Genomic DNA, 72089 nt, shown 5'->3' with positions numbered 1-72089 from the left:
TCTCATAGCCCCAGTCTTTTCTGTATGGAACTGTTCAATAAAAGCCTGCACTTGATGCTGCAGCCATCTCCTCCTCCTCAGATGACAACTCCTAAATGGCTTGCTTCTGCTTGTCCTCTTGAAGGCAAATCGAACTCCGTGTTGAGGACCTCATTATGGTCAGCGACAAGCTCCTCGATGTCATCTGCATCCACTTCGAGTCCCATGTTCTGTCCAATGGAAACAATGTCGTCCAAAACAACAGAGTCATAAGGATCAAATCCTTAAAAATCCCTCTCAAGGATGCATGCGGGCCACAAATTATTCCATGCTGCTTTCAAGGATCGAAGGGTAACATCATGCCAAACCTTTAGTCACCTTAAAGCATCGAGTAAATAAAGCCTTTGTGGAAAGCTTTCAGGCGAAGGATGGTAGCAATTGTGGACTTAGCATATCCACTAAACCACTAAATCAGACAAACGCACACCTCGTTCGTGTTTCTCAATGATCTCCTTCTTCTCCTCGGCTGTAATATTGTCTGTGTCGTCTTCGGCTGAACATGAGCCGGTGGTTGGGTCTTTTTCTTCCCATAACAGCAAAAGTATCTGTAAAAAACTCCTTGGAGGCTATCGTCGTCTCCCCCCCTCTCTCTCTCTCTCGATCGACATGTGCATTCAGAGAAAGGGGGTGTAGAAAGGCAGAGGCCGGCTGGGGTGCTGTTCGGTCATGTGCTTTGGTGTTCTTCCGCTGAAGATTACTCTGTCAGCTGTGGTGGAGGGTATGTATCGTGAAAAGTAGTGCTTAATCCAAGGTTTAATTTTCATAAATTTAACATTCGTAAACCGAAAATTTCGTAAGGCGAGGTGTTTGTAAACAGAGGCCCCACTGTACTAATGTAATTGTATCAGAATCAGAATCAGAATCAGAATCAGAATCATCTTTATTGCCAAATATGTAGAACACACAAGGAATTTGTTTCCGGTAGAACACGCTGCACTAGTATCGTCGTAAAAAAAAAAAAAAAAACCTGCTAAGTGGCACTACACAGTTCCATTTTGGCTACTGTTGAAAGAGTTCAAAGAGTTAATGGCTTGGGGGAAGAAGCTGTTTAAATGTCTGCTGGATTTGGTGCGCATGCATCGGTAGCGCCTGCCTGAGGGGAGTAGCTGGAAAAGGTGGTGGGCAGGGTGCGGAGGGAGTATATATCATAGTATATCATTTTCCTCATAAACTTGCGGTTAAAAATGTTGTATTGTAAATTGATAGGTCACTGACGGTTCATGGTACATTTGTACGACTTTGGTGCAGGAACCCTAAGTTTCATCTCTCCTCAGTGACAGTGTGAATGTGAAAGATGAGCGTAACTGGTGACAACTTTTTAGTGATAGGCTCCAGTTTCCCATCATGATGGACAACTGGAACTTCTTACTTGTTTGGTTGTTTGGCTGTCAGATGCTGTTCTGCAAATGGTTCTATTATTTATTTTAACCATACTTCTTCACTCTAAATCCTTTCCTATTAAAGGACAACTGGCACCCCTGGACAAGTTGCATCCATAATTTGTAAAATCACTTTCAATTACTTCTACTGAGTGCATTTTACAAAGATTCCACCACATATAGCTATATTTTATGTTTTAAGACTTGCTCTGAATATTCAGAAAGTCTTGTTTTGGATTTGATGACGAGGCCTGAAGTGACGTCACATTTGGAACGCCTGTGACCCAGAAAGCGACACACAATGGATTTTGGGTACTTTGTTTGGTCTGAAAACATCGTGTTGATCCATGTTGATGGCGAAATTAGAAAGAAAACTACATAATTAACGCGATGGTGAATCGTTGTGTGTCGCAGCCAATTGCGGTACCATGCATAAAGAACGTGTAAGTCTACACAGATTTCCAGCCGAAAAAATCAGCCCATTTCAAAGAGAGCTTGTGCGCCATCTTGTGCATTTTCTGGGCGCTACATTGAAGTCCAGACGTCTCGAATTTATAGGAAGGACCGCTATGAGTCATTTATTGGTTATATTAAAGCCAGTGGCGTGCTATGCATATCACCCCTGGGCCTTCAGTAGTGCTATGTCTGAATCAATCTAAGCTGCAACTTTAAATCAAAAAGTGTGGTGTGAATTATTTGAGGGTCCCATTCACCAGGAAATAACTTCTGAAGAAAGATATGCTGTCATTAAACTGTGAGTTTTTACCATGAACGTGTGGATTCATGATATGGAGGCAGAAGTTGCTCTTTCACACCGCAGAGAAGATTGAACAACAAGATTGGGAAGCATTTCCGACCTTTCTTAATGATGTCCATATATTCTTGAAAAGTCCGTCTTGAAAATGACTTAACAGCATATCTAATAATCCATCTGCAACCAAATTCACTTCTTCTCCTCCTTCAGCCATTGTGAGTTGAGAAAACCGCAATTGAATCAACACAACAATGTATTTGCTTATGCAGCTCGCTACAGATACAGTAAGCTAGCTGTGGCCAGTATGCTCTTGTCACTAGCGGCTGATGATATCATTATTGACTGTTGACGAGCCAATCATAGTTTGCGAAAAGTCTGATGTTACTCAGGCCTGCGAACAGGCCCTGTGCATTAGCAACTCGAAATCTGATTGCTAAAAGCAGCAGAGTCATTGACAGCGCATTTAATTCAACAGAGCTCGCAGAGCTTATTGTGAAGGCGTCTAGATAGATTTCTGACCCTGGTAACAATTTATGGCTGAAATGTGATTGGTTAAATGCTTAAATATGAAACACATCTGTACGTGGCACAACTGTGGAAAAGCAATGAAAGTAAGATGAAAGACAATATGGAATTATTTAATACGATTTTATCAACAAAATATATTTCATCTGTCTGTGATTCAGATATTTTTAGGCCAACAGAGAAGGCCTTGCAGGCCCTGATGACCCGCCACTGATTAAATCTATGCGTAATGCCCATTTTTTCCCGAAATCATTTACATTAGAAAAAAGAGTTTTGATTTAATGTGTGATGTGAATGCACAAAAAGTATGATGTCAAGTGACGTGAAGAAAAAAACAAGAAAAAGAAACTCATATGCTGCAGTCTGAACTGAAGTAAATATGGCTTGTGTGTTGGGATCTTTTTATAATCTCATATTGCCAGAGTAGTACGAGGGGGGGAAGGTGACTATTTGGGTGAAATGAGACGACTCCCCTCAATTACCTTATTTCATTGAGAGACCTACTAACGATGGTGTCTCGTCATTGAAGCACAAAATGAATTAATGAATGAACTATCGGTGTGGCTCAATTATTACATACCTGTCAACCTGTATGTTTTTGCTGTACAAAGTACGTTTATTATGCATTTTAAGACGTGTACCACGTACAAGAAAATCTGTACGGAAAAGCGCAAATGTGTCCATTTTGGGTACCATTCGGTATGCAACGACTATAATGAAACTGCAAATCAATCAAGTCAAACAAGTTCGCCGCGGTTGCCTCTATCTCTGTATCTTTTTTTTTCTTGCAAACGAAGCAAGCGGTTTGATGCTACTGTGCGCATGCGTCTGCCGCCTGCAGATTTCCCACTGCATCATTCCGATTACACGTGAACAAAGCGAAACTCAGGATGATACGAGGGATTGATACTAGCTTCGAAGAAAGGTGTGGAATATTCGTATTGTGTTGCTTGAAAAAAAGACGTGAAAGTAGCTGCTTCCTCGATATGATGTGTTTATGATTGGCGGCCAATCAATGGTGGAGCTTGTCTTTTGCCAAAGTCAGCCCCAGCTGACTTCAATATACCTTCGTCATTCTCAAAACAGTTGAGTCAAAAATAATCCGACCGTTCGCTCTCACCCTGCCAACCGGGTGACATTTTGAGTGTTTAGTTAATCTACCGTGCAGGATATTGGATCGTGGAAGAAAATCGAAGTACCCATAGAAAACCCAAGGTAAGTTCGGAGCAGAAATCTAATTGTAAGCTCTGCACTGTGAGGCCGATGTGTCAACCAGTCATCCACAGTGCTGCCCATTGAACAAAAACTGATGTAATAAAAATAAATAGGTTATGTACATTTTGGATTATTCAAAGAAAGTCTGTGTCAAATTATTCATTTTGTTGTTTTGTGAAAGAAGACGGTTGTACACCCGATAATTTTTCAAAGCAAACTACAACAGAGTTTGCTTTAAAGTTATTTTTTTTAATAGCTCATTGTGTATATGTGTTTTTGCTCAGGTATTCAATCTTCTTTTGCATGCATACACAGTAGTCTCTCCGAGCATCTGGGGAACTGAAAAAAGAGACAAGTTGTTCATTTAAAACAGGCCATATTGAAGCCTGGCCAAGCAGGTTCGGGTAAGGAGCTTTAAATGCATCTCATTACTCATTACTGCAGAGCCCGGGACCTTTAATTTGTGGAGCTTGGCAGCTAGACCACCTGGCCACACATTAAACACTAAAGGCTGATCTCTCTAATGGCCACATATTAGATCATTACCGTAACAAATCAGAAAGGAGTTTGTCTGGGCCAAGATGGTCATGTCAGAAGAAAGGACGAAAATGGCTGACTTTCCAAGCAAGGCCGAGCAACCTTCCACCGCATTCCTTTGTTGACTGCGTTCATCAGAGGATTTCGCATTTGGAGTGCATTTGATGTGATGCATTCAAAGTTGTGTAACGAGGAATCTGATTTCAAACACAACATGGGGCAATTATTGAATGAGGTGTTAGAAAATAAAAACATTCTCTCAGCTTTTTGGTATTTTGCGTCAGCTCAGGTGTGTTGAGTAGGGAGTCAGAGGATATATAATTAGCATGTTTATGGAGGAATATCTTCAAAATTGGATTATCAAGTAGAACTTTATTTCAATGTAAAGAAAACATCTTATACGCTGGCCAATACGGTACATAAGAAATAACACTTCAGCTTGTAACATTGTGAACAAAGAGTTCATGGAGTGAGACAATGGAAACCCTGACTGTCGTGTGTGCAGAGAAAGAGAGGTAGGGATGTGCGGTGATAGAAACCATTCCTGCATCTGTATAGTAACAATGTTATGTTAGCATGCACAAAGTATGGACATTAATTACATACAGTGTGTATGTATCAGCATCTGGTATAGATGAAATGTTGCCCCATCTTGGTCTACAGAATGTTTTTTCTGGGTCAAAACTAATTGGCGCGGCAACACAGAGACTTGCTCTGATAATGACCACAAGCACTACAGCTGCTCTCGCATGACCGACCGAGAACTGCCGACCCACTCCAATTTTCTCCTTCCTCAGCCTGAGCACCCCCAACCCTCAGCACACAGAATGGTGCTGCGGCAGGTGAGGAGGAGCTAAGAAAATGTTGGGTGAAAAAAGTCCAAGACAGACATAATTCAGGGTTGCCACACAAAACAATAGGTTTGTCATGTCCTTATTTCTGATGATACTCGTGTAGCATGTCCTCGTCTCACCCCTCCGGTGGTGTCCAGCCCCCATTCAGCTTGTGTCCATGACCAGAGGCCAAGAAGCTTGAAGGTTCTACGCAGCGTCCGTTTTGTTCCTAGAACTGCGCTTTTCTTGACTGAGATATCTGATGTTTTTTCTGAGGTCTGTTGCAAACAGTCATCTAGTTTGGGGATCACTGCCCCGAGTGCTCCGACCACCACAGGCATGTTACCATGACATTCCAGGCTCTCTCCATCTTCTCTTGGAGCCCTTGGTATTTCTGTAGTTTGTCATGCTCCTCTTTTACAATTCACTCCAATGGTTTTCCTCCTTTATATATGATCACAACGTCTCGTTGGCCATTACCAACTTGTCAGTATCTGGAAGTCCCACAGGATCTTCGTTTGGTCATATATATATATATATATATATATATATATATATATATATATATATATATATATATATATATATATATATATATATATATATATATATATATATATATATATATATATATATATACAGGTAACTTCCGACTTACGACCGGTTTCCGTTCCGACAAAACGATCATAAGTTAAAATAGTCGTAAGTCGAAATCCATTCAAGTTGTTGAATAAAGACTCGATGTAAATGACGTGCAAAGGATCTAATTCGGACAACTCAGGGGTGGGCGGGCGTGGGCCTGGGTCGCCGGTGTTCTACCGGTTGCCCTCTCCCCGGCCATACCCCGCTTTCTGCGCCGAAGCGCAGCTCGACCCCGCGGTCGTCTGCTGCACCGACGCGCCCAACCACCCGCATTATATAAATAAAAAAATAGGGTTTGGAGGTTGTAGTCGTAAGTATGAGTCGTCGTAAGTCACGCCGGTCGTAAGTCGGATGTTTTCTGTGTATATACATGTACAGGTAACATCTGATTTACAGTCCGCTTTGGCTTTTGCCCTGGCCGGCATCGGGGGAACCCTCGATCCAAGCACCAATACTGTCATGATGCCAAAAGAAATGTTAAATAAGTTTGTGTTTTCTGGATTTTGGATGGGAGAAAGGTGCGCATTTCTCCCCATCCAAAACAGTAGAGTTGGGCGACCACTAATTGACTCTGAGAAGGTGATTGCAACCACCTGGGAATGGCCAATTGCCGCTGGGACCTGAATCGCCAGAAGCTCAGGTGAAGCACCTTTAAAACCAGACTGAGCCAGTCACTTCGAGGAGGAAGAAGAGGGAGAACGGCCAGCCTGGAGAGCAGTGTTACATGTGGTCTGCCGAAAACCGACATCTGTCGCAACTTCAAATAAAGAAAACTCACAATACCCTTCCTGCATCTGGCTGAGTGAACTTTTATCATCTTTCTACCTGCTTGCTGTCTCGCCGCACAACAAACGCCCACCTGCCTCGGTATCGTGGACACTCCCTCCGCCCATGCCATTGTGACAGACAGATGTGACAGATGTGGCCAAAATTGTCGTACGCGTTTGTGAAGAAACAGTTAATTCGGTCTGCAACCGTTCGTGGTCCCAGCCGTAGAATAAAAATATAAAGGGTCTGCCGGTCATGGTTGTAAGTACGTGTGGTCGTAACTCGCACCGGTCGTAAATCGGATGGTACCTGTATTGTGATCATAGAAAAAGGGCAGAGAAAAGCCGTTGGAGTTGATTTGACGGTCCCTAGTGGAGTTGAGAAAACCGCAATTGAATCAACACAACAATGTATTTGCTTATGCAGCTCGCTACAGATACAGTAAGCTAGCTGTGGCCAGTATGCTCTTGTCACTAGCGGCTGATGATATCATTATTGACTGTTGACGAGCCAATCATAGTTTGCGAAAAGTCTGATGTTACTCAGGCCTGCGAACAGGCCCTGTGCATTAGCAACTCGAAATCTGATTGCTAAAAGCAGCAGAGTCATTGACAGCGCATTTAATTCAACAGAGCTCGCAGAGCTGATTGTGAAGGCGTCTAGATAGATTTCTGACCCTGGTAACAATTTATGGCTGAAATGTGATTGGTTAAATGCTTAAATATGAAACACATCTGTACGCGGCACAACTGTGGAAAAGCAATGAAAGTAAGATGAAAGACAATATGGAATTATTTAATACGATTTTATCAACAAAATATATTTCATCTGTCTGTGATTCAGATATTTTTAGGCCAACAGAGAAGGCCTTGCAGGCCCTGATGACCCGCCACTGATTAAATCTATGCGTAATGCCCATTTTTTCCCGAAATCATTTACATTAGAAAAAATAGTTTTGATTTAATGTGTGATGTGAATGCACAAAAAGTATGATGTCAAGTGACGTGAAGAAAAAAACAAGAAAAAGAAACTCATATGCTGCAGTCTGAACTGAAGTAAATATGGCTTGTGTGTTGGGATCTTTTTATAATCTCATATTGCCAGAGTAGTACGAGGGGGGGAAGGTGACTATTTGGGTGAAATGAGACGACTCCCCTCAATTACCTTATTTCATTGAGAGACCTACTAACGATGGTGTCTCGTCATTGAAGCACAAAATGAATTAATGAATGAACTATCGGTGTGGCTCAATTATTACATACCTGTCAACCTGTATGTTTTTGCTGTACAAAGTACGTTTATTATGCATTTTAAGACGTGTACCACGTACAAGAAAATCTGTACGGAAAAGCGCAAATGTGTCCATTTTGGGTACCATTCGGTATGCAACGACTATAATGAAACTGCAAATCAATCAAGTCAAACAAGTTCGCCGCGGTTGCCTCTATCTCTGTATCTTTTTTTTTCTTGCAAACGAAGCAAGCGGTTTGATGCTACTGTGCGCATGCGTCTGCCGCCTGCAGATTTCCCACTGCATCATTCCGATTACACGTGAACAAAGCGAAACTCAGGATGATACGAGGGATTGATACTAGCTTCGAAGAAAGGTGTGGAATATTCGTATTGTGTTGCTTGAAAAAAAGACGTGAAAGTAGCTGCTTCCGGTTTCTATGATTTAAAGACGCATTTTGATACAAAGAGCCACGCCAAAAACGTAGAAGTCTGGAAAACATATCGATCATACAATGGCATACAATAGAGAACACTGTAGTAATTAAGCAACACTTGTAATTTCATCATTTATTAAGAATATGTACAGAATGATATAATGAAACACATGTACAATATCACATGTTAAACTACATAAATAAATACGTTTGAAAATAAATATGGTGTACGATTATATTGTATTTTGTAAGGGAAAATACAGTTTGTAAGGGCATGGAGCTGTGGAGGTTGACAGGAATGTTATTATCACCACACATGTCTACTTTACACTTCATGTTTCAAGTGGGATTCAATTAAAGTCAGATGTAAAGACAATGACTGTGACTCAAAACAACTTTGCTGATTTGCAGATGTTGTCCGTAGCCTCCTAAGCACATTATTACCCATATGGGGAGGGCATATTGGCCTTTTGATGACATATAAATCGGTTGTCTGAGGGTGAACATTCATATAGCAGATGTATTGTATACATAACTGATTTATCTGCAGATACAAGTTGCCGAGGTTGGATTTGAACAAATGCAAATTGTTGTGCTCACACTGCATTAAGCCATCTGATGCTATGAATTTGAGTGTGGGTGACGGTTTGCCTCGATATGATGTGTTTATGATTGGCGGCCAATCAATGGTGGAGCTTGTCTTTTGCCAAAGTCAGCCCCAGCTGACTTCAATATACCTTCGTCATTCTCAAAACAGTTGAGTCAAAAATAATCCGACCGTTCGCTCTCACCCTGCCAACCGGGTGACATTTTGAGTGTTTAGTTAATCTACCGTGCAGGATATTGGATCGTGGAAGAAAATCGAAGTACCCATAGAAAACCCAAGGTAAGTTCGGAGCAGAAATCTAATTGTAAGCTCTGCACTGTGAGGCCGATGTGTCAACCAGTCATCCACAGTGCTGCCCATTGAACAAAAACTGATGTAATAAAAATAAATAGGTTATGTACATTTTGGATTATTCAAAGAAAGTCTGTGTCAAATTATTCATTTTGTTGTTTTGTGAAAGAAGACGGTTGTACACCCGATAATTTTTCAAAGCAAACTACAACAGAGTTTGCTTTAAAGTTATTTTTTTTAATAGCTCATTGTGTATATGTGTTTTTGCTCAGGTATTCAATCTTCTTTTGCATGCATACACAGTAGTCTCTCCGAGCATCTGGGGAACTGAAAAAAGAGACAAGTTGTTCATTTAAAACAGGCCATATTGAAGCCTGGCCAAGCAGGTTCGGGTAAGGAGCTTTAAATGCATCTCATTACTCATTACTGCAGAGCCCGGGACCTTTAATTTGTGGAGCTTGGCAGCTAGACCACCTGGCCACACATTAAACACTAAAGGCTGATCTCTCTAATGGCCACATATTAGATCATTACCGTAACAAATCAGAAAGGAGTTTGTCTGGGCCAAGATGGTCATGTCAGAAGAAAGGACGAAAATGGCTGACTTTCCAAGCAAGGCCGAGCAACCTTCCACCGCATTCCTTTGTTGACTGCGTTCATCAGAGGATTTCGCATTTGGAGTGCATTTGATGTGATGCATTCAAAGTTGTGTAACGAGGAATCTGATTTCAAACACAACATGGGGCAATTATTGAATGAGGTGTTAGAAAATAAAAACATTCTCTCAGCTTTTTGGTATTTTGCGTCAGCTCAGGTGTGTTGAGTAGGGAGTCAGAGGATATATAATTAGCATGTTTATGGAGGAATATCTTCAAAATTGGATTATCAAGTAGAACTTTATTTCAATGTAAAGAAAACATCTTATACGCTGGCCAATACGGTACATAAGAAATAACACTTCAGCTTGTAACATTGTGAACAAAGAGTTCATGGAGTGAGACAATGGAAACCCTGACTGTCGTGTGTGCAGAGAAAGAGAGGTAGGGATGTGCGGTGATAGAAACCATTCCTGCATCTGTATAGTAACAATGTTATGTTAGCATGCACAAAGTATGGACATTAATTACATACAGTGTGTATGTATCAGCATCTGGTATAGATGAAATGTTGCCCCATCTTGGTCTACAGAATGTTTTTTCTGGGTCAAAACTAATTGGCGCGGCAACACAGAGACTTGCTCTGATAATGACCACAAGCACTACAGCTGCTCTCGCATGACCGACCGAGAACTGCCGACCCACTCCAATTTTCTCCTTCCTCAGCCTGAGCACCCCCAACCCTCAGCACACAGAATGGTGCTGCGGCAGGTGAGGAGGAGCTAAGAAAATGTTGGGTGAAAAAAGTCCAAGACAGACATAATTCAGGGTTGCCACACAAAACAATAGGTTTGTCATGTCCTTATTTCTGATGATACTCGTGTAGCATGTCCTCGTCTCACCCCTCCGGTGGTGTCCAGCCCCCATTCAGCTTGTGTCCATGACCAGAGGCCAAGAAGCTTGAAGGTTCTACGCAGCGTCCGTTTTGTTCCTAGAACTGCGCTTTTCTTGACTGAGATATCTGATGTTTTTTCTGAGGTCTGTTGCAAACAGTCATCTAGTTTGGGGATCACTGCCCCGAGTGCTCCGACCACCACAGGCATGTTACCATGACATTCCAGGCTCTCTCCATCTTCTCTTGGAGCCCTTGGTATTTCTGTAGTTTGTCATGCTCCTCTTTTACAATTCACTCCAATGGTTTTCCTCCTTTATATATGATCACAACGTCTCGTTGGCCATTACCAACTTGTCAGTATCTGGAAGTCCCACAGGATCTTCGTTTGGTCATATATATATATATATATATATATATATATATATATATATATATATATATATATATATATATATATATATATATATATATATATATATATATATATATATATATATACAGGTAACTTCCGACTTACGACCGGTTTCCGTTCCGACAAAACGATCATAAGTTAAAATAGTCGTAAGTCGAAATCCATTCAAGTTGTTGAATAAAGACTCGATGTAAATGACGTGCAAAGGATCTAATTCGGACAACTCAGGGGTGGGCGGGCGTGGGCCTGGGTCGCCGGTGTTCTACCGGTTGCCCTCTCCCCGGCCATACCCCGCTTTCTGCGCCGAAGCGCAGCTCGACCCCGCGGTCGTCTGCTGCACCGACGCGCCCAACCACCCGCATTATATAAATAAAAAAATAGGGTTTGGAGGTTGTAGTCGTAAGTATGAGTCGTCGTAAGTCACGCCGGTCGTAAGTCGGATGTTTTCTGTGTATATACATGTACAGGTAACATCTGATTTACAGTCCGCTTTGGCTTTTGCCCTGGCCGGCATCGGGGGAACCCTCGATCCAAGCACCAATACTGTCATGATGCCAAAAGAAATGTTAAATAAGTTTGTGTTTTCTGGATTTTGGATGGGAGAAAGGTGCGCATTTCTCCCCATCCAAAACAGTAGAGTTGGGCGACCACTAATTGACTCTGAGAAGGTGATTGCAACCACCTGGGAATGGCCAATTGCCGCTGGGACCTGAATCGCCAGAAGCTCAGGTGAAGCACCTTTAAAACCAGACTGAGCCAGTCACTTCGAGGAGGAAGAAGAGGGAGAACGGCCAGCCTGGAGAGCAGTGTTACATGTGGTCTGCCGAAAACCGACATCTGTCGCAACTTCAAATAAAGAAAACTCACAATACCCTTCCTGCATCTGGCTGAGTGAACTTTTATCATCTTTCTACCTGCTTGCTGTCTCGCCGCACAACAAACGCCCACCTGCCTCGGTATCGTGGACACTCCCTCCGCCCATGCCATTGTGACAGACAGATGTGACAGATGTGGCCAAAATTGTCGTACGCGTTTGTGAAGAAACAGTTAATTCGGTCTGCAACCGTTCGTGGTCCCAGCCGTAGAATAAAAATATAAAGGGTCTGCCGGTCATGGTTGTAAGTACGTGTGGTCGTAACTCGCACCGGTCGTAAATCGGATGGTACCTGTATTGTGATCATAGAAAAAGGGCAGAGAAAAGCCGTTGGAGTTGATTTGACGGTCCCTAGTGATGGAAACATCAGAAAGAAGGAACACGAGAAACTAAGGAAATACCAAGGGCTCAGAGAAGAGTTGGAAAGACCTGGGAAGTTGAATCTGACAGTCATGCCTGTGGTGGTCGGAGCACTAACGGCAGTGACCCATAAACTCGACGAGTAGTTCCAACAATTCCCAGGTACAACATCGGAAATCTCGGTCCAGAAAAGCACAGTGCTGGGAACGGCATGGATACTGCGCAGAACGCTCAAGCTTCCTGGCCTCTATATAGTGCCGTCATCATGAAAGTGGCCGGGATATGTCCCTTCCGCCCTCTGTGCCATCTGCACCGATGCTGTAATTAAATTACTTAGTGTGTGTGCAATTTTCTCTCCTTCAGAAAACGTAACAATCATTTCAGCTATGATTCTTTATGGTAGTGATTTTCAACCACTGTGCCGTGGCACACGAGTGTGCCGTGAAAGATCGTCAGGTGTGCCGTGAGAAACTATCTAATGCCCCTTTTTCAAATTTAAAATTTTACAAACATTTATTAATCATTTTCTGTCAATATTATGTCATTGTCCTGTGTCCGTGCTGAAAAGACTGGAAGGGTAATTTAATATTTATCCGTATGGCAACACGTCACTTATTGCCTCTTTCCTGCGAGATGGTTCGTGGTGTGCCGCAAAAAAAATCCAATATAAAAAATTGTGCGCTGGTTCAATAAAAGTAGAAAAACACTGCTTTATGGTACTGAAATGTGGCAAGTGCAGATTTACATTTTCCCTCAAATTTTATTTTCTCAATTTTTTTAACCGATTACAACTGATACTGTACATCAGATAATGTTTTTTTCTTGTCATATCTCTCATAGGTTTTTCTCCTCTCACTATTCAGTGCCGCGTTGCTCAGCATTGGTATATATGAGATCGGCTGAGTAAGTAAACAGGGAAATTTTTCCACGCCGTTGCACCGTGGACAGTCATTTTCCCTTTATTTGTTTCTCATTTTGCCCTTTGTTTGCTTCTGCAAATTTACAGACCCTCGCAGTGAGGATTCCTATGAATGTTATACTGTCATGTCAAAGGTTGCCAACTCTCAAATTCTTCAAGACTGCTTTGAGAGGCCAATTGGTAAACATTTATAACTTCTGCAGAGAGACAAGACCCTTTAGGAAAGAGGTGTCAAACCTTTTTCTTGTGGGCCACTTTCAATCCTGGGTTCTTGAGGGCCGCTTTCTTGCAAATGTTCCCCTTTCTCCCTGCTGCATCACACTTGATTCAAATGATCAGCTCTTCAGCGAGCTCTGCAGGTGCCTTATAACGATCATTTGAAATATGTGTGGTGCAGCGGAGAAACGGAAAACATACACGATAACAGCCCTAGTGGACTGGAGTGTGACAACTGCGTTGTAGTGCAATGGTCCCGAACACTTTTGCCGCACTGACCGGATTATAGTCAGGCAATATTTTCATGGACCGACCATTAACGCTAGATGAGTCCAAAACAATAGCTGCATGTGTTGCACATGTGCTGCATATGAGCGGCATGAAAACAGTGGTATTTTATCAATAATAATAATAACCACAAATCACGACACGAGGAACATCTCATATGGCCGCAAGACTCTCTCTCTATCGAAACGTTTAAAAGTGCCTTCAAAACAAGATGCCCGACAAATACAACGTGCATAAAAAAAAACGATATACCATTGCGCCATATTATGGAGAGTAGACTTGGTGCATTAGAATCTCTCATTGAGATAAATCCATATATTAAAACTGTCTATGCAATGTGGCCTTCATTTTCTCGGAAGTCACAGCCTTTTCTTCCATCTCCTGGTGGGGCCTTTCTCCCCCTTCACAAATATGTTTGTTTTTTGCTCATTTTCGTAGCTCGTGGGTTTTATTTTTAGTGACAGAGAAAGCAGTAATTCTTCAAAATAAAACATGGTTCAGATTTCATTAATAAATAAAAAGACAGCAATATATTCATTCTTTCTGAGAAGCCAGGTCCCGTTGCTCCTGTGTGTGGGTCCTTAAAGGACTACCGACGTCTCCGGACAAGTTGTGTCCATAATGTGTAAAATCGCTTCAAATGACTTCTACTGAGTGTACACTGTAGCAGTCCTTTCATCACGTCAATGCATTTTGCGGTACTTTGTTTGGTCAGAAAACTTTGTGTTGATGGTGAAATTAGAAGGAAAACACGATGGTGAATCCTTGTGTGTTGTGACAAAATTTTTGAGCCCATTTCCACACGGAGCTTTGTCGACATCTTCTGCCTTTTTTGGGTGAGACATCCCCCCCCTGATGCCTCAAAATGACATGGAATAAATTATTTAATCGATTGCAAACATGTATGCTTTCCTCTTCAGAACTATTTGAATCATATTCATAACTGGATGAGTAACAAGAAAGTATGTTCTCTCAATCTGAAGCCATTGTTTTGATTCTCGAGCAAGGCAAGATGTTTTGACGTGACACCACGAACAAGGGGGCGGGACCTTCTGAAACTGGCCACTTCCGGTTTCAATTTTTTGCAGTTTCATCATACTTTAAGTCAGTTGTATTGGCGTTTTGCAATGACTAAAAATATCATCCTGCGTGTTTTGAGTATTTTAGATGGTATAAAACGTTTTTCTGATGTCAGTTAGGAAACAAAAACATTGTGTCGGTTGTCCTTTAAATATCTGTATTAAACCCCACCAAACACTGCATTATATGGACAAATAATTAACGATGGAGGTTTGGCTCTTCAAGCCTGGCCTCTCCGCAGCATGTGTTTCTGGTGAGTTTGCTTTAATGTGTGTTATTTTGTTTCATTCATTCACAATGCAAACCGCTTTAGCCTCAGGAGGGTGCTGGACCCTATCCCAGCCATCTTCGGGCACTAGGTGGGGGTCACCCTGAATTGGTTGCCGGGTGATCGCAGGGCACACAGAGACAAACAACCATTTGCTTGCATAGAGTCATTTAGGGACAATTTTGAGATTTCAATCAGCTTGCCATGTGTGTTTTTTTGGAATGTGGAGGACCCTGAGAAAACCCATGCGGCCCATGGAAAATATGCAAACTCCACACAGGGAAGCCAGCGTGGGATTTGAACTCACCCTTTGCACTGTGAAGTTGCCGTGCGAACCACTCGACTACTGGACCATTACAAAGTTACAAAATTCTATAAAGAGAAGTTGGTTACACATTTTGTAGTTTAATTGTAATCACAATAAATACTGTTATTATTTTACTTATAATGTTATCAAGAAAAAAGACATTTTTTAACCACAAGAATGCTGTATTTTTCTATTCCCGCTTGTTTTGGAATCCATCAAATGGGTACTTCATTTTACATTTAACCTACAAGGTGCTTCTGTATTATCTCAAACTATATTTCATGTAGTTCGATGCCGTCTGCATCGAACTTGGTCCATGTCTGGTAGTGGAACTAAAATTTCAGCAGATCAGGTTGTACATTTGTTGAGCTTCGCAGACTATGTTATATTTTCCTCTAAATCATTCACTGTAATGGAAAACTTTTTCTTTCGTGTCAATATCTCTCCTGACCACAGAAACACTCCTCTAATTTGCTCCATATGTGTCTGACAACTCTTAAAACTACAGCTTGCCAAGCAATGTCACCGTTGTGCCGTGCACCTCTCTTATCAATCAACTTTGTCTGGTCTGTCTCGCACTTCATTTGCTGTATGGTAACGTATTGCTTCCATCCTGTGTCAACCCAGTGAAGTTGAGGAAACACCTTAACAGCCACCTGAAAACATGACAAGAAATGAAAACCCATCAATCAGCAGACTGCCCGGCAGAGGGGAAACGGAGACGGAAGTCAATACTGAAAGGGAGGGGTCTCTTAAAGCTTTATGGCATTCCTGTATAGATGGAGGTGCGGGCCTGGCAGGCCAGAGTGGCCTCTGATGTTCCACAGTGATCCCAGAACTTTCCTTTCATTAGTGGACTAGGCCATAAAGGGGCATGTAGAGCACCTGACGGTGAGCCCAGGCACCTCGGCACCCCTCTGCCTCTGTGCTTAATACAGACCTCCGCCCTGCCGCCTACCCTATAAAACATCTGGTGACACAAGATGTCGACTGTTTCACCTAAGTCTGCGCAGTTCACTCATAAACAATCTCTGGTCTAATACAATGCAGAGGTGCTATGGGGCTCACAAGCCAGACGAGGCCAAGTTTAGCCCTTTTAATACAGGAGACAGTGCTCAGCGTCTGAAACTCAGGAGGTAGAAGGTCTGGAGTTTAGAGGCAGTGACTGATTTCATGTACTCATACCTGGACGAACCAACAAAAAAAAAAGAATACAAAGCCAAATTAACCAGCAACTTACCACTAAAGCTAGTTGTTTTAATTTTTGTGAGTCTTGCACTTTCTTTGTTGGGCTCCATGGATGCGTATCAACTTGGATGAAACATAAGAGGACTCTACCTGTGGGCCCTCAGTGGGGTTGGCAATGGTAGTGATTGTAGAGGGGAGCTTTCTATCTCATCAATATCGTAATGATAATCACTCTATTCCTTTGAGATGACAGCAAAACATAATTGGAAAAAACTTTGCTGAGTATCTAGCCCTATTACCCTCAAACAAAAATGGATTTTATAGGCAGCTGTTAACAGTCTGCTTCTTTAGTGTGGGGAAAGCAAAAACCTTGCCAGACACACCCCAGCGGGAGGCTATGGCCCTTTTCTCCTTGCAATGCACAAGGCCATAAAGTACTGCATCATGAGATTGAGGGACAACTTTTATGTCTCAGCTGTCGTAAAAAATAAAATAAAAAATCCCAGTCAGCTATCCCATGGCACTGCTTGTTCATAATCTTAACTGGCTTTGGAATTGTGTGATATGAACAAACCGTGCGGATTTGCTGTTGTACATTTTAATATTCATATTCAATTTACTGGTAAACAATACTTTTAGCCTATTCCAATTAGGTAATTAACTTTCAGATGTGCATCAATGGGGACCGTTTTGTTGTCAACGCAATTGGCAGTGATTTGCAAAGGAAATAAATGCCTCGGTTAATGAAAAGTGAAGTACTGAACTTAAAACCAGCTTCCTAACCATATTTAAAATGAATCAGGCAGAGTAGCTTGGGCGGATCAAAGGCTAGTACCGTGCCACTGCAGCTTCTAACCATTTAGCACCTTCTCACTGCCTTTGATCGCCTTATTAAGAGGCACTCCAAGAGCAGGTGGCACTGATAAGCCCAAAGGCAAACACAGAATTGAGATGATTCCTAGTCATCCTAGTTTTTATATCCTAGTGTTGTTTTGCGTTTCTAAATAGACACAACACTCAGATCTAAAAGAGTCTGGTTCATCCCTTTTGAAGCAAAACACAAACCAGTGATGTGTAAATAGCACAAGACAATCAAAGATGAAAGTCATAATGGGAGCTTTAAAGGAGGATTTTGAGCACTCAGAGCACCAAGGGCGAACAGGAAGGCCAAGAAGACAGAAGTAGTGAAGCAGGGCATCTTAAGGTCGGCTTTCCAGGATAAAGTGAGAACTATGGAGGTGATTCTTTGTTGTTTTGTTAGCCATGTGTACTACATGTTGCTACACTCTCTTTGAGCGTTTCCCTACTTGGATCAGAAGGAGCACACCATACTACAACTCAGATGATTGTGCAAGAGAGCAGAGAATAAGAGTTGAAAGGTGAGATCAGAGTGGTGTGATGTACAGATTATATATATATATATATATATATATATATATATAAAGTTGTGATAGCATGAGACAAGCATGAGACATGGCAAAAAATCAAGAAATACCAAGGGCTCAGAGAGGAGCTGGAGAGAGCCTGGAAGGTAAAGGTGACAGTCGTGCCTGTGGTGGTCGGAACACTCGGGGCAGTGACCCCCAAACTAGATGAGTGGTTGCAACAGATCCCAGGAACAACATCAGATATCTCGGTCCAGAAAAGCGCACTGCTAAGAACAGCAAGGATACGGCGCAGAACCCTCAAGCTTCCTGGCCTATGGTAGAGGACCGGAGCTAAAATGGGGGAAGACACTACCCATGGTGGGTGAGATGAGGATTTTTTTTTATATATATCATCAATGTTGGGAACACAACATCAAATCTGTCCATTTAAATCAATTGTAGAAAAATACTATGACGTGGAAACTGTTTTAATTAATAGTCTTTTGTGGCTTGTTTCAATTCGAAGTAAATAGAGATGTGATTGGGCAATACATCTATGTAAGCGTTCAGTCGTACAGGAGTGGTCCATCGATGAAAAGGTTTCTTCAGCCGTCATCTGTACTTCTTTGAAGGTGTCGGACGTTTCGCTTCTTATCCAAGAAACTTCGTCAGCAAACTAAATTCTCACTGGTAGTTTAGGTCCTATATATACGTATGTACGTCCGACACCGTCAAAGAAATACAGATGACGGCTGAAGAAACCTTTTCATCGATGCGATTGAGCAGTTTCAGCACCAGATGAGTTATGTTGACATATATATTGTTTTGTTTATTGGATTATTATTTTGGGTCAACTGTCCAGAGCAATGCAGAGTGTGGAAAAGAGGTGAAGAAGCGTGTCCAGGCAGGCTGTAATGGCTGGAGAAAAATGTCAGGTGTGATGTGTGATAGAAGGGTTTCATCTAGTATGAAAGGAAACTGCGACATTGCCACTGAAGAGAAAAACTGGAAGCGGAGCTGGAGGTAGCAGAGATGAAGATGTTGAGGTTTTCTTTGGGAGTGACCAGGTTGGATAGGATCAGGAATGAGTATATCAGAGGGACATCTCATGATTGTTGTTGACAGATTGTTTTTCAGCATTTTTGACCACGACATTCATCAAGGAGGAGACTGTGCTGAGTGGTTGCGCCTTTTCGGCAGCATGGATATGCCAGTACTGTGTTGAATGGGAGGAATGTCGGTGCCATTCGACTGCCATCGCTGGACACCAAAGGGGCCATTGTGCTTTTTTTGCGCCTGTAATGGCAGCATCTTCACAGCCCCGCTTTGTTCAGTGGAAGGTCGGTGCTGTCGGACAGTCTGCGGCTGGATGGATACATGGCTTGAGGAGCCCGCGATAAGAAGGAAGGAGCATCAGCGCAGAGCGCCGATGCGTATATGGAACTGTCGCGGGATGGAATTGAAGCTGATTTATGTGGGACAGGAGATGTGAGACAATCTCTTTTCGTCAATGGATGCTACAGCTGCGTGTTTGCTTTCAACATTTAGCTTGTAGTCGACGTGCACATTCCACCATGATGTCCCTGATCCACTGGTGAAGAGACGCTTTGATCCTCTCCTCTTTCATCTGGAATTGCTCTATGTAACAAAGAGGGTACATGAAGTGCTTAAGAATGAATGTCTCTCTGTGTCTTTGTGTTGTCATGTTATGTTATGTTATGTTATTTGTTTTTTTTTGTTCTATTGACTTCAAGACGGCGCTGCGAGAGTGGCTGCCTTTCCAGCAGCTCCTGTGTTTTGCTTTTCTACTTTCATTTCTTTCATAACTTTGCTGCTGTGAAATGTAAATTTCTCCACTGCGAGACTAATAAAGGCAAATCCAATCCAATCCATGTTAGACCAGTGGTTCTTAATCTTGTTGGAGGAACCGAACCCCGGCAGTTTAATATGCTCATTCACCAAATCCTTCTTCCAATGACTGTGCCTACTAACTGCAGTCTAGACTGAGTGATGGACCTCTGTGGCGGACGATCCGCCGAACCCCTGAGACCGACTCAACGAACCCCTCGGATTCGATCGAACCCAGGTTAAGAACCAATGTGTTATAGGCTTTGGAGAGAAAGTCAGAGAGGCCAGACTGAGATGGTTTGGATATGTCCAGAGGAGAGAGAGTGACTATATCGGGAGAAGGATGTTGAGCCTTAACTGCCAGGCAGGAGACAGAGAGGAATACCAAAGAGGAGGTTTATGAATTTTGTCAAAGAGGACATGAAGGTAGCTGGTGTGAGAGAAGAGGATGCACAAAACCGGGTTAGACGGAGGACACTGATTCGCTTCAGCGACCCCTGAAGGCAAAAGCCGAAAGGAAAAGAAGAATAAGAACATTGGATTATTATTATTGTATTTGTTTAAGTTGTTTTTTGATTGGTTTGTACCAATACACTTCAACATTCAAGAAGGATGGCTTTTGGTTGTCACGGAGCTCCCCAAATATTACCGTCCAGATACAGTCACCATTTCTTAACTGGGCACATTAGGTTGTCCATTTACCCCGTGTCAACCAGCAAAACCACAGAGCTCATGGGAATGATGTTGTCTCAGGACCTGAAGTCAGTGGTCAACATCACATCCATCAGAGCGAATTTCCTGTTGCTGCTATTGAAGCACGGCCAGCCACAGGAGCTGGTGAGGCAGTTTTACAGAACACTCTGTGTCTGTGTTGATTTTGCTGAAAAAATGACAAAATTAAAAAAATGACTGCGATATACAGTTTGGACTGCTGAGAGGACGACCGGGATCCCCCCTCCCAATCTTGCACACTACAAGAACTATGACAATGGCAAGCTAAATTCTTGAGACTTCTCCCATCCAGGTCACCTGTTTCCAGTTCGTTACCGGTGGTGGGATCTATCGAAGGCATACTGTAACCGTGCAGACATTCCTATGGATTATTATTATTATTATTATTATTATTATTATTATTATTATTATTATTATTATTATTATTATTATTATTATTATTAATGTAGCCACATGGGGCCACAAGCCAGTGTCTTATTGTGCCGGGCCCAAGCCCGGACACATACAGAGGGTTGTGCCAGGAAGGGCATCCGACGTAAAAAAAATTGCCAAAACAAATGCGAATCAAACCTCTGAATCCCATACCGGATCGGTCGAGGCCCGGGTTAACAACGGCCGCCATTGGTACTGTTGACCTTCAGGGTGCCTGTGAAAAATTGACTACTGTTGGTCAAAGAAGGAGAGGAGGGAGATGTGCCCGGAGGAAAAGAGAGAAATGGAACGGCAAGATTAAAGAACTAAGAGTAGGAACTTTGAATGTAGGAACAATGACAGGTAAAGGTCGAGAGCTGGTTGACATGATGCAGAGACGGAAGGTAGATATACTGTGTGTCCAGGAGACCAAGTGGAAAGGGAGCAAGGCTAGAAGCTTAGGGTCAGAGTTTAAGTTGTTCTATCATGGTGAAGACAGAAAGAGAAATGGAGTTGGGGTTATCTTAAAAGAGGAGTTTGTTAGGAATGTCTTAGAAGTAAAAGAGTATCAGATAGAATGATTAGTCTGAAGCTAGAAATTGAAGGCATCATGTTCAATTTTGTTTGTGGGTATGCCCCACAAGTAGGATGTAAACTGGCGGAGAAGGAGAAATTTTGGTTGTACTTTGATGAAGTCATACAGAACATCCCGAGAAGTGAGAGGGTTGTAATTGGTGGAGACTTCAATGGACATGTTGGCGCAGGAAACAAAGATGATGAGGAGGTGATGGGCAGGTTTGAACTCCAGATGAGGAACGCTGAAGGACCGATGGTGGTTGACTTTGCTAAGAGAATGGAAATGGCAATTGTGAATACTTCCTTTCAGAAGAGAGAGGAACATAGGGTGACCTATAAGAGTGGAGGCAGAAGTACACAGGTAGACTACATTTTGTGTCAACAGCGGCATCTAAAGGAAAGTGACTGCAAAGTAGTGGTTGGTGAGAGTGTAGCCGGACAGCATAGGTTGGTGGTGTGTAGGATGACGCTGGCAATGAGGAAGATGAAGAAACCAAAGGCTGAAGTGAGGACAAAATAGTGGAAGTTGAAAAAGGAAGAGTGTTGCGTGACATTTAGGAAGGAGGTAAGACAAGCACTAGGTGGGCAAGAGGTCCTTCCAGATGACTGGCAAACTACAGAAAACATAATCAGAGACACAGGTCGGAAAGTACTTGGTGTATCGAGTGGAAGAAAGGTAGATAAGGAGACTTGGTGGTGGAATGGGGAGGTGCAGGAGTGTATACAGAGAAAGAGGTTAGCAAAGAAGAAGTGGGACACTGAGAGGACGGACGAGAGTAGACAGCAGTACAAGGAGATGCAGCGCACGGTTAAAGTAAAGGTGGCAAAGGCCAATCAAGAGGCCTATAATGACTTGTATGGCTCGGCTGGACAGCAAGGAAGGCGAGACTGATCTTTACAGGCTGGCGAGACAGAGAGACAAAGATGGTAAGGACTTGCAGCAGGTTCGGGTGATTAAGGATAGATATGGCAATGTATTAACAGGTGCCAGTAGTGTGATGGCAAGATGGAAGGAGTACTTTGAAGAATTGATGAATGAGGAAAATGAGAAGGAACAAAGAGTAGAAGACGTGACTGTTGTGGACCAAGACGTAGCAAACATTAGCAAGGATGAAGTGAGGAGGGCGCTGAAGAGGATGAAGGGGGGAAAGGCACTCGGGCCTGATGATTTACCAATCGAGGTATGGAAGTGTCTTGGAGAGGTGGCGGTGGTGTTCCTGATTGGGTTATTCAACAAGATCTTAGATGGTGAACAGATGCCTGAAGACTGGAGACAAAGTGTACTCATACCCATTTTAAGAACAAAGGAGATGTGCAGAGTTGTACTAACTACAGAGGAATAAAGTTGATGAGCCATACAATGAAACTCTGGGAAAGAGAAGTTGAAGCTAGACGAAGAGCAGAAGTGAACATTTGTGAGCAGCAGTATGGCTTCATGCCAAAAAAGAGTATGACAGATGCAGTGTTTGCTTTAAGAATGCTGATAGAGAAGTACAGAGAAGGTCAGAAGGAATTGCATTGTGTCTTTGTAGAGAAAGCGTATGACAGCGTGCCCAGAGAAGAGCTGTGGCATTGCATGAGGAAGTCTGGAGTGACGGAAAAGTATGTCAGAGCGGTGCAAGACATGTATCATGACTGTAAGACAGTTGTGAGGTGTGCTGTCGGTGTGACTGAGGAATTCAAGGTGGAGGTGGGACACCACCAGGGGTCAGCTCTGAGCCCCTTTTTGTTTGCTATGGTGATGGACAGGCTGACAGACGATGTTAGACAAGAATCTCCTTGGACCATGATGTTTGCAGATGACATTGTGATCTGTAGCGAGAACGGGTAACAGGTGGCGGAGAAACTAGAGATGTGGAGATATGCCCTGGAAAGTATGGTAAAGAAGATCAGTCGCAGCAAGACGGAATATATGTGTATGAATGAGTGATGCTACAGGGAGAAGAGATAAAGAAGGTGGAGGATTTTAAGTACTTGGGGTCAACTGTCTAGAGCAGGGGTCGGGAACCTTTTTGACTAAGAGAGCCATAAAAGTAAAATATTTAGAAATGTTTTTCGGCGAGAGCCACACGCGCGGACACTTTTCAACAAAATATCAGAATGCATTATTTAAAATAACTTGATAGTACTCACCATTAACATGAATGGTTTTCCGTTCCTCGTGTTTGGTAAAATTCCAGGAAAACGATCAGAATGAAATTCAATTTGCTGGTCCAGAGGCAAAGTCACTGCTAATTAGCCTGCACACGGCTCATAAACTTCCACACTTGCTATCTGCAATCTACTTCTCTTAGAAGTATATCGATGCTAACGTTAACATGGGGCTTGTTAAAATGTCACTGACATTCGACTGTTTCATCGATGGTATTGTTTCATTGCAAATTAGAATCAGAACATTTTCTCTCCTCACCGTCTTGCTGGAGCTCAAACACTTTGAAAATATTTCAAAAGGAACAGGCCGAGATTCCCCCGTGCACGCCCGCATTCGGTGATCGAAAGCCGGCTTGAAGATTTCCGCAGACGCCCGCTGTCACACTTCCAGGGAGGCTGCGTCACCCCCCAGCTCACTCCCACCCGATGCGGTTCCCCGCACACACACCGGTGCATTCACGCTGAAGTGCACTCGTTGGGCTCATTTAAAGGGGCGTTTACCTGTTTCAACATGACGGCCACTATCATCCAATCAACAAGGCGCTTTCGGCCATTCTAGGTCAGTGTCATCCAATCAAAATTGCGCTTTCCGCCAACTGCAGCGGGAAATGAACGGCGAAAAAAAACGACGAAACGAAAAAGTAAATACATATTTTAGATTTATCGGCGAGCCATATGCAATCATTAAAAGGGCCATATATGGCTCGCCAGCCATAGGTTCCCGACCCCTGGTCTGGAGCAATGGAGAGTGTGGAAAAGAAGTGAAGAAGCGTTTCCAGGCTGGAGCGGCTGGAGAAAAATATCTGGTGTGATGTGTGATAGAAGGGTTTCAGCTAGGATGAAAGGAAAAGTGTATAAAACAGTGGTGAGACCAGCCATGATGTTTGGACTGGAGACAGTGGCACTGAAGAAAAGCCAGGAAGCAGAGCTGGAGGTAGCAGAGCTGAATATGTTGAGGTTTTCTTTGGGAGTGACCAGGTTGGATAGGATCAGGAATGAGTACATTAGAGGGACAACTCATACTTGAGGCTTTGGAGAGAAAGTCATAGAGGCCAGACTGACATGGTTTGGACATGTCCAGAGGAAAGAGAGTGACTATATCGGGAGAAGGATGCTGAGCCTTGAACTGCCAGGCAGGAGACCGAGAGGAAGACCAAAGAGGAGGTTTATGAATGTGGTCAAAGAGGACATGAAGGTAGCTGGTGTGAGAGAAGAGGATGCAGAAAACCGGGATAGATGGAGGACATTGATTCGCTGTGGTGACTCCTGAGGGGAAAAGCCGAAAGGAAAAGAAGAAGATTATTATTATTATTATTATTATTATTATTATTCCTCTCCATGAGTCGTCACCTTACCGTGGTGGAAGGGTTTGTGTGTCCCAATGATCCTAGGAGCTAGGGTGTCTGGGGCTTTATGCCCCTGGGAGGGTTAAAGAGTTTGAAGTTTCTCTTTATTTGTAAGTAGGTTCGTTGTCAGATCTCCCAGGCAGGTGTCACGCGGAGCTTGATCGTGGCGTGGAGTCGAGCAAGTCGTGCTGTGAAACTCCGTGCGATGCTGAGAAGGTTTCTGCGAGCTGTGTGTCTGTCCGGGTCTGAGTCTGAGATGAGTCTGATTCTCTCTGTCCCGCGACAGCTCCTTTTATACAATTTTCAAGCGTGTGATATGCGTCAGAGTGAGACGCACATCAAGGAGATCAAGAGCTTGAAAGACATTAAAGCTACGGTAGGCACCGGTGACGCCACAGGGTCACCCATGGCAAACAGGTCCTGGGTGAGGGACCAGACAAAGTACGACTCAGAAGACCCCATACGAAGAAAAACACAAATGGATTTGGTTTTCCCTTGCCCGGACGCGGGTCACCGGGGCCCCTCTTTGGAGCCAGGCCTGGAGATGGGGCTCGTTGGCAAGCGCCTGGTGTCCCGGCCTACACCCTTGGGGCCCGGTCGGGCTCAGCCCGACGAAGAAACGTGGGTCCCCCTTCTCAAGGGCTCACCACCCATGGGAGGGGCCAGAGGGGTCGGGTGCATTGTGAGCTGGGCGGCAGCCAAAGACGGGGACCCTGGCGCTGAAGCTAGCTCTTGGGACGTGGAATGTCACCTCTCGTACAGGGAAGGAGCCCGAGCTGGTGCACGAGGTCGAAAAGTTCCGACTAGACAAGTACCAGCCCTCTCCAAAAGGGTTGGACCCTCTTCCACTCTGGAGTTGCCCACGGTGAGAGGCGTAGAGCAGGTGTCAGCATACTTATTGCCCACGGCTCGCTGCCTGTACGGTGGGATTCACCCCGGTAGACGGAAGGGTTGCTACCCTCCGGCTTCGGGTGGGGGGGACGGATTCTGACTGTTGTCTGTGCATATGCACCAAACAGCCGTTCAGTGTACCCATCCTTTTTGATGACCTTAGGGGGTGTGCTGGAAAGCACTGCCCCTGGGGACTCCCTTGTTCTGCTGGGCGATTTCAATGTTCATGTGGGCAATGACACTGAGAACTGGAGGGGCGTGATTGGGAGGAATGGCCCCCCCCCCCGATCAGAACAGGAGTGGTGTTTTGTTATTGGACTTCTGTACTCGACAATGATTGTCTATAACAAACACTTTATTCAAACATAAGGGTATTCATATGTACACGTGGCACCAGGACAGCCGTTGGTCGCAGTGCGATGATTGATTTTGTAGTTGTATCATCGGATTTGCTGCCTCAATTTTTGGACACTCGAGTGAAGAGAGGGGCGGAGCTGTCAACTGATCACCACCTGGTGGTGAGTAGGCTCCGTTGGTGGAGGAAGATGCCAGTCCGACCTGGAAGACCCAAACTTGTTGTAAGGGTTTGTTGGGAACGTCTGGCGGAATCCCCTGTCAGAAGGAGTTTCAACTCCCACCTCCAGCAGAACTTTATATAAGTCCCGGGGAGGTGGGGGACATTGAGAACGGACCGTGTTCTGTACCTCCCTTGCTGAGGCGGCAAATCAGAGTTGTGGCCGTAAGGCGGTTGGTGCCTGTCGTGGCGGCAACCCCCGTACTTGCTGGTGGACACCAGTAGTAAGGGATGCCGTAAAGCTGAAGAAGGAGTCCTACCGGGCCTATATAGCCTGTGGGACCCCTGAGACAGCTAACAGGTATCGATTAGCCAAGCAGAATGCAGCCTTGGTGGTCGGTGAGGCAAAAACACGGGCATGGGAAGAGTTCGGTGAGGCCATGGAAGCCGACTTCCAGGCTGCTTCGAGGAAATTCTGGTCCACCATCCGGCGTCTCAGGAGGGGAAAGCAGTGCACCACTAACACTGTGTACAGTGAGGATGGGGCGCTGCTGACCTCGACTCGAGACGTCGTGAACCGGTGGGCAGAGTTCTTCGAAGACTTCCTCAACTCCACCAACACGCCTTCCTTGGAGGAAGCATTGTCTGGGGACTCTGAGGTTGGTTCTCCGATCTCTGTAGCTGAAGTCACCGAGGTGGTTAAAAAGCTCCTCGGTGCCAAGGCCCCGGGGTTGGATGAGATCCGACCGGAGTTCCTAAAGGCTCTGGATGTTGTGGGGCTGTCCTGGCTGACACGCCTCTGCAACATTGCGTGGTCATCGGGGAGAGTGCCTCTGGATTGGCAGACCGCGGTGGTGGTCCCCCTATTTTAAAAAGGGGAACCGGAGGGTGTGTTCCAACTACAGAGGGATCACACTCCTCAGCCTCCCTGGAAAGGTCTATTCAGGGGTTCTAGAGGGGCGGGTCTGTCGGAAAGTTGAGCCTCAGATTGAGGAGGAACAGTATGGTTTTTGTCCCGGCCACGGAACAGTGCACCAGCTCTACACCATTAGCAGGGTCCTCGAGCTATGGGTTGTGTCCGAAAGAACGATATCCCGGATGCAAGCTGCTGAAATGAGCTTTCTCCGTAGGGTGTCCGGGCTCTCCCTTAGAGATAAGGTGAGACGCTCGGTCATCCAGGAGGGGCTCAAAGTTGAGCCGCTTCTCCTCCACATCGAGAAGAGCCAGATGAGGTGGCTGATTAGGATGGCCCCAGGACGACTCCCTGGTGAGGTGTTCTGAGCATGCCCCACTGGCAGGAGATCCCGGGGACGACCCAGAACACACTGGAGAGTCTATGTCTGTCAGCTGGCATGGGGACGCCTCGGGATCCGCCAGGACGAGCTAGAAGAAGTGGCTGGGAAGAGGGAAGTCTGGGCTTCCCTACTGAAGCTGCTGCCCCGGCGACCCGATAAGCGGCAGAAGATGGATGGATGGATATTATTATTATTATTATTATTATTATTATTATTATTATTATTATTATTATTATTATTGTTATTAATAATAATAATAATAATAATAATAATAATAATAATACAGTAAAGTCTCGTTATATCGATATTCAAGGGAGTCCGAAAAAATATCGATATAACCGGGACTATCGATATATCCGACCCTGTTTGCATGTAATTTTCTCCGTGCGTGCAGAGAAATAGTATCGATATAACCGGGACTATCGATATATTCGATATCGATATAACGAGACTTTAATAATAATAATAATAATAATAATAATAGTAATAATAATAATAATAATAATAATAATAATATTAGCCTTGCCTTTAACCTTGTCATAGTTAACTGATAATTGCATAGTTGCACTTTACTACTGTATTACTGTTATTGTTTTCAATCGGACCCTCTGCAACATTATTACTGCACTGATGAACGTTAGTTACTCACTACTCTGTTTAACATTCCTTATGACTCTCTTTCATTTGTTTTGCAGTATGTATTACTACACTGCTGGAGACTTTATACTGCTTAATGACTTTTCGATTGTATCTTCTGGAAACAAATTGGTTATGCATTTTAACACATACACATGATTCCTGTTGAGATTATTTGAGATGAAGAAAAAGGGGGACATGCAACTGAGACATATCCTAATCTAATTATTCAGAGTGACACTGACATATATTCTAACACTTACACATTGTGCCCTGTTTGCATTCTAGATGCAATCTCAGCGCATAGCACAGTCTAGCTGTATGCATCTGTGGAATTTTCTCTATTTTGGTATTTGGCTAGACTTTGTCCCAGTAAAAATGGGTGTAATGGGAAGTATGTGCCTTTGTGCACAATCGTGGGATGGATCATTGTGTTATCATGGCCAGTCAACATGGCATACCAATTTGAATCAAATTCATCGGGTGACGGAGCCCACGTCTGACTAAGCCTTGCTTGTGAACATTGCGGAAACATAAATGATACTTTCTGGAGTTTGTGCAAGCCATTGGCACTTAAAGGACAACCAACATCATATTTTTGTTTCCTAACTGACATCAGAAAAACGTTTGAAAGCATCTAAAATACAGATGAAAAGGTTTCTTCAGCCGTCATCTGTACTTCTGTACTTCAAAGAAGTACAGATGACGACTGAAGAAACCTTTTCATCGATGGACCACTCCTGTACGACTGAGCGCTTACACAGACCCATCTAAAATACCCAAAACACGGCGGCTGATATTTTTTAGTCAAATGCAAAACACCAATAAAAATTACTTGTGTCCCAAGACTGCCACAAATTAGCTAGAAAACTGGGGAGATTCAGAAGTCCCGCCCCCTTTTCGTGACATCACTCTGGGTCACACGCTGTCTTGCTCCAGAATCAAAACAATGGCTTCAAAGAGTTCAGATTTGGAGAAGATGCTTTCTTGTTACTCATCTAGTTAATATGAATATGATTCAAATAGGAAAATAGGAAGAGGAAAGCATAAATGTTTGCAATTGATTAAAGAAGTCCTTCCGTATCAATTCGAGCCGTCTGCAAGTCCAGATCTTCAACGGTTTCGTTGAAGATCTGGACTCTGATGTAACGCCCAGAAAATGCACAAGATAGCGCACAAGCTTTGTTGGAAATGGGCTGATTTGTCCGCTCGGAATTTGTGTAAACTTACACCTACTTTATGCGTGTTACCGCAATTGGCTCCGACACACGACGATTCACCATCGCGTTATTTTATTTATGTAGTTTTCCTTTCAATTTCACGATCAACACTGTGTTTTCAGATGGAAAAACAAGTACCCAAAATGCATTCCATGTCGCTTTCTCGGTCAGGGGCGTTCTGAATGTGACATCACTTCGGGCATCGTCATCAGCTCGAAAATAAGACTTCATGAATATTCAGCGCGAGTCTTAAAACCAAAAATATAGCTATATGCGGTGGAATCTTTGTAAAATGCGCTCAGTAGAAGTCATTTGAAGTGATTTTATAAATTATGGACACAACTTGTTCCGGGGTGTCAGTTGTCCTTTAAGCGTCAATATCAGGGGTGTCAAACATACGGCCCCCAAGGAGGTTCGATCAGGCCCACAGGTTAATTTGAAAGTGGAAAAATGCATAAAATACATGGAATTAATATTTTTAATTCGCTGCAATTCATGGATTATGCGATTTCCATCAGAGTAGAAGACATGCCGCATCACTGAGACAGACTGAAAACAGCAGACGGTGTCAATGCGCCCTCTGCTGCTTGTTACGACGTTGTTAATACCTTGGTCTCTACTGTTGGGTTCTAATACCCAACATCTACCTCTCCGCTACACCCTCATTAGGCAAAATGTCGTTATCCAAACAGAGAAAAGTAGATAAGAAGTGTAGAATTTTCAAAGAAAAATGGACCACGTCTTATTTATTTACAGAGATGCACGGAAAACCTTTGTGCTTGGTGTGTCTGCAACAAGTTTCGGTATTGAAGGAATATAATATTCGCCGCCACTACGAGACTCATCACAGCGAAAAATATGACGTGTTGCAAGGACAACCGATAAGAGTAAATATTAACGAATTGCTGGCGGGTCTGAGGAAACAGCAATCAACTTTCATCCGGAGGCGAGAAGTCAGTGAAGCAGCGGTAAAAGCCAGCTACCTAATTGCTAGCGAAATAGCATTAGCATCTAAGCCGTATTCCGACGGTGACTTTGTTAAACGATGCATGATGAAGGCGGCTGAACTTGTATGTAGCGACGAGCTTTTGCCAATATTAGCCTGACGAGGAATACTATAGCAGAGAGGATTTATTGCATTTTCCGTGGCAATTGACGAGAGCACTGACATCACAGATGTGGCCCAACTGGCCATATTTATTCGAGGAGTTGATGAGACATTGACTGTTACTGAAGAGTTTCTTGAGTTGGTGCCAATGATGGTCACCACAACAGCCGATGACATTTTCGGCTCTGTCGTTGCTGTATTGGACAGAGTTGGAGTTAACTGGTCCCGCGATGTCAGCCTGGCTACAGACGGCACGTCATCCATGGTCGGAAAGAAAGCAGGTGTCGCGACAAAGTTCAAAGACAAAGTACAAGCCCTTAATGGAGGAGATCGTTTCTGGACATTTCACTGTATTTTGCACCAGGAAGCATTGTGTTGGAAGTCACTGAAAATGGGCCACGTCATGGAGGTGGTTGTTCGCACTGTAAATTTCATCTGGTCCAGAGGTCTGAACCATTGTCAGTTTGACAAACTTCTCAGCGACAGCAACATTAGCCACAGCCTGCCATACCACATTTTAATGTTAGTCAGCACCTTCAAAACAAAAGTTCTGTGATGGAATTCTACTGTTCATACAACTCCATAAATTTTCAGTATGTATTGTATGTGTATGTATGTTTCATGTATGAAGTTTACAGATTTACAGGACAGGTGAACACTTTCTTCATTACACATCACATTAAAATCACTCTCCTTAGTTTGTAAGGTGTACGCAGGGATTACATTTAGATTTTATATGCGTATGTGTAAGTGGTTTAAAAATTCCCTTTCTTTAAAAGTCTCATTTAATTTTAAAGTGCATTACTATATTTTTCTGTACCAATTGAAGTTTTGTGCCTTTGTACAATTTTTGTACAGTGGGATCAGTTGCAATGCATATTTGTGAATGATAAAAGTAAATTGCACATTTGTCTAAGGATATATGAGGTGTTTCATGAAATGTTTTGTAAAAGGATAGTTCATTAAATGTCAATATTTTCCTAATGTTCTTGTGCTTCTTTACACCGAAACAAAGGAAATATATGATATTTTTGCTATTTTTTGCAGAGTATGGTATAATTTTAATGGTCCGGCCCACTTGACATCTCCCTAAGCCGTATGTGGCCCGCGATGCGAAATGAGTTTGACACCCCTGCTGTATATAATAGTTGTCCATGTTAAGCGCTTTGTTACAGCTTCATCTGTTGGTAAAGCATTAAATAAATGAATATGTATTGTATTGTATTGTATTGTATTTTATATCGTGTGATGTGGAACTGGAGACTGCTGTTCGAGTTGAAATTAATAAATAATTGAAACACAAAAAGGAAGGAAACGTGTCTGTTGATTTTTTTTACTTGCACTGAGAATAGACAAGACAGAGTATTGAGTACAGCCTTCTCACCTATTCTAAATAATCTTTCTACCCCCTTCCCTTTTATTACAGTGACTGGCCTTGGTAGATAGTTTCTTGTAAGCAGGAAATTCTTTGATTCGAATCAAAGTTCTGGTGGCACTTCGAACTTCTCCGCAGACCTCTGGCCGACAGTTGGGTCACTCTGCCATCTAGTCGTGGAAGGTTAGCTGAGAAAAACATCCCACCAACTCCCCCCCATTCCTTTCTAAATAGTACCATCTTCGGAGCATACATGAATAACCTCACACCAACATTGAATGTATAGTTAGTTGAATGATTAAGTGGGAACGTGGAAGACGAAGAAGGGTGAATGTGTGATTAAATTTATGATTACATGTTTGAGCATTTTATTATAAGTATAACCATTCTTCATTGCAAGCATAATCAATGTATCATAAGCAAATGTATGATAAATAAAAACAATAAACACCTCCCGCTCATATGTCTTTGTGTGGATTGACCAAATAATGTGCATCCTTGAAAGGTGTTCAAACAATGCAGGCCTGTGCACCAATTTTGTTTGAGAAAAATACAATCTTAGAATTCACTTCAAAATATCCAAAGCCTGATGTGGATTCATCACATCATTACATGAGACTTTAGTATATTTTGCAAAATTGTGCGAGATGGCCGAGTCTTTTCCATCAAAAAAAGTAAAAAAGTAAAAAAATAAAAAAAATGTGAACATCTTTTGAAATAACCAGGTCAAGAATGTGACCTTGAATGGGTGTCCAACTTTTCATGTTGTGACCAAAAGTATGTCCCATCACAGAGAATGTATTGCCATTTTTATCCAAATTGCTATCAATATGAACGCAAGAGAACCCTGTTGTGAACAAAAAGATGTAGTCACTCCACATAACTGAAAGCATTTGTTCAAACTCTTACATACATTTAAAATTTTGTCTTAAAGGTCAATAAATGATAATAACAAAAACAACAGCAAAAAATGTGCATCATCTCTGACTGAAAATCAAGATATTCAAAGAAGTTAGAATCAGCCCATTACATTTCTTTACACTCAAATAGTGATTTATTTATTTATTTATTTATTTTGTCACGGCCTTCATTGCTTTCCTGCTGTGAACTGGGAATGTGTCCAATATGAGACAAATAAAGGTTATCTCAGCTCAAACTGACATGAACAGGGCGGTAGTGGAGTGGTTAGCACACCGGCTTCACAGTAATTTTACATAGAGTTGAAGTCCCGGTCCTGGACTTCAACTCTTCTCACACACCTACTGTCAATCTCGGGACTTGAAGTATTTTTACAGAAAGTTCAAGTCCCGCTCCGGCGTCCAAGTGGGGAATTTGCAGGTTCTCCACGTGGGTCTTCTGCACCGGTTTCCTCCCACATTCCCAAAACTTGCATGGGAGGCTGAATGAACACACTAAATCATGGCTCTCAAACTCGCGTCCCGCGGGCCAACTGCGGCTCCGAAAGAATATTTTGCGGCCCGCCTTGATATGAAAGATTAATGTTAGTGCGGCCCGCATGATTGATACGAATGAAACCTGTGTGTGAAGCTGAACAAGTAGGCAAGAGAAGTCATGTTTAGGACAGTTCATGTTCAATATTTTATTTATGTTCAAAAAGCTAAAGGTTAAAGAACTGTTAATAAAGACATTTGAAACGTTATTAAAATAATTAGTTTTCCTGTGGTTTTCTCAGTCGTCTGTATCTGCCTTATGATCATTATAATTATTTTATTTATTTATTACTGGTTAATTAATTTTTTATTCATGTTTTCATTTATTCATTTCATTCATTTTTTTGCATGTTAAAAATAAAGATTTTGAGAACATTGGAATGTTTTATCTATGCTTTTCTTGTGGAAATCATGATGCGGCCCAGCCTCACTCAGACTCTGAGGTAAATTGAGTTTGAGATCCCTGCTTTAAATTGTTTGTAAGTGTGAATGTGAGTGTGAATGGTTGTTTATCTCCTTGTGCCCAGTGATTGGCTGGCAACCAATTCAGGGGGTCCCTCGCCATGCAACCAGAGTGAGGACTAAGCGGAACGAATAATGGACGGATGGATGGATGGATGGATATTTCTAGGGAATGTGTGTTTGTTTATGAAAGAAAGCATTGTTGGTACTGCATCATTGAGAATGTCGTAAGGGTTACCTCCTGTCAGCCATCTTTTATTGATGAGTAAAGATAAATAGGGATCTAATACTAATGACAGTTAACCTTGTGACATTGGTTTGCTTAAAATTGACAAGTGATACAGCTTTTTTTATAACTTTAGTTTAAACCACCAGCTTTCTGCCCCTTGTCGTCACAGGAATATAAAACGCTTCACATTTGTCTAATTGACAAAGTCAATGACCTTTTCGCTTCCAAATCAGTTGTATGTGAAACGAAATAAAAAAAATGCTCAAAGCTTTTGAAATTCCTTTTCTTACCATTGCCAATGGCATCACATAAATAGGTCATATCGATGTTTACAATTAACCAAATAATGAACTCCTGCCACATTGTGTGAATAAGAGAAGGAAATCTACCTCCATCCCCCAAGCAGCGAGCAGCACATGGTGAAAAAAGGTTGCGGGCGAAAAAAGAGAATAGAAAAATAATTGGACTTCCCAACCCCCATGACCCCCACCCACTACCCCCTCGCACGCACGCACGCACGCACGCACACACACAAACACACGCACACATACACACACACACACACACACACACACACACGCACACACACACACACACACACACACACACACACACACACACACACACACACACACACACACACACACACACACACACACACACACACACACACACACACACCAGAACCATCGTTCATTGACACAATTAACACCGCCTTAGTCAGGACGCCTGGAGACAAAATCTGCTATTTGTAAAATTAAATATATAAAAAAAAAATAAACAGCACACAAACATTCTATCCTTTATGCCAAGCGCACTGCTGGCACTGACCATTGTAATGAACTGCGGTAAAAGACTGACAGTCACTCATTCATAAAATCCCAATGTGTGACTTACTCTAATTACAGAGCATGTCGGCCCCAATTAGCCCACTGCATCTCCTGTGTTTCATTCTTAATTAACAAAGCCTTGGTAATTACAGGTTCTGTGGTGGTAGTGGGGTGGGTTTAAGGCATTAACTGGCTTATGAAGGAAGCTGTTAACTCCATCTATGTCAGTACTGAGCACAGATCGTTGTTTTTGTTTTTTTTTTGTCTTTTTTTGTTTATGTTTATTTTTACCCCCCGGCCCACTCATGCATTGGCAACTGTTTGGCTTTCTTCATCAACTTAGTGTCTTTGCCTGACACTTAACCACAGCATGCAGTCCCTCGGCCATTATCCATCCTCATAAAAAAGTGAGAGAAGTGTTAAAGAATAATCAAGAAAAGGAAAGAAAGAGACAATGATTTAAGGTTACAGAGTTGTCTCAAGGTTTGAGGCAATATAAGCAGCAATGTGTTAATTACACATGTAAAGCCCATTCTATTTGGGCATGGACACCTAATGGCAAGAGAAATGAGGCCATCGAAAACGCGAGCGGCATCGGGTCAAGGAAAATCTCTCTTTGCTGGAGTGATGATAGTACTCTGATTACCTTTTCATATGGTGTCTTAATTGGGGAACACTTTCGGCACACATCATTCTCATTTCAAGTTGATCACTTAGAGGAGCTCTGAACTTGTCATCCCCATCATTGCTGGGATGCCGGAGATGAAGAGAAACTGAATTGAAGAGAAACTGATCATGAGTAACACAATGAAAAACAAAAAAAAACAAATATATTTTTTTAATATATATATATATATATATATATATATATATATATATATATATATATATATATATATATATATATATATATATATATATATATATATATATATATATATGTATATATATATGTATATATATACATACATATATATGTATTTGCCCTCCAGGACACAGCCTCTCATGACATCACAATATATATATATATATATATATATATATATATATATATATATATATATATATATATATATATATATATATATGTGTGTGTGTGTGTGTGTGTGTGTGTGTGTGTGTGTGTGTGTGTGTGAAAGTGAAAGTGAAAGTGAAATGACATTTATATATATGAAAGTGAAATGACATACAGTAGAGTCTCGTTATATCGATATTCAAGGGAGTCCGAAAAAATATCGATATAACCGGGACTATCGATATATCCGATCCTGCGCCGAACTGCATTAAACAAAAGCCGCCAAAAGAGGGCAGCCAAGCGCCATATAAGAAACGGAGCTGGCCATTAGCTCCCTTTTTTTTGGGTGAGAGATGTTCCCCCAATGTTGCCTCAAAATGGCACATATAATTCTTTAATGATTGTAAACATGTATGCTTTAATCTTCAGAACTACAGTGTATTTGAAACATATTCATAACTGGATGTGTAACAAGAAAGCATATTATCCGAATCTGAAGCCATTGTTTGGATTCACAAGCAATGCAAGACGTCTTGGCGTGAAGTCATTTTTATTTGCATTTGAATACAAAGTGACATCGGCTGTCCTTTAATACACAGTATGGAATGTTAATAATTTTCAAAATCATCGCGCTTCAGCAGACAAAACAAGAAACATTGTTGCAAAAAACGATTGCATTCATATACAGTACAGTGGGCATGTACATAACACAACAGGGAAACTGCAACGCTTACATCTTACTGTATTATGTATACAATTTAAAAAAGTCATCAATCTTCTTCTGCTTCCCATTTTTACCTTTTAACACAAACACTTCAATCTCGTCTGCTACACACGAGCTAGCGTCTGAAAATGAAAATGGCTCTGCTACACGGGTGCTGGGCACGTAACCAAGTCACCTGACCAAGTCGACCAATGGCGCGACTGATGGCGTGACACGTAACCAAGACACGTGACCAAGTTGACCAATGGCGCGACCGATGGCGTGCCACGTGACAAAGTCACACGGCCAAGTCGACCAATAGCGCGACCGATGGCGGCTCATGTGACCAAGTCGACCAATGGCGCGACCGATGGCGGCTCACGTAACAAGACACGTGACCAAGTTGACCAATGGCGCGACGGATATATCGATATAAACAACAAAAATGGCCGGCGGGGGATGAAAAGGAGCACCGTAATAACCGGATTATCGTAATAACCGGGAATCGTACTAAACGGTACTAATTATACATAAAAAAACTAGAAATGTGCAAGGGAAATGAAAATAGTATCGTAATAAGCGGTACTATCGATATAACCGATATCGATATGACGAGACTTTACTGTATATATATATATATATATATATGAAAGTGAAATGACACATATATATACACACACACACACACATATATATATATATATATATATATATATATATATATATATATATATATATATATATATATATATATATATATATATATATGAACATCGAATGACATGCCGGCTCAGACGTCGCCCGGCCAAACAAGGTCTGCGTCAGCTGACCAGAGTACCTTGATGAAAAATGGGCTACTGGAACAAAGCGGAGATAACATGGCTCTGTCGGAATGCTACTACAAGGTCCATTGCAGTTTACTGCAGATAACAAATGACGGTAGACTGCATAGTAGAAAATTGACCGACAGACAATCATTTATTGTTGTCTCACATTGCTCACTGTTACACATTGCTAAAGAAAATGTTGGTTTTCATTATCATGTGTCTATATACAGTAGAGAAGGAAGGATATATACTGTAGGAATTGAAACAGATGGAGGGATGAGGCAGTACGAATTCCATTTTATTGTTATCAGTTTTCTGTTTCAATATATCTGACATATGACAATGGATTTTCTAGAAATGAATACAATGTCTATCCTTACCACCCTGTCAAGGACTACAATGTTTTTGAAGGATCATGCACACAAATGCTCTGGGAAGAGAAGCTGAGAGATAGCCAAACAGAAAATTTAAAAATCAAGTGCGAGGCATAAAAGGGTCAGAAAAATGTTGATTCTTTATTTTGGATTTTAACTAATAAACACGATGCTAAAATTTAACGACTTGTAATTGTTCCCATCCCGCTGCAAATCTTTCTTGTATGCAACATCTTTTGTGGCAAAGCCACATCGCAATGAGCTCTGTTTTAAGCTTGACCAAACGAGTCCGCTAGTGGAAGGAAATGATATGATCAAATTCACACCCATCAGGGGAGCTTGTGTACATCATGCCTAGGGTCTTACATACTCATACATATTTAAAGGACGCTCACAGTTCATTATTAGCTAAAAAATATCTATCCCTTCCCTATTCTAGACAGCCATGTTTCATTCATTAAAAGGGAGGAATACAAAGTCCAACCAAAATATAACGATAACAATTCTTAATGCAATTATAATTTAACCATTCACCAGTTCACATCCACACGTCGCATCAAAAACATCAAACACGAGTTCGCCTAATGCTTGCCTCTCCATGTTGCTCAATTAGCACTCAAGGACAAACAATAAAGCAGTGGAGATCGGGGCTTCTGATGTCTGAGGCTTTTTTAGGGCATATTTCTACCTTCATGGCCATTTGATATGCAGGTATAAAAAGCAAACACCTTTGTTTCTATTAATGAAGAGTAATCCCCTGACAAAACATAAATACAAAAACACATTATTGACTTGTTTTCTATCACCGTAACTTTTTTGTTGTGTGGATGATGAAGTACATATAACAGATTCTATACCAAGGGCACCGTTACAATTAAAGTATGTGCTCTCATGCATAAACCCGGCTTTGGATTAAAAAAAAGAGGGTATTTGCGAAGGCTACATCTTGTATGATGATGATGATGATTATGCCATTGACTGATTCTAACAGTGCTCATTGCATCTCTGGGCTTGGCAGAGAAGAACTTCTCCTGCTGCTTCTCAGACCAGGCTAGCTGTTTCTAATGAGCCAGGCAGACAGGGAGCTGTCACAGACTGGTGCTCCTGACACATGAAAATGAGACCAACAATTGACATGCAGCATAGCAGGGGAATCAGTGGCCGGCAGTGAGGCTGAAGGCGCAAAAAAAGGAGGAAGGAAAGGGAGGAGGTGGGTGTCTTTGCAGCTGTCAGTGGAGTGAGTGACAGGTCAGAGAAGGTGGCTGAGCAGCGAAGACACGTACAAGGGCCTTTAAGTGGCAAAAGACAAAAGACATCTTTGCATGCAGATGATTCAGTGCAAACTCCAGTGTCTAGTTTGTCACTGTGATCTGTTTACAAGAAGCAGTTTGAGAACATTATTCTAAGCCAAATCTACAAGCTTATTGATTTAAAAATTTGAACCTTGAGCCATTTCCCATTATGTCTGCTGGTTTTAATCATTTCATGCACCCTGCACACTGAAAACATGATACACTGTCCACTATAGTAACCGCTGTGCCCGAAAAGTGTCTGCATGTAAAAAGCCCACACTTTATCCTTTTATCCAATGATGCAATGCACAAGCATCACGGGTATTACCTGTTAAATGTTGCAAAACACGTTGAGCAATTTATACAGGATGTACTGAAGAGAAGCATTTCTGACTGAGCTCTGCTGAATTAGCGCTCCATGACAATGAGTCGATCTGACAAGGCATTCTGTCACATAACTCCATTAAAGATCCAGGTGTCACTCACTTCCACACATATCCAGAGATCTGAGGCAGCCCTGCATGATGTTTCATCTGCGTGGGAGAAAAAAAAAAACACTTTGGGCTTAGCGACACTCCCTTCCGTCAAGGTGTTCTTGTTCCATCTGCTGGAGGGTCCAGCGGGAATACTTCCTTATGAGCTCCTTCTTCAGTCCCAGTGAGCAGTCTTTCATGTCAGACAGGATACCACACAGGAATCCCAGCTATTATTCAGCTTCATTTAAGACTTACATGTTGACAGAGCGAAAGAGGGGTGTTCTTTTATCTGTAAAAGGCCTCATTTTTTTCTTGGACAGCCCATGCTCAGATGCCAAATTCAAAACGTATGTGGCATAGTCGAGCATGTATGACTGGAATACTGTACTTCTAGCAGTAGAGTAGAGACAGTGCCGTCTTTGGCGTCTGTGCAGGGTAGACAGGCAGAAAAATAATCCTTTCATACAGTTTCAGACTCATAGTCCATGTGGAAATGCAGTCAATATTCTCTAATCTTTTGAAATTGGATACCGACCACAGGGCCAGACAGCAATTCAGTTAAAGTAATGTCCTATAAAATCGTCATGTTTTGGATTGATGGAGATTTTCCTGAATTGATTACTTTTTTGGGATAATTTTGCATCATAACTTTTAAAAATTCATTTCATTATATGGCATGGTAAATCGCTGAAGGTGTAGTAGTACAGTCGTCTAAATTTGATGCGGGCCACATGCTTTCAGTTTTGAGTCATAATACGGTATGAATACGAACGAGTGAATGGTTGTTTTTCCTGGCACATGCAACACACTGATGACCAGTCAATAGCCATTCACAATGTCTTCTAAGAGCAAGCATAACAAATGATCTGCAAGATAGAAAACTAGCCAGATGTTACATTACTTATTTTTGTCTCGTCAGTCTTGCCTCCATTCAGTCAGTCGGCAACGTCTAAGTTATCAGTAGTTTTCACATTATAGACAGACATTAGATGTAGTCACCTTTTTGCGGTAAGCCGCCATGTGAACTTGCACATAGACATGACAATATGCTGATATGTGTATCAAGTACTGGCAGATAAATGCACAATTTGTCTGTATCTGTTATGCCAATAGTACAAAAAACATATAATGGGTTTATCTTGATCGTTCGTCCATGGCTCGTTGCTTCTACGGGTCTTGATGGCAGATGATGGTTAAATCAGCAGGAAGCCAGGTGTGGGACAGAATAAGTTAGTTTAATCTTTATGACAGCGGAGACATTGCGGTGTCGGCTGAGAGGAAGCATGAAGGGAGAGAGAGACGGACTGGGAGGGCATTTATATGGCGCACAGTGTGCGACGCAATAGGATGTGACGTAATGGTGTGCGCCATCATGTACAGGAAGGCAGGATATGATGTATCAGGAAATCCAAACCGTAATCAAAGATTAGAAAGCGATGTTTAAAGATGTTCGTATAGCGAATTACCCCAACACATAGAAAAGGGGATTGATAATTTGTGTCCTGTGATTGACCAGTCGAGGTATTGCTTTTGTCCTTAACTGTAATTGGTTCTTCCTTCCCAGGTTCAATGGTAGAAATGTGGTTGAGGGATATTTTACGGACAGCCCGGTGGTTCTAAATTGCCTGGCATCTGGAGCTCAAGAGGGCCATGTCATCGCTGTCATTCAATTGGCCGACAGTGGCGCTCTGCTGCACATGCCCATGTCCTGGTTTTACATGAGCCGGCCATCGCCAAAGACATAAAAATTCATTTGAAAACAATGGGCCTTTTTTGCCCACTTTTTGAAGTCTTTAAAATGTCATAGCTTCTTCAATTCTTAATACGTATGTAGAAAACATTTGAAGGATGCTCACACCTTTGTTCAAGCTCTTTCCAGTGCCAATTCAATCAAATTTCAATGTTGTTGTGATGTTTTACTTTAAAATTTGGCTTCCCTTAACCAGCATACCACATCGCATTTTAGCGTAGCCAACGGTGCAATCCCTATGCATTCATGTTTATTTGAGTGGAAACCGACGTCTGTGTAGGCTCTCAGTCATCCAGGAGTGGTCCATCGATGAAAAGGTTTCTCCAGCCGCCATCTGTACTTCTTTGAAGGTGTCGGACGTTTCGCTTCTGATCCGAGTGGCAGTCGTAGACCTCAGGCAGGACAATAGAAGTACCAGCACCAGTCCAGATTCTCACCCAACTCTGACCGACCACCTTCTATCTGGCTGACGGGTCGCATTGGCATGCCATCCGCCTAAGGAGAGTGGCAGCACCGACCCCCTAGAACGACAGGGCTGTCGCAGATATGGGCTTCTCAGGCAAAGACTACTGATGTCCTGTCACACATCCGAGAACACCGGTGGGACGCCTTGAAGAGCGTGGTGAACCAGCCGTGCCCGTGGGGGCCAGGGCCACGATATTCTCGGGAGTCTGAAAAAATGTCCTTATAACCATACTGTCGATATATCCTTGTCCAAACTGCATTAAGGGTGGGGGGGGGGGGGGGGCAATACGTAAATGGGGGATCTTTGATATGGCATGTAATTTTATCATTGGGTTCATGGTTTGTGTATTTAGCATGCTTTTTATACAGTAGTGAAGTGAAAAATACACTTATGCATGAAATAAAAATGTCCTTACACTTTTTTAATGACTATTTCCTTTCAAAAATGCGAACGCCAGCATGGACAAAAATGAAAAACAGTGATTGTTGTAAGAGATAAAGATCTGAATACAACACAATTAAATACATGAATGAAAAACAAAAACTTCAACGTTTACATTACATACGTTGATGAAGTACTCTGCGGCACGTCGAACTCTTTCGCGATGGAGGATTTGCTCCAAGGTCACAATTCTTACGTTTCCCCGTGGTTTAAATTGGTGTTGAACAAAAGTTCTATATATAAGCTCTGCTACGCCTTTTTTATTGTGCTCGCGTATGACATTTCAAAACAAGGAAGCTGGTAGAAAATGGCGACTGCTACACTGTGCAAGGCACGAGAGCTGGTCACGTGACTTGATCACGTGACTTGATCACGTGACCAACGGCGGGACCGATACATATTTTGATAATGGTGGTACTGTATAGAAACCCCTAAGCAAATATCGATTCACCTTAAACTGCTTTTGTATCGATATAAACATAGCAAAATGGCCGGCGGGAGATGAAAAAGAGTACCGTAGTAACCGGATTATCGTACTAACCATGAATCGTACTAAACGGAACTAATTGTATATAAAAAGACTAGAAATTTGCCGGGAAATGAAAATAGTATCGTAATAAGCAGTATTATAAATATAACCGATATCGATATAACAAGCCTTTATTTACTCTCTCTCTCTCTCTCTCTCTCTCTCTCTCTCTCTCTCTCTCTCTCTCTCTCTCTCTCTCTCTCTCTCTCTCTCTCTCTCTCTCTCTCTCTCTCTCTCTCTCTCTCTCTCTCTCTCTCTCTCTCTCTCTATATATATATATATATATATATATATATATATATAATCTCATTTTCCGTACCGCTTATTCCTCATTAGGGTCGCGGGGGTTGCTGGAGCCTATCTCAGCTGTCTTTGGGCACGAGGCGGGGGACACCCCGACTTGGTAGCCAGCCAATCGCAGGGCACACAAAGACATACAACAGTCACTCTCACACTCACACCTAGGGACAATTTGGAGTGGTCAATCTGCCTGCCATGCATGTTTTTGGAGTGTGGGAGGAAACCGGAGGACCCGGAGAAAACCCACGCGGGTCCGGGGAGAACTTGCAAACTCCACACAGGGAGGCCGGACCGGGACGCGAACCGGCGACCTCTGCACTGTGAAGCCGGTGTGTATATATATATATATATATATATATATATATATATATATATATATATATATACACGTCTGTGTAAGCTCTCAGTCGTACAGGAGTGGTCCATCGGTTTCTTCAGCCGTCATCTGTACAAAAGTGAAGGTTTCGGACGTTTCGCCTCCTATCCAAGAGGCTTCGTCAGCGAACTAAAGCTGACTGGTCGTATCGGCCCCATTTATATATCCCTCATGTCCAGACCTGGTGGCGCCGGACACAGCTATGATAGGTCCCTACTCTCAGGTTGGGGGGGGCGCGGGACACCCCTCTGTGGCCCCACTGATTGTTCCTACATTCCTGACTAACGATTGGCCTATTACACCCACTCCCCCCGGTTTCAGTTTGGTTCTTTCATGCAGAGAAACATCCGCCAGCAGCCTCGTCCTCACCACTGAGACTGCTGCTGGGGTTGGGACAGATGTAAAGAGAGAAGTCACATCGTATGATGCCAAAGTTTCCTCAGGTTCCAATATGAGGTCTTTGATCCTCTCTACAAACCCTGTGGTGTTCTCTACGTGGTATTCTGTGTTACCAACCAACGGAGCTAAAATAGTTTTTAAATATTTGGCTACATTGTATGTAGAGGAGTCAATGCTACAAACAACGGGTCGGAGGGGGAACCCTTCTTTATGTATTTTTGGCAGGCCATAGATACATGGCGTGGCCTCTCCCGGGTATAATCTAAAATACATCTGTTTGTCTATATGTTTTCCTTTCTCTAGCTTTTGGAGACAGTCAATCATTTCTTTCTTGTATCTATTGGAAGGGTCCCTTTTTAGTTGCTCATACGTGTTAGAATCACTGATTAACCTATTTATTTTGTCTTCATAATCCAATGTGTTGAGCAGCACTGTGCATCTGCCCTTGTCTGCTGGCAAAATAGTAATATTTTTTTTCTTTTTGTAGAGTAGTTAACGCCTTTCTCTCTTCTAATGTTATGTTGGACGGAGGAAGTTTGGCACTACTGAGAAGAGCTGATATTTTAATGCGTAGATCATCTGCCTCTGCATACGAAAGTTTGTTATTTTTAATAGCCGATTCAGTAGCTGTGATATAATCTATTGTAGGTATAGTTTTAGGAGTCACTGAGAAATTTAAACCTTTGGTAAGTACCGCCTTTTCTGTCTCTGAGAGATCTCTGTCTGACAAATTTTTGATCCAATTCTCCCTTGCAAACTGTTCATACCTAATTTTACGCGTGTTTACCAGTAGCTGAGATTGTTTCAGTAAAAGTAATTTTTGAAATTTACCCTTTTGTCTCTCTTTGGTTTTGCTGTGGTGCCTCATATAACCGGATTTAGTAAATTCACACACTTCCTGATATATTTTGTGGGTAAGATTAGTTTGTAATCGCTGATAATAAGTTTCTATTTCTGACTGTTTGTTTTTTATCTCTATGTTAAGTCTCCTAATTCGCAAATTTAGAATTTTCCTGGTATAATTTTGTTGCATTTTATCGGCTAAGTATCCGGGTTCCAGGGGTGCTTGCTTCAAGCATTTAGGAATTAACCGGCTCTGTCTACATCTAAGATTGAATCTGAGGTGGTTCTTTAAATCAGCTAATTTAAAGGTGGCCTTTTCTAAGTTACGTACCAGCAGAAGGATGTCTCTCCCAAAGTTGGCAGCAATACGTCTGTGTAAGCTCTCAGTCGTACAGGAGTGGTCCATCGATGAGAAGGTTTCTTCAGCCGTCATCTGTACAAAAGTGAAGGTTTCGGACGTTTCGCCTCCTATCCAAGAGGCTTCGTCAGCGAACTAAAGTCTGACTGGTCGTATCGGCCCCATTTATATATCCCTCATGTCCAGACCTGGTGGCGCCGGACACAGCTATGATAGGTCCCTACTCTCAGGTTGGGGGGGGGGCGGGACACCCCTCTGTGGCCCCACTGATTGTTCCTACATTCCTGACTAACGATTGGCCTATTACACCCACTCCCCCCGGTATCACCTCATCAGCATAATGACCCTCATCAGCATTGCGAAAGTTGCCTAACCTGTTTTGCCTAAGCAGGCTATTGTATGAACGATCCAAATTGAACCTCACACCACCAGACCGGTTTAATGAAGGATTTTGTTGTTTTATAAGAATCGCCTCTTTTACCCCCCTTTCAAACCATCTATGTTCTTTCGCTAAGATTTTAACCTCATTGTCGTCAAATGAGTGGTTGCTAGCTTTTAGGTGCAAATGTACTGCCGATTGAGGCCCACTAGTATTATCCCTGCGATGTTGATAAAGTCTTTTTTGAGAATTTGTTGAGTCTCCCCAATGTACTGCTCTTTACAATTTTCATTCTTACAATGTATGGAATAAACTACATTACTTTGTTTTTCATTTGGTAGCCTATCTTTTGGATGCACTAATTTTTGCCTTAACGTGTTTATCGGTTTGAAATAAGTAGGAATTTTATGTTGCCAAAGGACTCTTTGTAATTTTTCAGAAACTCCTGCAATGTACGGTACTGCTACTCCTCTCCTTTTAGAATCTTGAGAATTATTGGTTTCGTTCGCTATTCTTTCTTTCTGACATTTGTTGAATGACCACTGAGGGTACCCACAGTTAGTGAGTGCTCTCCTGATATGTTTTGACTCCTTTTCTCTACCTTCAGTGCTAGTTGGTATTAGTTTAGCCCTATGCTGGAGGGTTCTGATAACTCCTAGTTTATGTTGTAAAGGGTGGTTAGAGTCAAAAAGTAAGTATTGGTCAGTGTGCGTAGCCTTCCTAAAGACTTCTGTTTTTAGCGCTCTGTCCTCTTTTATAATTACTTTACAATCCAAGAAGGCTAGTTGGTTCTCTTGAATGTCCTCACGAGTAAATTTAATGTTGAAGTCTACAGAGTTGAGATGATCTGTGAAGGATTGAATTTCTTGTTTCTTAATTATGACAAAAGTATCGTCCACATATCTAAACCAGTGTCTAGGTTTTGTCCCTGGGAAGGATGTGAGGGCCTGTTTCTCCATCTCTTCCATGTAAAGATTAGCCACTATGGGTGAAACTGGTGAGCCCATAGCACAACCATGGATTTGTTTATAAAATTTTTCCCGAAATTGAAAATACGTAGTATTAAGGCAGATTTCTAATAATTGGCAGATGTGATCCGGTTTCAGTTTGGTTCTTTCATGCAGAGAAACATCCGCCAGCAGCCTCGTCCTCACCACTGAGACTGCTGCTGGGGTTGGGACAGATGTAAAGAGAGAAGTCACATCGTATGATGCCAAAGTTTCCTCAGGTTCCAATATGAGGTCTTTGATCCTCTCTACAAACCCGGTGTTCTACTAGGGTAATTCGTTGCCCTCTCCCCGGCCTTATGGGTCGGAGGGGGAACCCTTCTTTATGTATTTTTGGCAGGCCATAGATACATGGCGTGGCCTCTCCCGGGTATAATCCCGCTCTCCATGCCAACGCGCGGGCGAACAAACTGTCTCAAAGAGGCGGTGGTGGCGGCGGCGGCCGTTGGCCCGACGTGGTATTCTCATCACGCCGGTCCCACGCGCCTGACCGCCGAGGCGCACACCCGCCTCGGCTCTAGTCCTGGCCGCGACCCGTCACTGTAATCCGGCCGTACGGCGCCGGTTACCCAACTCTCTCGCTGCCGCCAGTGGGACAAGGGGCGGGTTCAATGTCTTGACATGTTCAACATCAGTGTTTTCTTTCACTTTCTTTGCAGAATTTCCATCTAATGAAGTGGATTTTCTCTTAGGGGCCATGGTAACGGTCTTGGGTAAAAAAAAAATACAGTGTACTACAGGATATCTTGCTGAGACGGTATCTGTATCGCTATTGAGTGTTGACACGCAGTAGATTGCTGTGCGAGAGTGAGATGCCTGGCGGTTGTGGTTGAAAGTAGGGGTGGTCGTAAGTCGCGCCGGTCGTAAGTCGGATTTTACCTTTATACTGTTTATATGTGTGATCCGTGTGAACACCGCATATCTATATATGTCAAGTTTTTGAAAGAGGCAAGCACAATGGCATAGCCAATGAGGAACACAAATATTGGGGACATAAAACAACAAACAACAAAGTAGCTACAGTTTGTGGGTGAAAAATCAATATTACTCTTCTTCTGTACAGAAAGAAAATTGTTTCAGATTGTTAAAATAATGTAAAACTGGTAGGCAAGCAGTAAAGACTATATGTCAAGAAAGAGTGTCTGTGTGTGCTTAATGGGACGAGAGAGGTGGGTTCTGAGGCCTCGCCTCTCCAGTGGAGTGGTAAATCAGCCATCAGCCATGTGACAGGCTCAGCACCCCCCTACTCTGCCCAATGAGACATGACCCTTTTAGTCCATTTCCCGCCCCCTCCTTGACTGAGCTTTGATATCCGTCTCCGCTCCACTGACCAATCCATGGGAAGGGGGGCACCCGCAGCATTCCTCCAAACCAGCCGGACGGAGCAGCTGAGCATATCGCATCATGCAACAAAAGCCCAGAGGAACCACATTGACTTTTGGGAGGGAAGGGTGTTGGGGGAGGGAAAAGTGATGTTCAGATGGCCCCTTCAGACTTTCGTCCTGATAGAACCGATCATCATCTGAAGTCGCTGCTGACCCGGCAGGAGCCAACAACTGTTCCCTGTCGGTTGGCATCAGCTAAGCCGGTGGTGAAGGCTGAGGATAAGTTTAGTGCACTCTGGGACCACTGCTCTCTATCCTGGCTTTAGCTGAGTTGTTAACAAAATGTCCTGTTGGAACATGGCACAAAGCACTGCCATCTTGAAAGTCCCAATTAAAATTAAGGTTTGAGATGTAGACAATGGAATGTGACTGCACTGTCCATCCATCCATCCATTTACGATCCACTTCCTCAAAAGAGTTGCAGGGGTGGTAGGGCGTATTCCAGCTGTCTTCATGCAGTAGACAGGGGACATCCAGAACTGGTTGCCAGCCAATTGCAGTAAGCACGCTGTATAATTGTTGAACAATCTTACCAACAAATGTAAAATGTGTTTCTTTTCAATTGAATGTAATAACCAGAATAAAACAATGTGTACTGTTTTTATCAATTCATTTTCAATTTGAGTTTACATATACAGTACCATACATGGATGAGAAGGTTTCTTCAGCTGTCATCTGTACAATTTTGAAGGTTTCGGACGTTTCGCCTCCTATCCAAGAGGCTTCGTCAGCAAACTAAAGTCTGACTGGTCGTATCGGCTCTATTTATATATCCCTAATGTTTGGACATTAGGGATATATAAATAGATATATAAATAGATATATAAATAGAGCCGATACGACCAGTCAGACTTTAGTTCGCTGACGAAGCCTCTTGGATAGGAGGCGAAACGTCCGAAACCTTCAAAATTGTACAGATGACGGCTGAAGAAACCTTCTCATCGATGGACGACTCCTGTACGACTGAGAGCTTACACAGACGAAGTACCATACATGGTAGAATTGTGGAAGGTATGATTGTAATTTCTGCTCTGTGTGGTTACTAAGATGGCAGTGCAGCTGATGTTGGCGTTTGCAGTATCGATGGCATCAGCCTCTAAGTTAAGCCACCGGGGTGCAACTCTCGGGAGGCTCAGGAGCAGGTTGCATTAAATCACAACCTTGACACATAATGCCCCCGGCTGCAACAAGCACAAACACTGTCTCCGCCTCAGCATGGTCCTCTGAGACAACAACGCACAGTTTCACTGACACACACTCATATTACATCACTTAAGGAGTAAAACAAAATCTTATATCAGAGAAGAAGAGAGAGTGAGAATGAAAGAAAGTGATTAAGGAATTTACTTGCAGCAGTCAGGTGGAGAGTTCTGTTTTCAAAATACAGTATTTTCTGGACTATAAGGCGCACCTTAAAACAAATGACATATTTAAAAATGTTTCCATACATAAGGTGCACCGCATTCTAAGGGCCACCTTCAATGAATGCAAATATTTTTAAATGTTTTCCATGCATATTATGAGGCGCATAGTCAGCTTTTGAAGAATTTTTTTTTCTTTTAGGTGCGCATTATAGTGCAGAAAATACGGTACATGAAGAAGCATGAAGAAAGTACAATATCATATTTTTTGTCTTTTATTTCCCATTTCTTTCTTTCTTTCTTTCTTTCTTTCTTTCTTTCTTTCTTTCTTTCTTTCTTTCTTTCTTTCTTTCTTTCTTTCTTTCTTTCTTTCTTTCTTTCTTTCTTTCTTTCTTTCTTTCTTTCTAATCAGACTGATATGCTTGAATGATTGTCATTGTGTTTAAGAAAATAACTTGTGAAAGAACAGGATGTTGGCAATTGATAATACTTTTAATGTAATAGCAAAAGCTGTTGTAAATTGGCATAGTTACTCTGGACGAAGGTTTTCTCAAGGCACTGAATGGCAAATCTTATTTTCAATGGCTGTGTCTGGAGTTATGCCGATTAAGGAAAATGCTCATGACAAAAAGAGCAGAACGGAACATCATACTCGAAATTCAGCACCCTCAGACTCACATTCTTTTCAATTAAACATTAGCTATTGATGTTTGTTTTTATTCATGAATTATGTTTTTCAATGCATTTCAGCAGTCGTCAAATATTTGTTAATTTTCACTGTACTTCTAATAACAGTTCCCCAGTAGCCGTCTACATTTCTGTTCAACGTGGCACGTTTGAGTCTATGTTTGATTTGTGCGGTATTTATTTTATTGCCAGGTTTTCTTAAGTTGGAAAACAAAAAGATGAACAGACTAACAAGTAGGCCACAGTGGTGGCACAAGCCCACACTCTCACACACACACACACACACACACACACACACACACACACACACACACACACACACACACACACACACACACACACACACACACACACACACACACACACACACACACACACGCACACGCACATGCACATACACACACATACACATACACACATACATACAAAAGGTATATGACATAACTCAAGGCTCCAAATGGCATTCATTTATTTTTGCCCTGCCCATAGATGAACAGACAATCATATCCATTTAGCCATTGCTTGTCAAAAATAGCCACTTAAATGGTCATAATTGGATCTATTTCTGTGGCAACGAATACAATGGCGAATTACCACTTGTACTCAAGGCCATATTCCCCATCCAGTAGAAAAAGAGGAGGCTGACTGCATTTTCGCCACATGGCTCCCCTGCAACTTAGAGCCGACATCTTTCTTTTATTCTCCAGTCCGAGTGCATTGACACATCCGAAAACAGCCCATTGGAAATGGTTCACTGCCAAGTTGCGAACCCTCCATCCCAGAAACAAACACCGAAACAATATTGTGAGTCAAGCTGTTGTTTGTTCTCCTGGGCAGCAGCAATATGACTGTATTTGTGTGAATCCGCCTTCACAAAGCTTACCCTTGTTTGACCCATTTCTAAAGAGTGGGTGCGTATGCTAGGAAGGAAACAACCTGTCACGGTTTTGCGAGGTGGTGATGGCGGGTGCAGATCCCAAGAAGCAGGCAGGAGGGACCAGGAGGTTGTTTGACAAATTGTATTAAAATAAAGGTCAGCAGGAACAAAATGTAAAACATCAAAATCATCTGAACAGAAAAAATACAAAGTATCAAAAGAAGGCCAAAAGTAAGAGTCCGCCAAGGTTAAACAAACACATGCAAATCATACACATTGCAGACAAAGCAAACATGCAGCAAACAATGAACCGACAACCGGATGGTCGTGCCGGGTGTCCTTTTAAGTGTCAGTGATTAAACGACCAGCACCTGCAAGGCTGCCGGCAGGGCTGACGTCGCTACCTGTTGGTCGCCAATCTGATCGGGACGACCAGCACCTGTGCAGGTGCAGGCGGGGCCAACAGCGCCCCCCGTTGGTCGCCAACCAGATCATGACACAACCTGCGGCAGGTGGGATGAAAAAATGTGTCCGTGGCTCAAAAAGCCGATTGAGGCAATGGCAATCGCCAAGTGAGGGGATGTTTTGCAAACTACACAGCTTTGCGCTGACATTTTTAATGCGTTGTTTCCTGACAAGATCCGGTCGCATGATTTCTCTGTCCTATCATTGTCATCTTTGCTTGTAAATTAATTTTGTGTCATTGTCTTGTTTTGTGAATGATGAATCGCATCAGCATACATTATTACATTGCAGGTCAAATCCAGTGATTGGCTATGTAATTTACACAGTGTACATTCACTTGGCTAATTAAGAGAATTGCAGCGGTGGACATTCCAAAGCAGATCAAACGGTCCAATCTTGATGTGGGAAACAGAAGAAGACGAATTTCCACCAACACCGTAATATCATAATCCTTCAACCTGATTAAAACATTTCAACAAGAGAAAGGATCATCTGGAGTGGTACTCGTGTAGAAGTACTGTTTGGCTGCGGACTCATTAGTGAGAGGGTGTGTCGTTTGGAGCATCTCGCTGTTCACTTTCAAAGAAACGGGACGTATTTACAGTTGATTTAAAAGATCCAAAGTGAACATCTGAACCTTGCTTCCTCTGTCTTTAATTGCTGGTTTCGCTGGCCATGAATATATCCACTTTATTACCATGCACTCATTACTGGGCAGCTACAAGGAAAGTCTCTTTCTTCACCGCATCCATCTCTAAATGCTGCATGTCTCTGTCATTTTTCCCCCTCCTTTTCTCTGGATGAAGCACAACTCAATCAGAGTGGCACATATTCAAAAGGATGAGACTGTAATCCTGTTTTTACTTTCATTTTCCTCATATTCAAAAGAAGGGATCGCTGGAGCATGCACTTCCTAAAGGATAGACTCAGTTTCCAAATTAATTGAGGGACTCGAAAAACAATACTTTAAATGATGGATCAAAAGTTTTTCATTTTAGAAAGTTGTCAGAGAAGCCTGTTCCTGTGTTTTTCTTCTGTGACGCTTAAATGAATTTTGAGGTTGTGTTTTTGCATCACATTTTATAAAGCCCTTTTGACGTCTGGGTCTTGGTGACTCCCTGATTACCATTGCTGTCCTCAACTTGCAGCTGAAAGGCTCCAATTTTGCTGATCTGAAGGAGGTTGGATCATCTGCAATTTCAGGGATGATAATAATAATAATAATAATACCGTATTTTTTGGATTATACGTCGCTACGGATTATAGGTCGCACCAGCCAAAAAATGCATAATTAAGAAGAAAAAAACATATAGGTCGCACTGGAGGATAAGTCGCATTTTTGGGGAAAATTTATTTGATAAAATCCAACACCAAACAACATACATGTCATCTTGAAAAGCAATTTAAAATAAATTAATAAAAATAAAATAGAGAACATCAGGCTCCGTTTTACTTCTTTTTTTTCCAACATAACACCGCAGCTCACGCTCGACGCAACTCCGATGGACACACCTCCTTTTTGGTAACCCAGAACAGTCTTTTACAAGAGTTATTCAGATAACTCTAGCACAAAGAACATGCAAATCACCAAATCCAAGGAAATCTTCATCCTCGGTGTCACTTTTAAATAACTCCCCCAGCCCGGCAGGTAGACAAGGCGCTACTTCCTCTTTTCTGCGCTTAGTTTAATGTGAAAATAACATGTGAAATGATATACAGTAATAAAAAAAGCACATATAAGCCGCTCCAATTTATAAATTGCACCCCCGACCAAACTATGAAAAAAAACTGTGATTTATAATCCGAAAAATACGGTAATAATAATAATAATAATAATAATAATAATAATAATAATAATAATAATAATAATAATACAGTAATAACAATAATAATACATTTTATTTCAAGACGCCTTTAAATGCTCTCAAGGACACTTTACAGTCACATACAAGCATAGATACAATAATAAATAAAATACAATCGCAAATAGAATACAATAAATACAATACAATTATAAATAGAAACAAGAGATAGAGTTACACAGAAAATGCAGGTTTTTAAGATGGGATTTGAAGATGGGAAGAGATTCGATGTTACGAATGTTGGGAGGAAGTGAGTTCCAGTTGGGGACACATCAGCTGAAAGCTCTATCCCCATCGTGCTGAGACGTGCGGGGGCGGGGGGCAGAGGTGGGGGGAGGAAGAGGATCTGAGGGAACGAGAGGCAATAGAAATTTGAAGAAAGGCAGATAAGATAGTAGTTACCAGGTCTGTGATGGTTTAGTGGTACATGTGCGTGTCTTCAGTGCGCGTTGTGCGAGTTCAATCTGTCTCAGTGATTGCTGTTAATATGAGTGTGAATGGTTGCATGTCTTTGTATGTGCCCTGTGATGGACTGGTGATCAGTTCAGGATGTTAGGTGGGATTTACTCCAGCACACCATAATGAGCAGTGGAGATGAAGTTTGCATGGCGGTTGACGAAACTCCAAAACTATCAAAGGGACACAGAGGCCAACAAATTTGTATGTAGACAAAAAATAAATAATTGTCCCTCAATTAAACTTTGTTTTTTCCTGGGCCTGGATCATGACTTGAAACACTTCGTTTACCAAGACTCAAACTGCAACATGAAGGAGGGGAAACTAAATCCCCATTCAATGCTCTGAATGATATGTGATAAAAATGCAAGACTGCATTTATTTAAAGGTAAAGGTATTCTGATTCTGATTCTGATTTATCCAACCATACATGTAAAAATGCAAATGTGTGCTCCGAAGCATCCTTCGCTCAGGGCCCTTCTACCATCGAAATGAAAGTCTGGTCTGAATGTTGGATTTGGAGCAAGCATGCGCTCGAGTCGAACCAGAAATGATGTTGTGTGGCAGAAAAATGTGCCCTTTGGAGGACCCAGACATGTGAGTTTGGACACAGACATGGTCTGTATTTTTCACATTTAGTCAAATAAATGAGATTCAAATTATGTGACTGAACTCAAATAGTATGAGAGTAGAATTTTGCTCTTAGCTCAGAAGGCAAAATAAGCATAATGATTACTTTTTTTAAATTATGTACTTTGTGTCATGTAATTAGTGAACACAAATATTGCACTGTCACTCGAATGGGTTGTGGCTTTGCAAGATTTTATGACTTTTCTCTTGCAACCACTTCATGGCTTGACTCATTTGAAATTTGGTGGCGACTTGACTTACTTGATTTCTTTTTTTTTCACAGAGACTTGGGACATACTTGAAATTAGGTTCCACCTTTGGATTTACTTGTGACTTGCTCAAATGTGACCTTATCTCTCGTGTTAATGTTAATCTCTCATGTTAGTTTTTGTATATTTTGAATATTTGTCCAATTCAATGAATGGCTGACAATGCACTGCATGGTGATGGTTACTGTCCTTATTGTTTACTTTTTGCACCTGCTGGCATGAGCAATAATACACATACAAACAAAATGGCACATTCACAATAGCATCAAAGAAGTGGAGAAATGCAACTAAGCACTTAAGCAGTAATTCTTGAAGGCCTCGAAGAATTCTATACAGAGTAATCCAACCCGATGTGGATCACTGCTATTCCCACAGGGGAGATTGCGACTTCAACACTGGGCTGACCTTGTTTGCCAAGGACCTCCTTGCCCTTCCTTCCTCACCATACAAAAACATTAAATGCTGGAAATGACTCACCTGATGTATGTCACTCAACACATGGTTTTGGAGTTTGTAACAATTGTGAACAGTGTGTCACTACTACTACATGCAATTTGTTAAAATGAAAATAACAAGAACAAGAAACCGTAAGGCAGCGACAGGAAATGTATTGAATGCTGAAGACCAAATAATAAAGAAAAAGAAAATCAGTGCCAACTTGAAAAGATATCAGAAAAAAACCGAACAAAGGCACAGCACAGTTTGCTCTGCTTTCACAGCACAGCTTGCTATGCTTTCGGAACAATGACAAATACTTAAGACACTCGTGGGAAGTAATCATTCATTTTGAGGCACTGATATGGCAAACATCAATCAGAGCAACACCCATAGAATGTTAGCTTGAGTCCCAACAGGCGACATGCTTGCAGAAATTATAACGGTGCCTATCATCATCCTGTGACATAGGTGGCGTTGTCTAGTTGTCAACAGGTTGCTGGTCCAAAACTGTGGGATTACACAGGAGCTGCAATGTCCATCCAAATGAGAGCACTGACACAGATCAGTGTTACTGCCCTTTTTTTCTTTTTAATAATTTAGAAAAGTCCTACATTCTAAATCTCCAGAGATGTTTTTTATAAATTCATTGGTACCGCCACTTCAAAAATTATTTGGTTCTTGGAGAAAATGTATGAAGAAAATTGTGTAAATTGAGACACGTCCATGTAAATACCCTGATCCGTTACACCTCCGCTTGTCCCCGCCAAAAAATATTCAGGCATAAAGATTTCATTTTTTTCTTTATATATATATATATATATATATATATATATATATATATATATATATATATATATATATATATATATATATATATATATATATATATATATATATATATATATATATATATATATATATATATATATATATATATATATATATATATATATATATTATTATATATATATATATATATATATATATATATATATGTGGGGAACAGAGGATGAGGTGCTGGAAGAGGGACAATCATGGGAGGAAAAGCCCCTACACGGGATGTACCACCGAACCATTGCAGAAGTGACTGATCTCAAGAAGTCCTATCAGTGGCTAGAGAGGGCTGGCCTAAAGGACAGCACAGAGGCACTCATCCTGGCTGCCCAAGAGCAGGCCCTGAACACCAGAGCCATCGAGGCAGGGATATACCACACCAAACAAGACCCAAGGTGTAGGTTGTGCAAAGAGGCACCTGAGACAATCCAACACATAACTGCAGGGTGTAAGATGCTGGCAGGGAAAGCCTACATGGAGCGCCATAACCAGGTGGCTGGCATAGTCTACCGAAACATCTGTGCGGAGTATGGACTGGAAACCCCAAGGTCAAAATGGGAAACACCTCCCAAGGTGGTGGAGAATGACCGAGCAAAGATCCTGTGGGACTTCCAGATACAGACTGACAAGATGGTAATCGCCAACCAACCAGATATCGTGCTCATAGATAAAGGGGAAAGGAAAGCCGTTGTCGTGGATGTAGCAGTCCCGAGTGATGGAAACATCAGAAAGAAGGAACATGAGAAAATCGAGAAATACCAAGGGCTCAGAGAGGAGCTGGAGAGAGCCTGGAAGGTAAAGGTGACAGTCGTGCCTGTGGTGGTCGGAGCACTCGGGGCAGTGACCCCCAAACTCGACGAGTGGTTGCAGATCCTGTGTACAGATCCCGGGAACAACATCGGACATCTCGGTCCAGAAAAGTGCAGTGCTGGGAACAGCACGGATACTGCGCAGAACCCTCAAGCTTCCTGGCCTCTGGTAGAGGACCCGAGCTGAAATGGGGGACAGACACTACCCACGGTGGGTGAGACGAGGATTTATATATATATATATATATATATATATATATATATATATATATATATATATATATATATATATATATATATATATATATATATATATATATATATATAATGTTATGTTATGTTAGAATTCTGGTAACCTGTTATGAGTTCTGAACATTTCTAAATCATTAATTCAAAAGATGAGTTGTGAACATACAGTAAAGTCTCGTTATATCGATATCGGATATAGTCCCGGTTATATCGATACTATTTCTATGCACGCACGGAGAAAATTACATGCAAACAGGGTCGGATATATCGATAGTCCCGGTTATATCGATATTTTTTCGTACTCCCTTGAATATCGATATAACAAGACTTTACTGTATTTGTTTCCAAATTTGTTGTTTTCCAAAAATGAAAGCAGAGACAAGGTCCTCGCATTGACCAATATTTCTTACGAAGTCAGACGTCAAATAAGTCGAGTGAAGCACAGCGACGGGACGACAACCAAAGTTCGCAGAGCGTCTACACCCCTGTCAAGGACGATGGTAATGCACTTACAGAACGAAAGGTGGAAGAGCCCACCCAACCACAGAGACTTCCCAAGGAGGACAAGATCAAAGGGCACAGACCAAGTGTGAAGTGGCCAAAAGCTATCGAGAAAAGAGAGTGGGAAACCGTCAATAATGATCTGACCAAAATCTTGGAGCAACAAGTGGGCACAGCAGAGAAAAAGCTGGAAAATATTGGTGACATCATCTATCACTACGGGGAGGAGCGCTTTGGATTGTACATCTGGAAAACCGCCAATGCAAGACCACCACGAGCCAAATCCAGGAGGCAGCAAGAGATAGACAGACTTGTCAGAGAAAGAAGGGACCTGCGAAAACAGTGGAAAAAGGACTAGGATGCAGAGAAAGAAGGTCTCATGCTGCTCCAAGGGGACATCAAATGCCGGTTGGCAACCTTACGAAGGGAAGAAAACTTGAGAAAATATCGCAAGAACAAGGAACACACAAGAACACGGTTCTATCAAAACCCCTTCAAGTTTGTCAAAGACCTCTACGCTAAGGACAAAAACGGAATCCAGAAGACCTCTAAGCAGGAACTTGAAAAGCATCTGGAAAAGGTCCACCAGGACACAAAAAGGCAGGAAAAACTAGCTATCCCACATGACATCCCCCCTATTGAACCACCAGAATACAATCTCGAGACCGGCCACCCAAAATGGGAGGAAGTGGACAATACAGTACGGCGTGCAAGATCAGCATCAGCCCCGGGGCCAAATGGAGTTCCATATAAGCTCTACAAGAACGCACCAAATGTTCTGCGTTATCTTTGGAGACTCATGAGGATTGTGTGGCACAAAGGGATAATACTAAAAGCATGGCGGAGGGCCAGAGGCGTACTAATTCCCAAGGAGAAGGATGCGGCAGACATCAGTCAATTCCGGCCAATTAACCTTCTCAACTTTGAGGGGAAAATCTTCTTTAATGTTTTAGCACGGAGACTTTCCACCTACCTGGAGAAGAACAAGTATGTCGATACATCTGTACAGAAGGCTGGCATCCCTGGGTTCTCTGGTTGCTTGGAGCACACTAGTCTGATCTGGCACCAAATCCAAGCGGCAAAGAAAGACAAAAGAGATCTTCATGTCATCTTCCTCGACCTGGTCAATTCCCCATAACCTTCTCTGGGAATCCTTCAACTTACCCATTACTGCCTTGGTAAAAGCCTACTTCGAGGACCTGCAACTCTGCTTCACATCACCTGACTTCACAACATCATGGCAGGTTGTCCGATTTCACCCCTGGCCTTCACAATGGCCATGGGGGACATCATCAGGGCCTCAAGGTGGGTGGTGGGGGGTGAGCGAACAAGGAATGGGATCCACATCCCACCTATCCGGGCATACATGGATGACATGACTACCTTGACCACGACCGCAGCTTGCACCAGGCGGCTTCTTGGAAAACTGCAGGAAAACATCAAATGGGCCCGGATGAAAATCCAGCCGAACAAGTCACGCAGCATTTCAATCGCCAAGGGACAGCTAAAAAATGTGAAGTTCTGCATTGGTGATGACCCAATACCAACGGTGTCTGAGGAACCTGTCAAAAGCCTGGGCAGGTGGTACAATGCAAGCCTCAGAGACAAAGATCAAGTGCAGCAACTAAAGCAGGACACCAATAGTCTGGAAAACATCAACAAGACTCCACTGCCAGGAAAGCTCAAGCTCTGGTGTCTGCAGTTTGCACCTGCAAGGGTAGGTGTACAGTGCTTCTCAACTCATTGGATTGTGAAGACAAAATAAATAGGTTAATCAGTGATTATTCCACTTATGAGCAACTAAAAAGGGACCCTTTCAATAGATACAAGAAATACAGTAAAGTCTCGTTATATCGATATCGGTTATATCGATAGTACCGCTTATTACGATACTATTTCTATGAACGCAAGGAGAAAATTACATGCGCGCAGGGTCGGATATATCGATAGTCCCGATTATATCAATATTTTTTCGGACTCCCAAGAATATCGATATAACGAGACTTTACTGTAAATGATAGACTGTCTTCAAAAGTTAGAGAAAGGAAAACATATAGACAAACAGATTTATTTTAGATTATACCCAGGGCAGGCCACACCATGCATCTATGGCCTGCCAAAAATACATAAAGAATGATTCCCCCTCAGACCCATTGTTTGTAGCAATGACTCCTCTACATACAATGTAGCCAAATATTTAAAAACTATCTTAGCTCCGTTTGTTGGTAACACATAATATCACGTAGAGAACCTCAGTCTCAGTGGTGAGGACGAAACTGCTGGCGGACGTTTCTCTGCATGAAAGAAACAAACTTAAACCGGACCACATCTGCCAATTATTGAAAATCTGCCTTAATACTACGTATTTTCAATTTAGGGAGAAATTTTACAAAACAAATTCATGGTTGTGCTATGGGCTCACCAGTTTCACCCATAGTGGCTAATTTGTACATGGAAGAGATGGAGAAACAGGCCCTCACATTCTTCCCGGGGACAAAACCTAGACACTGGTTTAGATATGTGGACGATATTTTTGTCATAATTAAAAAAAAAAAATCAATCCTTCACAGATCACCTCAACTCGGTAGACATCAACATTAAATTTACTCGTGAGGACATTAAAGCGAACCAACTAGCCTTTTAGGATTGTAAAGTAATTATAAAAGAGGACAGATCGCTAAAAACAGAAGTCTTTAGGAAGGCTACGCACATTGACCAATACTTACTTTTCGATTCTAACCACCCTTTACAATACAAACTAGGAGTTATCAGAACCCTCCAGCATAGGGCTAAACTAATACCAACAAGCGTTGAAGGTAGAGCAAAGGGGTCAATAGACATATCAGGAGAGCACTCACAAACTGTGGGTACCCTCAGTGGTCATTTAAAGGACAACCGACGTCACTTTTTTGTTTTTTAACTTACACCAGAAAAACGTTTTATAGCATCTAAAATACCCAAAACATGCAGTATGATATTTTTGGTCAAATGCAAAACACCAATAAAAATGACTTAAAGTGTCCAAAATCTGCAAAAAAAATTGAGCTGTGAATTGGGCATTTTCAAAAAGTCCCACCCCCAGTTCGTGACGTCACGCCAAGACGTCTTGCATTGCTAGTGATTCAAAACAATGGCTTCAGATTCGGAGAATATGCTTTCTTGTTAGACATCCAGGTATGAATGTGATTCAAATAGTTCTGAAGAGGAAAGCCTACATGTTTGCAATCGATTAAAGAATTTATTCTGTGCCATTATGAGGCAACATTAAGGGGAGATGTCTCAACGAAAAAGAGGCACAAAATGGCGACCGCCTCTGGCCACCTCCATTTCCACAGGCTGATAAATTCCTTAGATGGAGCTTGGACGCCCTTTTCTGGTGGCTTTTGGGTGCAACATGAGGTCCCCAGACAACACAAATACAGAAAAATACATTGACGTGATGGAAGGACCGCTACAAAGCGTCTTTTTACGGTTTAGTGACGTCACCTACGGACTCGTCACCAACTCAAAAACAAGACTTCCTGAATATTCAGCGTGAGTCTTAAAACGTAAAATCTAGCTATATGCGGTGGAATCTTTGTAAAATACGCTCAGTAGAAGTCATTTGAAGCCATTTTACAAATTACGGACACAACTTGTCCGGAGACGTCAGTTGTCCTTTAACAAATGTCAGAAAGAAAGAATAGGGAATGAAAGCGAACATTCTGAAGACACAAAAAGGAGAGGAGTAGCAGTACCTTAGATTTCAGGAGTTTCTGAAAAACTACAAAGAGTCCTTTGGCAACAGAGAATTCCTACTTATTTCAAACGATAAACATTTTCAGGTAAAAATTAGGGCTTCCGAAAAATGGGCTGCCAAATAAAAAAACAAGTAATGTAGTTTATTCAATACATTGTAAGAATGAAAATTGTAAAGAGCAGTACATTGGGGAGACTAAACAAATTCTCAAAAAAAGACTTTATCAACATCGCAGGGATAATACTAGTGGGCCTCAATCGGCAGTACATATGCACCTAAAAGCTAGAAACCACTCATTTGACGACAATGAGGTTAAAATCTTAGCGAAAGAACATAGATGGTTTTAAAGCGGAGTAAAAGAAGCGATTTTCATGAAACAACTAAATCATTCATTGATGGGGTGAGTGTCAATTTGGATCATTCATACAATAGCCTGCTTAGGCAACATAGGATTAGTAATACTGATGAGGTGATACCGGTCGAAGTGGGGCAATCAGGCCAGTCATTGTCAGAAGGACAGGAACTATCAGAGGGGCAGCTGCAGGGAGTAGCCCTGCTCCCCCCAACCTGAGAGCAGGGACCTATCATAGCAGAGTCCGGCACCGCCATGTCTGGACAGTAGGGATATATATATAGGGCCTAAACTGCCAGTAAGACAAAGTTGCTGACAAAGTTTCTTGGATAAGAAGCGAAACGTCCGACACCTTCAAAGAAGTACAGATGACAGCTGAATAAACCTTTTCATCGATTACTTGCTACTGAACAGTAGAACAGCAGTATGTCACTCACACTGGTACTAAATAAGTTAAAATGGCATGTTGAACAATAATTCAATTTCTCTGTATGCAAAAAAAATAAATTAAAAAAAACACAACAGAATGTTTGCCCTCCATTTGCTCTTCATCGGAGGCTGCCAACTACGGCCAACACCTCACTAAGTTGAGCCTACATTTCTTTGACATTGTCAAAAAATAACTTTAATTGAACTTTTTATTTTTAAAAGAGGCAATATGAAAATATGGCCTCAGGAGCAACACATCAAAAATTAAATAATTTAATCGTGTTATGATTCTAACAGCTAATGAAATACCTGTTATATAGATAAAGGAAACAAGGTTCAGCTCTGTGCGGCAAACAACATTGCGGGCAAGTTCTGGGCTGCCATTACAACCCTTATCTCATTTCAAAGCGTTTTATCGGTCATTGTTCACCATAGTGCCCAATATGGTAAAAGCACTGTGTGTGTACGGACTGGAACAGAGAAAGGTGGCAGCATAAAAGATGGGGTCGGTGTGTGTATGCATGTGTGTGCGCGTGCGTGTGCATAGGTATGCGTGTGTGTGTGTGTGTGTGTGTGTGTGTGTGTGTGTGTGTGTGTGTGTGTGTGTGTGTGTGTGTGTGTGTGTGCGCGCGTGTGTGTGTGTGTGCGTGCATGTGTGTGTGCGTGTGCATGTGTGTGTGTGTGCGTGCGTGTGCGTGTGTGTGTGTGTGTGTGTGCGTGCGTGTGTGTCTGTGTGTGTGTCTGTGGGTGTGTGTGTGTGTGCTCTTGCGATGCATAAAACATTTCCCACAGAAAAAATAAGTCCCATATCCCAAAAAACTGCTAATGTGCACAATCCTCCGTGCATTTTGACCATCCCACAGTGCCGGTTTGCTCACCAGCATAGGGGCGTGTAATCCCAGCATCATCATTGTGCAGAACAGCAGGTATTTCCTGTTGCCACTGAGCAGCAGACTCAGCTGACTGGTAATGCTGTGAGAGAAAGACGCTATGCGGCTTCAACCTTACTCGCTTATTTGCTGTTTTTCAGACATCACAATAAAGATAAACATATTTTATTCTACGGCATGCAAGACCCAGTATTTCCTGGACATTAGAGTAACATTTCAAGTCCAGGCACCGGTTTGTTTGTTTTGTTCGTTTTGTTGTTGTTGTTTTTTGGGGGTATTTTGTTGTTGTTTCATTTCATTGCTTACCTTATCCTCATCATTGGCCCCTAGCGCTCACCATTCCCAGCTACTTTCAGTTTGGTAGAAAACAGGAGCACGCTTCGAAACACAAATATTTATTTCGCTGCTGGGTGTCACAAAGAAGCCCTTGAATATAACTGAGCCTCTCCCATAATGAGTGTTGGGTGTAATTTATTCAAGTAATATTTATGCCGATATGTTATATTTCGGCTGAACTGTTCATTTAAATCAGGAAACTCCCACAAAGTGCACTAGTACCACACCACAAATACCAGTGGTTCATAATTTTGATATCAGCAGCATTGTCATGATCTGGTTGGCGACCAACGGGTGGCGCTGTCGGCCCCGCCTGCACCTGCACAGGTGCTGGTCTTCCCGAGCGTTGGTGGACTGCCACGTTCGGATTGGCGACCAATGGGTAGCGCTGTCAGCCCTGCCTGCTGTCTCTCAGGTGCTGGTCGTTACAATCAGTGACACTCAAAAGGACTCCCGGCACGACCATTCGCTGTCGGGTCATTGTTTGTTGAACGCATTGAATGCTGTTGTATGTTGTATGCAGTGGATGCAATTGTATGCATTGTATGCTGTGCATGTGTTTGTTTCATCTTGGCAGACTTACTCTTGGTCTTTATTTGATACTTTGTATTTTTTCTGTTTGAATGACTTTGATGTTTTAGATTTTGTTTCTGTAGACTGTATTTTAATAACATTTCTCAAACACAACCTTCTGCCTGCTTTTTGGGATCCACATCTGCCATCACCACCTTGCAAAACGTGACACTTTTTGCCAATTTGGCAGAGTAGGACCAAGGAAGTATGGCGAGCCCGGCAGAATGACAATTTGGAAGCAGAAAGTCCATCTAAACCTTCTGCTCATACCATGTCTAATATTGGTGCAATGGAGATAGTTGTCTAAAGGAATTCATTTCATTCATAAATATTTGAATGGTGGGCAACAAACTCTCTAAATCACTGTCTTTTTTTAATTTTAACTCACTGGGTGATACAGCTATGGTGTTGGACAAGAATGATCGAAGATGCGGGGCATTTTGCAAGTGCCCACTCAATTGTACAGGTCTGCTTGAACCATGTGAATACTGTAGTACCCGACTGCCACACTGCATTTTAAAAAAGAGCTGGCTGTAACTACTCCCAGAATGGCACAGTGCGCTCGTTTGCAAAATTGCCATCGTCAGGTCTATCTGCGCATTAAACCATGCACCACACAGGATTTATTCAGGTAATGAAAAGAAAGAAGAAACGGTTGATGCACCATTTTTCGCTGTCATACAAAAGTAAAATAAAGTTCATATACAAAGCCCAAATAGCAGTCAAGCATCTGCTCAAATGACATGAGATTGAACACATATTTGAAACATCAACGCAGTGAGGATACATTATGCTTCACTTGTCAACCTTTGTTTGTTATTGTGTTAACACTGGTGATGCATGTTTCTTGAAAAGCTTCAATCAGAGTTTGGAGAAACATCTGACTGTTCTAATAATAAGTAATTGCAAGTAAATCCAATATATACGCCTTAGCATGCATTAAATTGATTATTGTCCAATCTTGCTAAAGGATATCTTGAACTCCTCTCATACTCTTGTAGTCTGTCCTGAAGCCCTAGTGAGGTGCATTTGTCCCCCCTGCACTGCTACCCTGCCAGTTGGCAAGCCTAAGCCAGGAACCTGTCAGTGTCGATTGAGCTGAGTGGAAGAGGTCTTGCTGAAGGAGCCTTGCTAGTTCCAGAGCCCACCTCTGTTTCCAAAGCATGGGAATAAAGAGCTCTGCATTCCACAGAGCTGAGCTGCCAGCTTTCCCCCTGCCCATAGTTCACAGGGAACCCTGAATGAGATTAACAAAAGCGTTCTGTTGGACCTCTCTTGGCCAACTTCCACGTCAACAGCTCGCAGGGTCAGGGGTCACACTAACTACATTCATTCCCAGCAGACCCCTTGCTCCAAACACAGGCTGCCAGTCGCACAAACTCCAAGCTTTTCCTCTAATCCCTCGAGAATGTCTGATCTCTCCACATGTTTCTGCTCATTTAAAGCAATATCACATTTTTCAAATGGAATATATCGAGCGGGGGAGGAGGAGACACAGGACAATGTAAATCAATAAAGAACAGGGACGTACACCTTAAATGACACAAAGAAATAATGGAATGATGACAGTGAAAGAGGAACTCAATAACACATGGACATCACCTGGATACATAGCAGGAGCAAGACATTTTGCAAGATTTTGCTCCTTTCATTCACAAATGAAAACAGTATCTTAGTGTCTTCACAAAATCAGAATCAGAATCAGAAAACCTTTATTCGTCCCACAATGGGGAAATTTGCAGTCCACAGCAGCAATTGAAAAGGGATGGGGTTGGGGTGAAAGGATAGAAAACAAGATATTCTAAGCATAACAAAATAAGAATGTCAACTGTATACTGTGCAAATGTAAATGTATATATATATATATATATATATATATATATATATATATATATCGTGTCTGTGGGACAAGGGCCAAAAGGGCCAAAAGGGGACCGAGATGAAAGAACGATAGTGGAGCGTTGGTCCTGGATCTGCCTTGCTTTTCGTTACACAGGATCCAGCTCCCCACACTCTTGCGGTTTTGGTGACCCAGAGGAGGGCAGGCCTTGGCCAGCTGCAGGCTCCAATCGGCTCCTGTGCACTGGCGGAGAGGGCTGGAGCAGACGGGTTGCGTTGTGGTGCATGAAAGTGGAAACAGAATGAGAGGAGCGGAGAGAGGCAGCTGATGACAGCAACAGAGCAGCAGAGGATATTGCACTCCAAGACACAACACGGAACTCCCAGCGATTGAGTTTCAAAGTGCCTCTCAGAGATGAGGATTTCCTGGGCCTCTCCATCTGTATACAGCTTGAATTGTCAAGTAATTGTCAGCAGTGATTTAGCCTCAGCGTGACGCCAAATTTCAATCTAAATCTTTAAAGCTTTGCAACGGTGCTGGCATACTTCTCCTCCCTGACTTTTGCTTGGTACAATCACCACATCCCCCTCAAAGCTCTAAGGTGTTTTTACTATTTCATCAATTTCATCAATCCCCAAATGAAAGCAGAAAAAATAAGAACATACATCAAATGGAATAACTGCAATGTGTATGTGGAAGTTTAACTCTAGAGTGCAAGTATTTAGCAACATATACGTTACACCTCAAATGTCTTACACTTCACTGTCTTGAATTGATGCCTTTTGAAATGTGTTCCCCTTCACCTTCAATGGAGGGCGCTAGGCCGCAATATGTGGGTCCACTTAAATGGACTGGGGTGTGCGTGTGCACTTGTGTCAGTGTTTGTGCGTGTGTTCATGTGTGGGTGTGTGTACTTTTTTTTTTCAACATTGACAATAACAATAAAAGCCAACATTGAGTTGGTCAAAAATGCATTGCATAATAATAATAATAATAATAATAATAATAATAATAATAATAATAATAATAATAGACGGATGGACGGACAGGTGGACAGGCAGACTTGCAGGCAGATAGGCAGATAGGCAGATAGGCAGTTAGGCAGATAGGCAGATAGTCAGATAGTCAGATAGATAGATGGATGGATGGATGGATGGATGGATGGATGGATGGATGGATGGATGGATGGGTGGGTGGGTCTTGGGAAGGATGGATGGATGGATGGATGGATGGATGGATGGATGGATGGATGGATGGATGGATGGATGGATGGATAGATAGATAGACATGTTTTGTGTGTAATGATGTGTGTATAATGATTTTCAGTGAGAGCCACACACACGCACACACATACATATATGTACAGTATATCTCCGTGTAATTTCAATAAAATGTCAGAATTTATTTAAAATAACTGTGATAATACTTATCCCATGACTGTAGTCTCCTTAAGAGTTTTTAAAGGTGCTACAAAATTAAATGTATTATTATTATTATTATTATTATTATTATTATTATTATTATTATTATTATTATTATTATTATTATTAATGTAGCCACAAGGGGGCACAAGCCAGTGTCTTATTGTGCTGGTCCCAGGCTGTGTCAGGAAGGGCATCCGACGTAAAAAAATGTTGCCAAAACAAATATGTGAATGAAACTTCTCAGTAGAAGCTCAGGTTGTAACTGCAAAGACTGAAAAATGCAAATCAATCAAGCCAGATTCTTCAAGATGCTGCATTGTAAATTCAGAATGATTCAAAGAGTTGAGAAAATGCATTATTGCATCACATGAAAAATTCAAATGTCAATGTGAGTGACATGGTTCACATTAGAAAATGGGCTCTTGGCCACTCGTTAAGGCATAAATTCTTAGACTGATGCACTTAATGCGCTCTTTGGCCCGGTCTCACTACAGAAGTAAATCATGAGAGCATTAGACTCAATCTTTGAGCTTTGGTAGCCATGGTCAACAACTACATGTACACTCAACATCTGCACAAGATCTACTCACTCACAAGCTTAATGTATTGTAGTCGTTGCATTTAAGTACTCAGTCTAACAGTCAATCGAACAATAACATTAGACACAACTTTCAAATCTGTCAGTAGAAGCTCATCCTATACAATGCAATCACAATATATAGCCAAGACAAATATCCTAAATGAGGAAAATGAGAAGGAACAAAGAGTAGAAGACGTGACTGTTGTGGACCAAGACGTAGCAAACATTAGCAAGGATGAAGTGAGGAGGGCGCTGAAGAGGATGAAGGGGGGAAAGGCACTCGGGCCTGATGATTTACCAATCGAGGTATGGAAGTGTCTTGGAGAGGTGGCGGTGGTGTTCCTGATTGGGTTATTCAACAAGATCTTAGATGGTGAACAGATGCCTGAAGACTGGAGACAAAGTGTACTCATACCCATTTTAAGAACAAAGGAGATGTGCAGAGTTGTACTAACTACAGAGGAATAAAGTTGATGAGCCATACAATGAAACTCTGGGAAAGAGAAGTTGAAGCTAGACGAAGAGCAGAAGTGAACATTTGTGAGCAGCAGTATGGCTTCATGCCAAAAAAGAGTATGACAGATGCAGTGTTTGCTTTAAGAATGCTGATAGAGAAGTACAGAGAAGGTCAGAAGGAATTGCATTGTGTTTTTGTAAATCTGGAGAAAGCGTATGACAGGGTGCCCAGAGAAGAGCTGTGGTATTGCATGATGAAGTCTGGAGTGACAGAAAAGTATGTCAGAGCAGTGCAAGACATGTATCATGACTGTAAGACAGTTGTGAAGTGTGCTGTCGGTCTGACGGAGGAATTCAAGGTGGAGGTGGGACTCCACCAGGGGTCAGCTCTGAGCCCCTTCTTGTTTGCTATGGTCATGGACAGGCTGACGGGCGATATTAGACAAGAATCTCCTTGGACCATGCTGTTTGCAGATGACATTGTGATCTGTACAAAAGTGAAGGTTTCGGACGTTTCGCCTCCTATCCAAGAGGCTACGTCAGCGAACTAAAGTCTGACTGGTCGTATCGGCCCTATTTATATATCCCTAATGTCCAGACATGGTGGCGCCGGACACAGCTATGATAGGTCCCTACTCTCAGGTTGGGGGGGGCAGAGGACCCCTCCCTGTGGCCCCACTGATTGTTCCTACATTCCTGACGAACGACTGGCCTATTAACATCGATGGACCACTCCTGTACGACTGAGAGCTTACACAGACGTATTGTGATCTGTAGCGAGAACAGGGAACAGGTGGCGGAGAAACTAGAGCTGTGGAGATATGCCCTGGAAAGGAGAGGAATGAAGATCAGTCGCAGCAAGACGGAATATATGTGTGTGAATGAGAAGGATACAAGTGCAAGAGTGATGCTACAGGGGGAAGAGATAAAGAAGGTGGAGGATTTTAAGTACTTGGGGTCAACTGTCCAGAGCAATGGAGAGTGTGGAAAAGAGGTGAAGAAGCGTGTCCAGGCAGGCTGGAGAGGCTGGAGAAAAATGTCAGGTGTGATGTGTGATAGAAGGGTTTCAGCTAGGATGAAATGAAAAGTCTATAAAACAGTGGTGAGGACAGCCATGATGTTTGGACTGGAGACAGTGCCGCTCAAGAAAAGACAGGAAGCAGAGCTGGAGGTAGCAGAGCTGAAGATGTTGAGGCTTTCTTTGGGAGTGACCAGGTTGAATAGGATCAGTACATTAGAGGGACAGCTCATATTAGAGGCTTTGGAGAGAAAGTCAGACAGGCCAGACTGAGATGGTTTGGACATGTCCAGAGGAGAGAGAGCGACTATATCGGGAGAAGGATGCTGAGCCTTGAACTGCCAGGCAGAAGACCGAGAGGAGGACCGAAGAGGAGGTTTATGGATGTGGTCAAAGAGGACATGAAGGTAGCTGGTGTGAGAGAAGAGGATGCACAAAACTGGGTTAGATGGAGGACATTGATTCGCTGTGGCGACCCCTGAAGGGAAAAGCCGAAAGGAAAAGAAGATTATTATTATTATTATTATTATTATTATTATTATTATTATTATTATTATTAGTAGTAGTAGTAGTAGTAGTAGTAGTAGTAGTAGTAGTAGTAGTAGTAGTACTCACCATCAATATGAATGGTTTTCTGTTCCTCGTGATTGGGATACATTCAGCCAATCGATCGGAATGAAAGTCAACTTGCCGGGTCCATACGCGAAGTTACTGCTCGCTATAGCCAGCACACGGTTCATTACCTTGCACGCTATCTTTCTGCTGTCTCTCGCAGAGTATACTGATGCTAACGTTAGCATGGTGCTTGTCAAAGTGCCACTCACATTCGACTATTTCATCGATGATATTGTTTCATTTCAAATTAGAATCACAACAGAATCTTTTCTCTCGACAAAGGCGAATCCTTCGGTCCATTCAACCTGATTTTTTTTTACTTGTCCACTCATTCAAAAGGGGGCGTTTACCTGTTTCGATATCAACGGCACCTAAGTCAGTATCATCCAATAAAATTGCGCTTTCAGCCAACTGCAGCCTAATAGGGAAATGGACAGCAAAAAAGCGACAATATATATTTAGTTTTATCTGTGTCACGATCTGGTTGGTGACCAACGGGTGGGGCTGTCAGCCCCGCCAACACCTGCACAAGTTTTGGTCGTTCCAATCAGTGGCAGACTGTCACGTTCTTGTTGGCGACCAACGGATAGCGCTGTCGCCTCGCCTGCAGTTGCACAGGTGTTGGTTGTTTCAATTAGTGGCAGTGATAAGGACTCCCGGCACGACTATTCCTTGTCGGGTCATTGTATTGCATTGTATTTGTTTACTTCAACCTGTCAGGTTTGTTTTATCTTGTCAGACTTATACTCTCGGTTTTCTTTGATACTTTGTACTTTTCTGTTTGAATGACTTTGATGTTTTAGATTTTGTTCCTGCTGACTTTATTTTAATACAATTTGTCAAATACACTCTGCTGCTCCCTCTTGCCTGCTTTTTTGGGATCCACCACCTTCACTACCTCGCAAACCGCGAACATCTGCGAACCAGATGCAATCATCAAAACAGCCATATATGGCTCGGAAGCCATAGGTTCCCGATCCCTGCTGTAACCAATAAGATTTCGAGTTGGCAACCCAAAAGGTGTCCCAACAGCTTCTTGAAGGCCCTAGTCAACGTCAGAGTTTTTGTAAACCTGATCACAATCTGCTAGTGACAAGAACATACTGGCCAGAGCGAGAACACTTTCGGCACCGAGCTGCATAAGAAAATACATTGTGTTGATTTCATATCAGTTTTGTCAATCCACAATGGCTGAAGGAGAAGAAATTGATTTGGTTGGAGATTTAACTACTAAAGCCATTTTCAAGAGAGACCATTCAAGAAAAAAAAAATGACATAATTAAGAAAGGTCAGCTATTTCCTGGGTCATGATACCCTCTAGTGGTCTTGTAGTAAATCATACCACACTTTTTTTCTGTCTGGGTTTATTCAGACATCGCACTACTAAAGCCCTTTCGATGAAATCCAAGGCCCGCCGCTGCGTTGCTCTAAAATAAACTAGAAACAAAACAATCAGTGCGCCACACAGGTCTGCACGCATTTCTGTCTGTCCAGCCACGGTTTGAGTGGATGGCAGCGTGAGACACCAAAAAACGGCTACTTAAATAGAGTTTGAATAGAAATTTTAATTGGAAAAAATATATACACCCTTCTCCAGGCCTTGTTCAACATAATGCGCCAAACAGAAAAACAAGAGAGGGAATCAAATAAAAATACTCAACATTGTTCACAGCTCGACTCGAGCTGAAATCAATCAGATTGCATATTTCACTATGAATTACCAGTGCTTGATGAGCCTAATGGGAGAGAAGGGAGAGAAAGAGATATTTCTGTGGAGTGACTCAGATGTGGCCAAAACATATTATAAGACATATAACAAATAATTAAATACATGGAAAAAAAGCCAATCAGACATTCTCTCTTATGTGCAAACCCATCAGCATTACCATACCTTCAACATGTATAACCAAACAGTGAAATCCCAACGATGGTGTTTTATGATCTGTTTGATAAGTTGTTTGAAAAAGCAATCCCTGTTCACTTATAAATCTTTACTAATCCCCGAGAGGTAGTGACAGCTGGTTTAGAGAGGCTTGGGGTTTGGTTGGTGAAGATGAACTGAAGTACTTTCCGCAACAAGGTCTGCTGAGGGACTGAAGAGTTTAAATCACTTTTTAAACAGACAGCGTTGGCATCACTGAGGACCACTATAGATGTTATGGCCAAAAACTGACAAAATGTCATGCCGTTGGTGAGGTGAGCTGCAAAGGTTCTGTGAGGAAAAAAATACTATTGATAGGAAAAAAAATATAGTCAACCATTTTTCTTCCAGGAGTGAAAAAAAAAACACTTGGTGAGTCCACATCAAAAATTAAATGAATAAATAAAAATATTGGAGTGCAAAACTGAATGAGAAGGCCACAAATGAAGTACATGA

This window comes from Hippocampus bargibanti, linkage group LG04 (assembly GCF_051943395.1).
Source record: "Hippocampus bargibanti isolate YZ-2025 linkage group LG04, ASM5194339v1, whole genome shotgun sequence".
Lineage (NCBI taxonomy): Eukaryota > Metazoa > Chordata > Actinopteri > Syngnathiformes > Syngnathidae > Hippocampus > Hippocampus bargibanti.
Note: the sequence above shows the minus strand (reverse complement) of the source record.